We start from the raw sequence: 72,089 nt of genomic DNA, 5'->3' as shown, positions 1-72,089 counted from the left end.
AATGGATGCATTGTCTTTTAAAGGCACCGGTGGCAACAGTGAGAATCAAAGGTTACACCTTCTTTGTTTGCGTGAACATTTGGGCGGCATTATGCAAATCTTCCCACATCGTGACATGTGTGGGGGTTCATGAGCCATTTTAGGAGGGCGCGGACAAGTCCTAACTTTTATAAAGTATATCTCTTTGGGTATCTCTTTGTAACACTCAAAAGAGAAAGCAAAAGTTGAAATTGCATCATATTAACCCTTTAACATTTTTAGGAGGAGTAAAACTGACATTTATGCTTTTAACAGCCGGATGTATTTACACTAGCTTTTCCAGTTTTGTGTGGAATGCGCCCCAGACCACCTTCTGAAGTGGTTTGATCAATCGGATTTAAATCTATGTCGAAAGTGTTTCGGAGGGCATTTACACATAGTCTTTTCAGGATTCGATTGCTATCCTATCAGAGAAAAAGCATGAAGTGACCAGGTGTAAACAGGCCCTTTGAGGGCGAGTATTATCATGCTATATTCAACTAGCTAAGTCCCAGTTTCTTACAGTTCATACTTGTCTTTTAATTATTTGTGTATACTCATGTCAATCCAGATAATGTGTTTATTTGTATTAATTTGATTACTATGAATAATAACTGAATAATATTTCAGTTTCCAACAAGACTGTTATAATATTCAGAGATAAAAAGGTTAAGTAATTGAATTGATATTCATGTTATCAATTTTATCAAAAAAAAAAAAAAAAAAAAACTCTACAAATTTATTCAGCCTCCTCGTCTATGGGATCCCGTATTAAAGGAGATACCTTTTTTGTCACTTTGACCATATCTGCATGATGAAAATATGTTCAAAGAACGTTCACTGCAAAAAAATGCTTTTCTAAGAATTTTTGTCCTGTTTCCAGTCAAAATATCTAAATATTCTTAAATCAAGATGCATTTTTCTTATTTTGCTAATTATCTGCCAGTAGGATAAGAAATTCAAAACATGCTTGTTTCTGTTTGAATTAAGATAATTTTCCTTACCTTACGGCAGACAATTTTACGTGTTACGTAAAATGCATTTAAATGCACTTGTTTTCCCCTTAGGAAACTAAATACCTTATATAATTGTAAAAATTGTATCTATAGAAACTGCATCTCAACGTCAGAACTTTTTAGATATTTGTACTCTGTAAGAAAAGCATTTTAGCAGAGTGAATGAGGTATTTAAACATCGCTTACGCTTTTGGGAGGAGACCGCAAGAAACTCTGGAACCAGGTTAGGTTCATAGAGTAAGTTACCACAGAAACTGACTCTGAGTATGTTACCTCTCTGAGTATGTTACTGAGTAAGTTACCTCTTTTTCAGAAACATATTAACCCAATCAGCAGGAAGTGCAAAAAGATGTTTATCAGTGCGTCACATGTTCACTCATAATTTAAGAATTCAGGTGTTCAGAACATGAGAACTCCATTGCGCTTAAGAATCTTCTTACGAACTTCTTGGAATTTATCATAAGTTATGTTTAAGATTTGTGAGTCTGACCCCTGCTTTGGTTTGCCACATCACTAAGAGCACAAAATCCGATGCTCTTATTTTCTCAGACACTTGCTAGATAAGGCTTACCAAAACCTTGCTGATTGTAGAACTTAAAACCTGGAAAAAAACTTTTCATGATGTCACCAAGTGAATGGAAGTGCCCTCAGTGATGCTCTTTGACATGTATGTATAACAGCAAAGCCAGGAGAGTGTCCCCCTCAAACATCTGGAAGCTTGTTTAATGGGTCCTGTAACGGTGACTCTGACTGTCCCAACGATGAGAAGTGCTGCGGCAATGGAAGTGGAAATTACTGTACAGCTCCTTATACAGGTATTGGTCATTGTTTTGGGATGATTTTGCCTTTATCAAAAGTAGGTTTGAATTAAATATTGGATAAGTGATTTCTGGTAGCCAATGCAGATTTTAAAAAATCCTCTATTTTAATAGCTCTGCCCACAGGTGCATAGCTATTTGTTCTCTCCAGCCCTGGAAAGCTGATCCAATATTTACAAAGGTCATACTTGCCTTATCTTAAGCATTCTTTTGTTCCGCAGATGTCTTCCTCTGGCTTATTCATTTTTAATCCATCGGTCACTCGTCTAATGTCAGTTGTATGCACTGAGTGATCTCTCCTCCCCATTCATGAGTAGACATGCCCCTTACTGCTGATTGGCTACAAGTTTTTGCCACTCTGCCCAACTTTGCTTTCTAAAGCATTTTTGAAAATACATACCCCACCTTTAAATCCCTTTGGATGGCTTTACAAAAAGAGTAATTAGAATTTACGCTGTAGGTAAAATTTGTTGTTCATGTTTGTTGCTGTATTTTGACGTGGCATACAGTCTATATACACAGACTAATGGTTGCTATCTGTGTCCATGCAGTGAAGCCGGGTCAGTGTCCCAAACCGAAGCGCGTTCCAGAATGTGCTGACCTCTGTTTCCATGATGGCCAGTGTCCTGCCACACAGAAGTGTTGCCCAACCACCTGTGGCCATGCATGTAGTGAACAAAGTGATCAGGAAAGTGATCAGGAAAGCGGTCCGGAAACTGGTCAGGGAAGTGGTCAGGGTAGCGGTTATGGTCAGGGAAGCGGATATGGTCAAGGTCAGGGTAGTGGTTACAGTCAGGGAAGTGGTTATGGTCAAGGTCAGGGAAGTGGTCAAGGTCAGGGAAGTGGTCAGGGTAGCGGTTACGGTCAGGGTAGCGGTTACGGTCAGGGTAGCGGTTATGGTCAGGGAAGCGGTTACGGTCAGGGAAGCGGTCAGGTTAGCGGTTACGGTCAGGGAAGCGGTCAGGGAAGCGTTACGGTCAGGGAAGTGGTTACGGTCAGGGAAGCGGTCAGGGAAGTGGTTACGGTCAGGGAAGCGGTCAGGGAAGCGGTTACGGTCAGGTAAGCGGTTACGGTCAGGTAAGCGGTTTTGGTCAGGGAAGTGGTCAGGGTAGCGGTCAAGGTCAGGGACAAGGTAGCGGTCAGGGAAGTGGTCAGGGACAGGGTAGCGGTCAGGGAAGTGGTCAGGGTAGCGGTCAAGGTCAAGGACAGGGTAGCGGTCAGGGAAGTGGACAGGGTAGCGGTCAGGGAAGTGGTCAGGGTAGCGGTCAAGGTCAGGGACAGGGTAGCGGTCAGGGTAGCGGTCAAGGTCAAGGACAGGGTAGCGGTCAGGGAAGTGGACAGGGTAGCGGTCAGGGAAGTGGTCAGGGTAGCGGTCAAGGTCAGGGACAGGGTAGCGGTCAGGGACAGGGTAGCGGTCAGGGAAGTGGTCAGGCTAGCGGTCAGGGACAGGGTAGCGGTCAAGGTCAGGGACAGGGTAGTGGACAGGGTAGTGGTCAGGGACAGGGTAGCGGTCAAGGTCAGGGACAGGGAAGCGGTCAGGGATGTGATCGGGGACGGGGTCGTGGATGTGGTTGGAGACGTGGTCCATGAAATGGTCATGGGCATTTTGCATAATACTTGCAGGAGATCTCTTCAATTCAGTACTTTATTCATATGGCATGTTTTCCCTGTTTGCTTAAACTGTTTAGAAGGTTTCTGGTCTGTCTCCCCAGCAGCCTCAAATTAAAATTATCTGAAGAGTTGGTGTCTGGTGCCTTTTTTTTTTTTAAATCCGTTTCTTTTAAGGGTGCACTCACACTTGTAATGTTTGGTTAGTTTAAAAACCCTGGTGTGATTGCTGTTAGTATGGTACATTTGAGTGTAAATGCTGCCATCCAAACTCTGGTACGCACACCAAAAGCAAAAGTGGATAGAGATCACTAAAAAGATGGGTCTCCGTCCACTTACAAACAAACTCTGGTGCAGTTTGAATGCAACAGACCATACCAAAAGAGTAATGACCAAGTGTGACCAATTTGACATGGTGTAACCAAAATGAGTAGAGCTGTGTGTTGCCGAGAATCTGGCAATACAATAGTGATGGGAAGTTCGGATCATTTTACTGACTCAGACTTTTGTGTCTTTTTCAGCAAAACGAAGAAATCTAGTTTCGTTCATTTTAGCTAAATGTAATATGTTACGTGTTACTTCCCCAACATGTCTAGTTGATCACACTACAAACAATACAAAACTAAGATGCTATAAGATACAGAAGAGACCAATTCGAGTTTTTTTTTTACCTGGGTCTTCAGTCTGTGATTAGCTCACCTCTTGTCTGAAAAGTCTTCGGGTTCAAGTCATTCCTTAATCATGTGACAGCCCCATACGCTATTTCTGTCACTGTGTTTTTGTTACGGTTTCTTCAGGATCTGTGGTACTTTATAAATAAAGCCCTGTTATAAATGAAATATTGATTAATTTGTCTTTTTGACTGTCTATCAGTAAATAAACACTAGGCTATATAATAATCCAAGCCTACAATACAAAGTACAGACTAGTTTGTTCATTTTTAATCTAATTTTGAGTTTGCTGGTATAATTGCTTTTCCTAGGTAAACTTGACATTTTGGTCTAATATGTACAAGAAGATTGCTCAAAAAGGACATAATGACAAAAGCAAATAACATGTTGAATCCTAAACAAGTAACACTACAGTTCTGAAGTCTAATCTGAAGGGTGAACTCAGACAAATCATACAAGGTCATTGAAGATTAGAATCCACTGTAAAAAAAAAAACTTTATCAAAGTGATTTCGCCATCATATGAACAATTTAAAGCATAACCAGTAATTATAAAGTACGATGCACCTATTTGTAAGGAAAGTTGTAAATTAACTAATTACTCTAGCCAATGTTGTCCCGTCATGTGACAAAAGAACGAACAACCCGAAAGATGAACTAATCAATTCTCTTTCCGGCTCAATACTGCATTGGTTTAACGTATGGGTATGTCACGTGATTAAGGAATGAGTCAAAGACCCGATAGACCTGAACTATGAACTAATCAATTCTCTTTCCGGCTCAAGACCGGATTGACTGACACAGGTGAATTACTACTAGCGAAACAGAACCTATAAAATATTGCGCGTGTGCTAGTGATGCGCGAGTCGGGTTTTTTTTCCAACCCTTGGGTCCCGCTTTTATGAAATTATTTGGCCCGCCCCAGCCCACCCCGCAAATTAAGTAAAATTTCTTGACCCGCCCCGCGCATCGGGGACATCATGGAAGTTACGTTGCTACTTATACCTTCGTATCGTAACCTTATCAATATAGGCTATAGGTAATTGGACTATGATGGTACGTTCATGAACAAATCTTTTAGGTGAACGAATTGTTCTCGTTTACGTAATCCAATGACCATAGATAGTAAAAGACTCATTTCTCGTTCACTGAAGTTCCTCCCACAGCAGCGCGCGAGCGCGGCGCTTTTAGCAGCACATGCGCAGCTCGTGAACAGCTCTGTGAACTGTTTCATCCTGTCAAATATGGAAGCATATGGGTAGCAATATTCAATTTGGGATGTACACTAATTAGACATCGAAAACGCCTCTTTTACTGCCGCACGTACTGCGGCGGCGGTGGTATAAAGTACATTTGCAGCTTTTGACCGCTGAGTGGCGCTTTAACCACAAGTTATCAAACAAGCGCATCAAAGCACATATTCGCAAATAGACTTCAGTTTTGCCTTGCTTATGTGTTACATTTGACTGCTTCAGTCACGGAAAATGACAGAAAAACACTATAGTTTAAATATTTAATATATTTAATATTTAATATTCACATATGAAAGTTTGGTATTTATCAAGTTATGTGCATTTCTTAGAACGAATTCAAGCAGGTTAAATGTCAAGCCTGTGCCTGAGTCTGTGCTTATATTTTCTAAGCTACATGGTATAAAACCATATTTTAGATTTGACACATTTAAAAGGTGTGCTGTATTATTTATATTATATTAATTATCCGTTATATTATTCAAAAGAAATTGTGGTTTACTTTGCATCTGAGCATTAAAAGTGGTAGCGTATTTTAGGGGGGTAGGCTACATGGATTAATATGCAAAATGTCAATATTTTAATATATTATGCCTATATTTTAATTTATATTTTAAATATAAATATATTTTTTCCTTTAATAAAACAACATGCATTTTTGTTATTCGTTACCTGTCCTTTATTTTGACATAACTTATTGGGGAAAAGACATTTGTCTGTAAACTGATTAAGAAATTGTTGCATGTTTAAATGTGAAGCACTGTATAATTTCGTTCCCATTATTTAGGCCTAATTTGCCTAAAACAAGAAATGAATAAAATTAAACCTGCACGATTAAATCTTTGAAACTCTAAAGAATTAATAAAACGTCCTCACAATTAAACTCAAGTTCTCTCATTATAATCAACAACATTCACACAATGTAAAAAAAACTTTAGTAATTGACAACTAAAGTGATTTTAAAGGGAACCTTCTTTACTTGCTTTTAAAGTAGGGTAACATCATATGGCCTAAAAAAATCCCAGTTTTTTTTTATTTTAGAAAAAGAAAATCTGAATCTGAAAATCTGATCTGATGATTTAAACCGATTTTTAAATCAATATTCAAATGACGAAGAAATTTTACAAAACAAGTTTTAATATAGTTCTTTATCATTCATTTAGCAGTCAAATTTATAACTGCAACAAGATGATTTAAAAAAAAACAGTACTGTTATACCTAAATGCTGGAAAGACCTTTATTTTTTTAATTTATTATTTTATTTTTTTTAATACTAGCCCATCATGCATCTAACCATCCACTCAGCTTTAAGAGCTGTTCAGATTAAAACTGCCAGCTCCACTGTGAGTCAGTGTCATGGATGGAGGACCTGTTAATATTTTTTCTAGTTTATATTTCCATCTCATTATGCCGCTGGTTTAGTTTTTTTTTTTCTTATAGAACTTTTTTCTTATAGAACTTATTTGTAAATAGAGCAGTCACTGTCTGTGTCTGTCTGAGTCTGTGAGAAGCAACAACTTCCCCTCCATGCTCACTGATACCAGAAACACGCTCCGGCCTCACTCCGTGAATAAAGTATTTCAGTATGTTTGAAATGTTATGTTCATAACAAAGCATATAAAATAATAATAATAAAAAAATAACAGGAGAGTTTCAAAGTGGCTTAAGCTATTTTGTGTAAACTTTTTTCCCTATGTCACATGCCAAACTAATAACATTGTAAGCATTACATCTTTAATTGCTGCTTTCTGCTGTGAAAATTTTGTTTGTGATGAAAATAACAGTATATTTTTGTCAGTTATTTTATCTAAACAGATCGATTAACTTCTTCAAGATTTCAAAATCAGATAGCATGCTGATAATGTAGTAGCACTGTAAGATTACATTTGTTTGAACGCATTATTGCAAAAGCGAGTGTGAATCTGTTTATATCATGCTTTAACCCGAAAATAATCAGTAAAAGAAACAGACAAACTCTTAACACCCCGCTCGACTCTTGCAGTCAACCTTCTGATCAAGCTAAATATGTTGGCTGTTGGCATGAATTTTACTCGTGATAAGAAGCTCATATTCAAGTGTTTGTGCAAAAGATATTAATCTGCATTAATGACAGGGAGGCGCCGTCTCATCAATTTTTTCATGATAATGAATGTATCATTTTTTAATTAACATAATATCGTGGTGTCTCACATAGGTACATTAAAAATATATCTACAGAAAGCTTGAAATGTTTTTTAAATGAAAACGAATTGTCAAATCTGTGAATGTTGCATTTCTCTCATCGAAGAGAGCCAGCACTGTGAATATAACCAAAACAACAGTCCTATATAAACCAGTTCAGCAAGTGAAAGCCTCATAAGACACTGTCCATATGAAAGAGCAATTCACACCTTTATCTCGACCCCCACAAGCCATGCATAACTAGCCAAAACCCAACCCCCTCCAGCTGAACAGAATTCGGTCTGTGTTTTGGCTCTGAGGAACGGTGTGTTAGGTACTGGGCTGAAACATACCAGCACTCAGCAGCACTACTCTTTGTATTCATTATTTTCACAAGACCATAATGATAATAACAAATCATCGATTAATAATTAATCATTATTTTACGAAAATCATTGTTATTTGTGATCGTGGATGTTTGCGGCAGGCTTTAAGACCAAGCAGAATCAGATAAAAGCAGCATTTCAGCTCTGCCCACAAGTGCGAATGAAATATTGAAGCCATAAACCGAAATGATCAAAACGTACACGGGCCAACTGTCTTGTCCACGTTCTCTCACTTGAATGTTCTAATTGAGATTTGAGTCTCTTGACCTCCTGCAAGCCCCGCCTTGTTCACGCAGTGATTGACATGGCAGGAGGGGGCGGACACGTGATCGGCTCGGAATGCATTTTCAATGTGCACATTGAATTTTGCTACATTCATTGCGGGACATTGAATGAAAATGCAATCGTAAGTGTCTTGAATGTGAGTGTTAATGCATTTAAGAAAAATAGCATTTAAATGATAATTTTGCCACAGTTTTTGCTTGATCATGTTATACATATCTAATCATTTCTGTAATACATTTTCATTTTAATTTTGCAACTTATAAAGCGTTAAAATTAGTATTCATTTTACATATTAAAACTGGTGTATGAAATGGCAAATGAAAATTATGTAATTTAATTTTCATTTTCATTTTGCACCAAACGTTGCACAAATGTATTGGAAAATGTAAATGTAAATACAGAAATGCATTGTCATTTTACATATTGCATTGTTATTTCGCATCAGTGTTGGGGAGTAACTAGTTACATTTAACGGCATTACGTAATTTAATTAAAAAATAAATGTAACTGTAATCAGTTACAGTTACTAAGAAAAAATGAGTAATTAAATTAGAGTTACTTATGAAAATTTTAACGATTACAAAGGGGATTACATTTGAATATTTACACACATCCACATAGGCTACAGCTTATTTCTTTCCCAAATTGCACTAAGACATACGGCCCATAATCTCCGCGACGGGAAAACAGTCATTAAAACGGAATTCAGCCTTACGCGGACAGAATATGCCACATTTTGGAAGAATAAACAAAAAGTAGATCAGTACACTTTAATCAAAACGCGATATGGGAGTGTCTGTGAATATTAAGCCGCAAAATGAAAATCTATGAATCCTGCATGTTCTGCGTGTCTGTGGATACCAGGCGCTGACTGGCCATCGGGAGAACCAGGACAATTCCCGGTGGACTGGAAGACGATTTGGCCCGCTATTTTAATATTGTTATTTTATTTCCGAATCCGCCATTCGATAATTTAATCTCTAATAAATCATGAATCGGTTAGTCTTGACTGGCAATGGTTGGGCTCGCGTGCTCTCCACGCATCCGCCAAACGGTTTGGATCAGACGCCGAGTAATCAATGCGAGACTCGAGAGAGTGGAGTGGACTGTGGAAGAGCACAGCTGGGGCAGAAAAGCGACACTTCTGTTCAGGGTTTCAAGTGCAGGTCAGTTTCATCTGTAAAGATACTATTGTAGTTTTGTCTTTGTTTACTCAGTCAAGCAACAACAGGTCATTGCTCACACTCACTCAAAATACTGTATAAACGACATCATTATTATCTATTGTAATGTTACAATAATAATTTAGCAGACAATCATATTTTATCATCGGTTTAGGGGGAGCTAATGCAGACAAAAACACAACCTTAGGGAAATTAATGTAGCCTATATGGTATGGCACTAACCATAGATTAACCATGGAATTTGTAGTAAAAATAAATACAAGTGATAATTAATTTGCCAAAAAAACTAAAATGTAGGGCTGCTCCGATCAAGATCGGCGATCATTAATGCGCATCTCGTCAGTAAAGCCGGTTCTCTAATCAGCGGTAAATTCCCTCAGGTGCGTGATTTCACATAGAGCAGCTGTTACTACACAGAGCCGTTGTTAACTGAGAAGATGCGCAAATAAACGCTGAAAATGAACGTGGATTTGCGCATCTTCTTAGTTAACAATGGCTCTGTGTAGTAACAGCTGCTCTATGTGAAATCACGCACCTGAGGGAATTTAAAGCTGATTAGAGAACCGGCTTTACTGACGAGATGCGCATTAATGATCGGCCGATCGTGATCGGAGCAGCCCTAGTAAAATGCACTTACAAAACATGGTAAAAGTCAAATAAAAATCTTCAGTATTAAAGTCATAAGAGGATGGATGGATAATGGAAGTGAAGGTGCAGTTCAGGAGAGAACTCTTAATTATTTTGCATGTCCCCCAACCTAAGGATTTAAATCTTTTTCATGTCAGGTCCATACACAAAATAGGGTTGTCCATGTTTCAGAATGTGTTGTTGGTGTATGAGTGTGAGATTTCCCAGCCTAATTTTTTTTCCCAGTCCGCCCTTAGTGCAGACATGCAATTTTATCATCATATCATATACAAAGATACAGCAGTGTTTCAAAAAGACAAAAACAAAGGAGTTTAGTTCGCAGAATAGGACACATGCTTATTAGATAACCATATTTGAGTTGATGTATATGATTGTGTTTTTTTTATTAACTATTTTCCCCCAAACCATTGTTAGATGCAGTGTTTCCTGTAGTTATGCAAATATTTGGGTTCAGAAACAGTATCTATAAACTATTTCTTTTGATTTTAAATTGGCATTGAACTTCAGATGAATCTCAAAGTAAAAGGCAATACTAAAGTCTGATTGTGTGGTGGATGTGTTCAAATGTGATCACCTTAATTCAAGTGATGAAGGATGGTGAAAGTCTGACAGTATTGAGCACTACTGTAAGGTTAAACCTGCATGGTGTAAATGTTTGACAATGATTAACACTTGCAAATAAACATTCATTAGAAATTTAGAAAAGTAATCAAAAAGTACTCAAAAGTAATTAGTTACATTATTAAAGTAATTTAAAAAGTTACACTACTGTTACATTTTAAATAGGGTAACTTGTAATCTGTAATTGATTACATTTCCAAAATAACCTTCCCAACACTGTTTTGCATATTACATCTCAAATTGAATATTGCTACCCATATGCTTCAATGGTCAAAAAGAGTTACTCAAGATGTGACGGAGCATGTGACTTGTTGAATGTAGTGAACGAATATGAACTCGTAGGTGAAAGAGTTGAATGAAATGAATGAGAGTATACAGGGTCAGTGAGCCAAGCATGTAAATCTCGATCAGCAATCAGCAGATACAAAGTGCAGTTATAGGTGCACATACGCTTGTTTTCATATTTGCAATACAGAACATAACTCCACGTTTAATCCCCGATAAAACCTCGTGCTTTGTTAATCTGAACAATTTATTTAGACTATTTATTTAATGCGATCATGCACACACTTTAATAAAACCAAATCAGTTTTTGTCACAAGTAAATACGTTCGTTGACTTAAGAAATAACACATAAGACACTCTTTTTCGGCAACTGCTGGCGTATTTGTGTAATATGAAGAAATGATCACTGAACGAATCAGTGAAGGAATCATTTTGGTGAACGAACTGAACATCAACGAATCTCTTGAAAGAATCAAAATTCCACCACTAAATTCCATGCAACATAAATGGATTTAAAAAAATTTAGTTTTTAGTGACCCGCCCCAACCCGCTCCGCAATAAAGTGCCAATTTCTTAACCCGCCCCAACCCGACCCACGGGTCACCTGCAGGGACCCGCAGGTTATGAGACGACCCGTGCATCACTAGCATGCGCGACTGAACGAATCACTCCCCGTTCTTCCCGAGTCACATTAAAGATTTGTTCAAAATGAACGAATCGTTCAAGAACAACACATCACAATACAATATGTTGCGATACTGTCAGCAAGGCGATATATTGGGATATTTCTTATTTTAGGAATAGGATATATTTTTAGGAAAGCTGTCATTAAGAAATCAATTCAAGTTTATTTGCATAGCGCTTTTTACAACAAAAATCATTGCAAATCAATTTTACGGAAAACTCATTTTCTACAATATTTAGTAGTAGCTTATCAGTGGTGACTGTCAATTTCTGTACATATGGCAGAAGTGTACAGAAAAATCAAAGACTTAATCAAACAGACGATGACCACTATTAACCGCAATTATATTATATTATGATGTAATCAAACTTATAGCAAAATTTGGTAGATCTGTGTTGTAAGAACACACCACCATATGCAAACGTTAGGAATAAGTAAAAGATGATTTAACCAGACCGCAGTGGGATCTCCATTTAACAGTGAAGGTTATTGAACAATTTTTATGCAGTATGAGTAAAGTAGGGTAGGGGTGTTGGGAATTAAAGTGCTTGCAGTATCCTTTAGTTAAATGTATAATACATATAAAATGTATTTTATAAAAAAGACCATATATATTATTTGAACCTGCTTTAAAAGTTCAGTTTCAGTTTACAATTGTGACATACAATGTCATAATATTTTGATCTGAACAAAAAATTACATCTTAAAAACAATTAAAAAGTGCTTACAGGATTCCTAAAGAAAACAAAACCATTATAAAACAATAAAATAAATACTGCTGTCGAGCCTTTCCACTTGGATTTCACAGGTTTGCTTTTTGTATTCAAAATGTTCTGCGTGGAATCGCCGAATCACCGATACCACGACACGAGCACTGCCCCAACTGCACAAAACAGTCCCAAAATGAGACACAGCTGCAGGCGCAACGCGCTGTGACCCTACCGCCCGCCTCGGGTAAGGCCCTCTTCACACGGGACATCCTCGCCACGGTCCAGCGGTGGACGTTACCTCATTGCCCTAATGACGGCACAATTCAGCTTTGTACATGAACAGGGAAAATTTTCACCCTCCATTACTAACAGCGATATTAATGCTGACATAAACTAATACCCATAATAATGACAACACCCTAATAACCACCAACTGTTTGATTACCAGCAATCTTCAAAATATCTTTTAAGTTCAACATAAGAAGCAACTCCTACAGGTATGGAACGACATGAGGGTAAGTAAATGATGACAGAATTTTCATTTTTGGGTGAACTCGGAACGAGTCTATTTGCTGATCAATGGAAGCCCTTAATGAAAGAGCTGAGTGAGATATGTGGAGGAAATTTCTAGGCAAATTTTTTTTTTTATTGGCCATTTTAAAAAAAAATTTTTTTTTTATCTTTTGATCCCATCCAAGGTTGTTCTGTCTATTGGTTTTGTTTTGTACTTGTCATGCTTTAAAACTCAGTCATACTAAAGTTTTTATAAGGCAAAACGTGTCTTTGCACTATATACATGTTTTGCAAGAAGATGTTGGTTCATAAAAATAAGTGTACAAAAAATAAGGGAAAAAAAGTAGCTGATGCATAATATGGAGATTTACTTGTAAATATAAAGATGCTTAGCTCTGACTAATTTTAAACTGTAATAACCCACTGGGGTCGAAGCCAGCTCTGGTGTGGTCTGTCTCCTATTTTCTTGATGACCGTGAAAAGAACTAAAAATATGACATTTTTGATTGTACAGATAAAAATAAGATGATCTATGAAACTGCAAAGGGTCTACTTTTATTTGGGTATAGTCATAACAAAACAATGTGCTTCTCTAAATCTTCTTCTCTGTTTATAAAGAAACAACTCTTGCTTTTGTACTGACAAATACACACAAAATATGTCAAAATACCCATCTTGGAAAGTGTGTTCGAAAAAAATGTTAGTTAAGTGTGAAAAATAAACAGTTGAGAGAAATCAGATGTGTATCATTATAATGGATGCATTGTCTTTTAAAGGCACCGGTGGCAACAGCGAGAATCAAAGGTTACACCCTCTTTGTTTGCGTGAACATTTTGGCGGCATTATGCAAATCTTCCCACATCGTGACATGTGTGGGGGTAGGTTAGAATGAGCCATTTTAGGAGGGCGCGGACAAGTCCTAACTTTTATAAAGTATATCTCTTTGGGTATCTCTTTGTAACACTCAAAAGAGAAAGCAAAAGTTGAAATTGCATCATATTAACCCTTTAACATTTTTAGGAGGAGTAAAACTGACATTTATGCTTTTAACAGCCGGATGCATTTACACTAGCTTTTCCAGTTTTGTGTGGAATGCGCCCCAGACCACCTTCTGAAGTGGTTTGATCAATCGGATTTAAATCCATGTCGAAAGTGTTTCGGAGGGCATTTACACATAGTCTTTTCAGTATTCGATTGCTATCCTATCAGAGAAAAAGCATGAAGTGACCAGGTGTAAACAGGACCTTTGAGGGCGAGTATTATCATGCTATATTCAACTAGCTAAGTCCCAGTTTCTTACAGTTCATACTTGTCTTTTAATTATTTGTGTATACTCATGTCAATCCAGATAATGTGTTTATTTGTATTAATTTGATTGATGTGCTTGTTTGTGCAACGTATATGATTTTTGTACTATGAATAATAACTGAATAATATTTCAGTTTCCAACAAGACTATTCAGAGATAAAAAGGTTAAGTAATTCAATTGATATTCATTTTGATGGTAGCCTATCCCACGGCAAAGAAAAAAAAAAAAAACTCTATGGGAAACTCATCGTCTATGGGATCCCGTATTAAAGGAGATACCATTTTTGTCACTTTGACCATGTCTGCATGATGAAAATATGTTCAAAGAACATTCACTGCAAAAATAAATGCTTTTCTAAGAATTTTTGTCCTGTTTCCAGTCAAAATATCTAAATATTCTTAAATCAAGATGCATTTTTCTTATTTTGCTAATTATCTGCCAGTAGGATAAGAAATTCAAAACATGCTTGTTTCTGTTTGAATTAAGATAATTTTCCTTACCTTACGGCAGACAATTTTACGTGTTACGTAAAATGCACTTAAATGCACTTGTTTTCCCCCGAGGAAACTAAATACCTTATATAATTGTAAAAATTGTATCTATAGAAACTGCATCTCAACGTCAGAATTTTTTAGATATTTGTACTCTGTAAGAAAAGCATTTTAGCAGAGTGAATGAGGTATTTAAACATCGCTTACACTTTTGGGAGGAGACCGCAAGAAACTCTGGAACCAGGTTAGGTTCATACAGTAAGTTACCACAGAAACGGATTCTGAGTAAGTTACCTCTTTTTCAGAAACAGGCATGAGTTACCCTGCTTTCTCTGGTTTGACAAACCTCCCATTCTGAAATGGAAAATCCAGAGTTTCCCCTCATTTCAGGGTCAACACACTCAGAGTTTTCACTTCATCTCCCAAAAAAAATTATATATATATATGCATTGAGGCTATAGAGCACACTCATTTTTGAAACAACCTCAGTATTTAATTCTGAGCAGTTTTCATTATCAGTAGCTCATTAGACGATAGCAAAGAGTTTCATGTGGCAGTAGACGCTGTACCTGCTGACCACTGCATCTTCATTTTGCAGTTGATAGTGTTACCATGGAAACACACAATCCTCTTGTAATTAGACTACCTTAATTATTATGACATGGCGTGAAAGCACTGCAGCCTTCATATGGTCCAACCTCAATCAAACACACCTGAACAAGCTAATCAAGATCTCCCAGATCAGGTGAGTTTGATCAGGGTTGGAGCTGACCTGATCTCCTTGGCTCTTTAAAACCCAATTTTTACAGCAATTTCTATTGCAGCCACATTATTATTTGTGTGCATTGTTGTCCACACCTCAATTCAGTGCATTTTCTAGTAGGGATCATTATGAGATCGCAGGTTGGGATGATGGCAGCTCGATTGTACTGCTCGTTGATTGCTGTTTTATGTTGTCTTTCTGGATACTTGAGCATAACAGATGTTACTGAAGGACAAACTGCAGGTGAGAATCCGTTAACTTGTTAAAGAAATGCAAAAAATAAGGGAATAAGGTCTTTTAAAACTAACAGTTTAGGGATGAGTATTAGGTTTTGAAACCCTTTTGATTTGACGCAGTTCAATGTAAGTTTTGTATTAATGTTGAAGACTCCTTGCGTAGTCCCTGATTTGACAAGTTTCACTCCTGGCTTCCCCCAATGATGCTCTAGTACAGGGATCCTCAAATCTGGACCTAGAGATCTACTTTCCTACGGAGTTTAGACCTAACCCTAATCAAACCCGCATGAGCATGCTAATCAATGTGTTTATGATAATTAGAAAATCACAGGCAGGTGACTTTGATCAGGGTTGGAGCTAAACTCTGCAGCACACTGTACCTCCAGGACAAGATTTTTGTGTCCAGTGGCTGGTTATGGTCTAGTGATTCTAATTGTCATGCTGACCCAACGAGGTCGTTTTCCTGATCGAGACTGCTCTGGAGGACATGCATGATGTTGCTTTTGACTGCGAGCCCGTGTGTGCAGCCTGTTTCCAGCGAGTTTAATGATGGATGCTAAGGTCCACAAAATAAACACCTGTGACGCATTGAATTCAATGTAAGCTTTAAGCAGAGACTATTAAAACTGAAGTATTCAGATTTAAAAACAAACATGAGCCAAAACTTGAGTACAAGTTCTTCATCACAAAATTAAGACAGTGCCAGAATTGTCTTAAATCCCAAACAGTAAGACTTTAATGAATTTATTGGGTTATTTCAAATGTGTTCATTACTACAACACTAGCTACGCAAGTTAACCCTTAATCGGGATGTGCATGAGTTATCTGAAGAGCTCACGGTTACCGTTAATGTAAACCATGATTTGTAACGGTTCGCCTATGTGTGATGCTCCGTTTTGCTGACTTCAAAACTCCGTAGCAACTATAAAAGAGTCAGATAGGAGCTTTAATGCTTAAGTTTATAAATGCAAAAGTCTTTGGCCGTATTCAGCGCATGAATGGACCGGATTAGTAGCGGTTCAAGAACGCTGCATTAAAATGCAAGCTGAGTACTAGTCAAACCCCGACAAATTGTGCTTATGATTTATAGGGGTAATCAGCAGGAAGTGCAAAAAGATGTTTATCAGTGCTTCACATGTTCACTCATAATTCAAGAATTCAGGTGTTCAGAACATGAGAACTCCATTGCGCTTAAGAATCTTCTTGGAATTTATCATAAGTTATGTTTAAGATTTGTGAATCTGACCCCTGCTTTGGTTTGCCACATCACGAAGAGCACAATCCGATGCTCTTATTTTCTCAGACACTTGCTAGATAAGGCTTCCCAAAACCTTGCTGATTGTAGAACTTAAAACCTGGAAAAAACTTCTTGATGTCACCAAGTGAATGGAAGTGCCCTCAGTGATGCTCTTTGACATGTATGTATAACAGCAAAGCCAGGAGAGTGTCCCCCTCAAACATCTGGAAGCTTGTTTAATGGGTCCTGTAACGGTGACTCTGACTGTCCCAACGATGAGAAGTGCTGCGGCAATGGAAGTGGAAATTACTGTACAGCTCCTTATACAGGTATTGGTCATTGTTTTGGGATTTTGCCTTTATCAAAAGTAGGTTTGAATTAAATATTGGATTAGTTATTTCTGGTAGCCAATGCAGATTTAAAAAAATCCCCTATTTTAATAGCTCTGCCCACAGGTGCATAGCTATTTGTTCTCTCCAGCCCTGGAAAGCTGATCCAATATTTACAAAGGCCATACTTGCCTTATCTTAAGCATTCTTTTGTTCCGCAGATGTCTTCCTCTGGCTTATTCATTTTTAATCCATCGGTCACTCGTCTAATGTCAGTTGTATGCACTGAGTGATCTCTCCTCCCCATTCATAAGTAGACATGCCCCTTACTGCTGATTGGCTACAAGTTTTTGCCACTCTGCCCAACTTTGCTTTCTAAAGCATTTTTGAAAATGCATACCCCACCTTTAAATCCCTTTGGATGGCTTTACAAAAAGAGTAATTAGAATTTACGCTGTAGGTAAAATTTGTTGTTCATGTTTGTTGCTGTATTTTGATGTGGCATACAGTCTATATACACAGACTAATGGTTGCTATCTGTGTCCATGCAGTGAAGCCGGGTCAGTGTCCCAAACCGAAGCGTGTTCCAGAATGTGCTGACCTCTGTTTCCATGATGGCCAGTGTCCTGCCACACAGAAGTGTTGCCCAACCACCTGTGGCCATGCATGTAGTGAACAAAGTGATCAGGAAAGTGATCAGGAAAGTGGTCCGGAAACTGGTCAGGGAAGTGGTCAGGGTAGCGGTTATGGTCAGGGAAGCGGATATGGTCAAGGTCAGGGTAGCGGTTACGGTCAGGGAAGTGGTTATGGTCAAGGTCAGGGAAGTGGTCAGGGTAGCGGTTATGGTCAGGGTAGCGGTTATGGTCAGGGTAGCGGTTATGGTCAGGGAAGCGGTTACGGTCAGGGAAGCGGTCAGGGTAGCGGTCAGGGTCAGGGAAGCGGTTTTGGTCAAGGTCAGGGAAGCGGTTACGGTCAGGGAAGCGGTTACGGTCAGGGAAGCGGTTTTGGTCAAGGTCAGGGAAGCGGTTACGGTCAGGGAAGCGGTTTTGGTCAAGGTCAGGGAAGCGGTTACGGTCAGGGAAGCGGTTTTGGTCAAGGTCAGGGAAGCGGTTACGGTCAGGGAAGCGGTTACGGTCAGGGAAGCGGTTTTGGTCACGGTCAGGGAAGCGGTTTTGGTCACGGTCAGGGAAGCGGTTACGGTCAGGGAAGCGGTTTTGGTCAAGGTCAGGGAAGCGGTTACGGTCAGGGAAGCGGTTTTGGTCAAGGTCAGGGAAGCGGTTTTGGTCAAGGTCAGGGAAGCGGTTTTGGTCAGGGAAGCGGTCAGGGTAGCGGTCAGGGACAAGGTAGTGGTCAGGGACAGGGTAGCGGTCAGGGACAGGGAAGTGGTCAGGGTAGCGGTCAGGGACAGGGTAGCGGTCAAGGTCAGGGACATGGTAGCGGTCAGGGAAGTGGTCAGGGTAGCGGTCAGGGTAGCGGTCAAGGTCAGGGACAGGGACGTGGTCAGGGTAGCGGTCAGGGACAGGGTAGCGGTCAAGGTCAGGGACAGGGTAGCGGTCAGGGAAGTGGTCAGGGAAGCGGTCAGGGACAGGGTAGCGGTCAAGGTCAGGGACAGGGTAGCGGTCAGGGACAGGGTAGTGGTCAGGGTAGCGGTCAAGGTCAGGGACGGGGTAGCGGTCAAGGTCAGGGACAGGGTAGCGGTCAGGGAAGTGGTCAGGGTAGCGGTCAGGGACAGGGTAGTGGTCAGGGACAGGGTAGCGTTCAAGGTCAGGGACAGGGAAGCGGTCAGGGATGTGATCGGGGACGGGGTCCATGAAATGGTCATGGGCATTTTGCATAATACTTGCAGGAGATCTCTTCAATTCAGTACTTTATTCATATGGCATGTTTTCCCTGTTTGCTTAAACTGTTTAGAAGGCTTTCTGGTCTGTCTCCCCAGCAGCCTCAAATTAAAATTATCTGAAGAGTTGGTGTCTGGTGCCTTTTTTTTTTTTTTTTTTAATCCGTTTCTTTTAAGGGTGCACTCACACTTGTAATGTTTGGTTACGCTGGTACGCACACCAAAAGCAAAAGTGGATAGAGATCACTAAAAAGATGGGTCTCCGTCCACTTCCAAACAAACTCTGGTGCAGTTTGAATGCAACAGACCATACCAAAAGAGTAATGACCAAGTGTGACCAATTTGACATGGTGTAACCAAAATGAGTAGAGCTGTGTGTTGCCGAGAATCTGGCAATACAATAGTGATGGGAAGTTCGGATCATTTTACTGACTCAGACTTTTGTGTCTTTTTCAGCAAAACGAAGAAATCTAGTTTCGTTCATTTTAGCTAAATGTAATATGTTACGTGTTACTTCCCCAACATGTCTAGTTGATCACACTACAAACAATACAAAACTAAGATGCTATAAGATACAGAAGAGACCAATTTGAGTTTTTTTTTTTTACCTGGGTCTTCAGTCTGTGATTAGCTCACCTCTTGTCTGAAAAGTCTTCGGGTTCAAGTCATTTCTTAATCATGTGACAGCCCCATACGCTATTTCTGTCACTGTGTTTTTGTTACGGTTTCTTCAGGATCTGTGGTACTTTATAAATAAAGCCCTGTTATAAATAAAATATTGAATTAGTGTTTATTTACTGATAGACAGTCAAAAAGACAAGGCTATATAATAATCCAAGCCTACAATACAAAGTACAGACTAGTTTGTTCATTTTTAATCTAATTTTGAGTTTGCTGGTATAATTGCTTTTCCTAGGTAAACTTGACATTTTGGTCTAATATGTACAAGAAGATTGCTCAAAAAGGACATAATGACAAAAGCAAATAACATGTTGAATCCTAAACAAGTAACACTACAGTTCTGAAGTCTAATCTGAAGGGTGAACTCAAATCATACAAGGTCGTTGAAGATTAGAATCCACTGTAAAAAAAAAAAACTTTATCAAAGTGATTTCGCCATCATATGAACAATTTAAAGCATAACCAGTAATTATAAAGTACGATGCACCTATTTGTAAGGGAAGTTGTAAATTAACTAATTACTCTAGCCAATGTTGTCCCGTCATGTGACAAAAGAACGAACAACCCGAAAGATGAACTAATCGATTCTCTTTCCGGCTCAATACAGCATTGGTTTAACGTATGGGTATGTCACGTGATTAAGGAATGAGTCAAAGACCCGATAGACCCGAACTATGAACTAATCAATTCTCTTTCCGGCTCAAGACCGGATTGACTGACACAGGTGAATTACTACTAGCAGAACAGAACCTATAAAATATTGCGCATGCGCTAGTGATTCGCGAGTCGGGTTTTTTTTCCAACCCGTGGGTCCCGCTTTTATGAAATTATTTGGCCCGCCCCAGCCCACCCCGCAAATTAAGTAAAATTTCTTGACCCGCCCCGTGCATCGGGGACATCATGGAAGTTACGTTGCTACTTATACCTTCGTATCGTAACCTTATCAATATAGGCTATAGGTAATTGGACTATGATGGTACGTTCGTGAACAAATCTTTTAGGTGAACGAATCGTTCTCGTTTAGGCTACGTAATCCACTGACCATAGACAGTAAAAGACTAATTTCTCGTTCACTGAAGTTCCTCCCACAGCAGCGCGCGAGCGCGGCGCTTTTAGCAGCACATGCGCAGCTCGTGAACAGCTCTGTGAACTGTTTCATCCTGTCAAATATGGAAGCATATGGGTAGCAATATTCAATTTGGGATGTACACTAAGTAGACATCGAAAACGCCATGCACGTACTGCGGCGGCGGTGGTATAAAGTGCATTTGCAGCTTTTGACCGCTGAGTGGCGCTTTAACCACAAGTTATCAAACAAGCGCATCAAAGCACATTTTCGCAAATAGACTTCAGTTTTGCCTTGCTTATGTGTTACATTTGACTGCTTCAGTCACGGAAAATGACAGAAAAACACTATAGTTTAAATATTTAATATATTTAATATTTAATATTCAAATATGAAAGTTTGGTATTTATGAAGTTATGTGCATTTCTTAGAACGAATTCAAGCAGGATAAATGTCAAGCCTGTGCCTGAGTCTGTGCTTATATTTTCTAAGCTACATGGTATAAAACCATATTTTAGATTTGACACATTTAAAAGGTGTGCTGTATTATTTATATTATATTATTTATCCATTATATTATTCAAAAGAAATTGTGGTTTACTTTGCATCTGAGCATTAAAAGTGGTAGCGTATTTTAGGGGGGTAGGCTACATGGATTAATATGCAAAATGTCAATATTTTAATATATTATGCCTATATTTTAATTTATATTTTAAATATAAATATATTTTTTCCTTTAATAAAACAACATGCATTTTTGTTATTCGTTACCTGTCCTTTATTTTGACATAACTTATTGGGGAAAAGACATTTGTCTGTAAACTGATTAAGAAATTGTTGCATGTTTAAATGTGAAGCACTGTATAATTTCGTTCCCATTATTTAGGCCTAATTTGCCTAAAACAAGAAACGAATAAAATTAAACCTGCACGATTAAATCTTTGAAACTCTAAAGAATTAATAAAACGTCCTCACGATTAAACTCAAGTTCTCTCATTATAATCAACAACATTCACACGATGTAAAAAAAAGCTTTAGTAATTGACAACTAAAGTGATTTTAAAGGGAACCTTCTTTACTTGCTTTTAAAGTAGGGTAACATCATATGGCCTAAAAAAAATCCCAGGTTTTTTTTTTATTTTAGAAAAAGAAAATCTGACTTATGATTTAAACCGGTTTTTAAATCAATATTCAAATGACGAAGAAATTTTACAAAACAAGTTTTAATATAGTTCTTTATCATTCATTTAGCAGTCAAATTTATAACTGCAACAAGATGATTTAAAAAAAAACAGTACTGTTATACCTAAATGCTGGAAAGACCTTTATTTTTTAAATTTATTTAATTTATTTTTTTAATACTAGCCCATCATGCATCTAACCATCCACTCAGCTTTAAGAGCTGTTCATATTAAAACTGCCAGCTCCGCTGTGAGTCAGTGTCATGGATGGAGGACCTGTTAATATTTTTTCTAGTGTATATTTCCATCTCATTATGCCGCTGGTTTAGTTTTTTTGTAAATAGAGCAGTCACTGTCTGTGTCTATGGCAAGCCGAATTGACTTTTATTCATTCGCAGGATATGTATTCTTGATATCAACAATTCAATTTTCACTAGTTAAAATGTTAATTCTTGATATCAACAATTCAATTTCCACTAGTAACAATTATAATTTTTGATATCAACAATTACATTTCCACTAGTAACGATGTTAATTCTTGATATCAGGAATTATATTTCAACTAGTAACAATGTTAATTCTTGATATCAGGAATTATATTTCAACTAGTAACAATGTTAATTCTTGATATCAATTATTTTTAACCTGGGAATGCCAATAGGCAAGCCAAATTAACTTTTATTAATTCGCAGGATATGTATTCTTGATATCAACAATTCAATTTTCACTAGTCAAAATGTTCATTCTTGATATCAGGAATTAGATTTCTACTAGTAACAACTGCTATTTTTGATATCAACAATTCAATTTCCACTAGTAACAATGTTAATTCTTGATATCAGGAATTGTATTTTCACTAGTTAAATGTCACCATAGGCTTCCATTCAAATTTAATTGTTGATATCAAGAATTGCTTTCTTACTAGTTGAAATTCGGATTTCACATATCAGAAATACAATTCTTACTAGTAAAGAAATTTATTTTTGATATCAGTAATCACACGGTTACTAGTACCGACAACAATTCTTGATATCAACAATTTAATTGTCACTAGTGACAATGTTCATTTCTGATATCATGAATGTGATTGTTACTAGTAAGAAAGCCATTTTAGATATCAGAAATTATATTGATATCAGAAATTATTTTTCAGATATCAAAAATAACAATTGTAACATGTTGAAATACATTTACTGATATCAAGAATTAACATTTCAACTAGTAACAACTAAATTGGTGATATCAAGAATTCACATTTTTACTAGTAACAAAGTAATTATTGATATCAACAAAGGCAGTTGATATCTGAAATTGTCCTTGCAACTAGTGAAAATAGAATTACTGATATCTTAAATAACATTTTAACTAGTAAAAATACTTTTACAGATATGTAGAAATGCCATTTTTACATGTAAGAATAGCTATGGTAATGAGATCATGAATATTAATGAGATTTTCGACACTCCTCCTTTTTCAGCATTGGCCAAAGATGGCAGAAGAACGTCCATGTGCAGAAACGGCTCCTCCTTTATTTATTTGTTTTGTCAGTGAAACTTAAATTATATTATGGCTGGATTCATTTAAAAACATTTTGTTAATTATAAAAAAATAATTAAATAAAAATAAATTTATGCTGTTTTTTTTTATTGGCCAACAAGTCATTCACATAATTAAAGGAAAGTGAACAATGCATTTATTTAGTTTAAAAAATAACTTTATGTCGCTTTTTCAGGTGTTTATTTTTGGTTTTATTACACTTTCTTCTAATACATCAAATAAAAAATAAAAAACAACCAAAACGAAAAACATAAAAGGGAATAATGCATCATACAAACTTTTTACTGGACTTTTTTTTTGTAATATCGCTGGCTACCTGAATGAGTCGTGTCCTAATATGCATTATTTTTATATAACATGTTGTTGATAAAGTCTATTGAACCTCTTTCTCATGTCTGTCTCAGCCATTTCAATGTTAACCCTCTTGGGCTTGGATTTCAGAACATATTGCCACTGGAGTCCTCTTTCAGATCTTAGAGACCTTGTGCTCTTCCACCTTCCGTTTGAGGATGCCCATGCTTGACCAATCCATCACCTTTCACCAAAGCTTCTTTAGCAACGCAGTGGTCGTCTTGAAGGTGTATTTGGGGTTGTTATCATGTTGGAATACTTCCCTGCGGCCCAGGCTCAGCTTCAGTATTTCTCAGTACATGTTGGCATTCATGGTTCCCTCAGTGAACTGTATCTCCTCAGTGCCGGCAGCAGTCATGCAGCCCCAGACCATGACACTTCCACCACCATGCTTGATTGAAGGCAAGACACATTGTCTTTGTACTCCTCACCTGGTTGCCACCACACGCTTGACACCATCTGAAGGGAATAAGTTTATTTTGGTCTCATCAGACCACAGGACATGGTTCCAGTAATCTATGTCCTTAGTCTGCTTGTCTTTAGCAAACTGATGGCAGGCTTTCTTGTGCATCATCTTCAGAAGAGGCTTCCTTCTGGGATGACAGCCCTGCAGACCAATCTGATGCAGTCTGAGCACTGACAGGCTGACCCCCCACCCCTTCAACCTCTGCCGCAATGCTGGCAACACTCATACATCTATTTCCCAAACACAACATCTGGATTTGATGCTGAGCACGTGAACTCAACTTCTTTGGTTGACCATGGCGAGGCCTGTTCTGAGTGAAACCTATCCTGTTAAACCACCATGCTGCAGCTCAGTTTCAGTGTCTTGGCGATGTTCTTATAGCCTACATCATCTTTATGTAGAGCAACAATTCTTTTTTTCAGATCCTCAGAGAGTTCTTTGCCATGAGGTGCCGTGTTGAACTTCCAGTGACCAGCATGAGAGAGTGAGAGTTATAACACCAGATTAACACACCTGCTCCCCATTCGCACCTGAGACCTTGTAACACTAATGAGTCACATGACACCGGGGAGAGAAAATGGCTTATGGGCCCAATTTGAAAATTTTTACTTAGGGGTGTACTCACTTTTGTGGCCAGCGCTTTAGACATTAATGGGTATGTGTTGAGTTATTTTGAGGGGACAGTAAATTTACACTGTTATACAAGCTGTGCACTCACTACTTTAAATTGTAGCAAAGTGTAATTTCTTCAGTGTTGTCACATGATAAGGTATAATAAAACATTTACAAAAATGTGAGGGGTGTACTCACTTCAGTGAGATACTGTATATTTAATCAAGTTTGTTTTATTGGGGTAAATTATCTACAAGCATTTAACATATTTCTATGCACACCAATAATATTAAACTACTGTCGCTACACTACAGTTATACACATTTATTGCATTTATTTTCAATTCAGCCAGAAACCTAGGAGTTATAATGGATCCTCAGTTAAGCTTCACAGACCACATTGCTACAACGAGCCGGTCCTGCAGATTTGCCTTATATAACATTAGGAAGATTAGACCCTTCCTGCCAGTGCAAGCCACACAACTTATTGTCCAAGCTCTCGTACTCTCCAGACTGGACTATTGTAATGTCCTCCAGGCTCTTCCTGCATATACTATCAAGCCTCTGCTGATCCAGAATGCAGCAGCAAGGGTTGTCTTCAATGAGTCAAAAAAAGCTAACGTTACTCCTCTCCTCATCAGGTTACACTGGGTACCAGTAGCCGCTCGCATCAAATTCAAGGTACTAATGCTAGCCTACAAGACGACCACTGGCACGGCACCAACATACCTAAACTCACTGGTTAAATCTTATGTGCCCTCCAGAAGTTTGTGCTCTGCAAGTGAACGACGCCTTGTGGTGCCATCCCAAAGAAGTTCAAAATCACTCTCACAGACCTTTTCCTGGACTGTGCCCAGCTGGTGGAATGACCTCCCAATCTCAATTCGTACTGCTGAGTCTTTACTCATTTTCATGAAACATCTTAAGACTCATCTTTTTCGCCAGCACTTAACCAACTAATACTAGCACTTTTCTTTCTTTTCATATTTAATAAAAAAAAAAAAACCCTGGCTATGCGTTCTGTACTAGACTAACTGAGACGTGTCATGTCACTTGTATACTGATTTTGTTCTTTTGTTGATCTGACTGCTTCTATTGTTCTCATTTGTAAGTCGCTTTGTATAAAAGCGTCTGCTAAATTAATAAATGTAAATGTAAATAAAACTGAAAAAGGCTTAGAAGAATCCTTATAATCTGAAAACTTAATACCACAGCCTTAATCTTCCAGTTGAATTGGCTGATAGTTTAGAATTTGATTTTGGCAGGCCTATTTGAATACAATGAATTATATTTACACTAAGTGAAAATAGCATATTTTATTAGCAATAGATTCTATTTACACTTTTTAATAAATATGAGTATTTTCTTACAGTAATAGTTTGATGCTGTTCGTGCTACTTAGTGCAAGTAGTGACCAATATGTGCACCTCATTATTGTCGTAGGCCACATTATAAATAATAATAACAATAATAACATATTGAGTGTAAATTATAATTTTTATTTACAAATGATTAAATGGACACTACCCCTACAACTAGCCCTAGCATTACACAATATCCACGTTATTTTCCACTTTTCGATAATTTCGTTGAGTTTTATTGAAAATATATGCCTTTCGATGTGATAGGGGACGTGAAAAGGGTGAAGAAAAAGCTCGGCAGAAGGCGGAATCGAACCCGGGTCTATCGCCTCCAAAAACAATTGCGTTGCGCTCTACCACCTGCACCACAATAATCGATAGCATGCTAATGTCTTTTTGCAGTTTTGAGAAACACTACCACACGTTGGTAGGCGGAGTTAAATAACCTCTGTCAAAATAAAATAAAAATAATTATTAAAAATAGCCTAACGTTGCAGGAGCGTTTTATTTTCATGAGAGGGCAATTGAATGTGCCCATTCTCTTTTGGGCTCTTTATTTTGTCGTCTATCAGCAATAAACATTCATAAAGGGTTGCACTCGTTATTAAATTATGCACATATCCAAAAAGGAGTTCATTGATATGCACATATCCAAAAAGGAATTCATGATATCTAAAATAACAATTTTTACAAGTGAAAATGTAATTTTAACATGTAACAATTAAGTTAAAGATATCATGAATTATGTGTATTACTAGTTGTAATTTAATTTTTGATATGATAAATGCATTTCTGCATTTCTGATGACGTCATTTTTGATATCAAGAATATGTGTCGTTACTAGTGAAAATGTAATTGTTGATATCAAGAATTCAATTGTTGATATCAAGAATCGACGTCAGTACTAGTAACCATGTGATTACTGATATCAAAAATAAAGGTCTTTACTAATTGTATTTCTGATATGTGAAGTCGGAATTTCAACTAGTAAGAAAGCAATTCTTGATATCAACAATTAAATTTGAATGGAAGCCTATGGTGACATTTAACTAGTGAAAATACAATTCCTGATATCAAGAATTAACATTGTTACTAGTGAAAATTGAATTGTTGATATCAAAAATAGCATTTGTTACTAGTAGAAATCTAATTCCTGATATCAAAAATTAACATTGTTACTAGTGGAAATTGAATTATTGATATCAAGAATTAACATTTTTACTAGTGGAAATTGAATTGTTGATATCAAAAATAGCAATTATTACTAGTAGAAATCTAGTTCCTGATATCAAGAATCAACATTTTAACTAGTGATAATCGAATTGTTGATATCAAGAATTAACATTGTTACTAGGGACAATAAAATTGTTGATATCAAGAATTTGTTGATATCAAGAATCGACGTCTGTACTAGTAACCACGTTGGAGATCATGAATATTAATGAGATTTTCCGACACCCCTTGTTCTAGCGTCAGCATTGGCCAAAGATGGCATAAGAACGTCAACGTGCAGAAAGGGCTCCTCCTTTATTTATTTGTTTTGTTGTTTTGAAACTTGAAAATTATATTACGGCTGGATTCATTTTTGTAAATCGATGCTGTTTCTTTTTATTGGCCACCAAGCCCTTCGGATAATTAAAAGGAAAAATGAACAAGGCATTCATTTAGTTTTAAAAATAACTTCATGTCGTTTGTTCAGGGTTTTATTTTTGGTTTTATTACACTTTCTTCTAATAGCCTATATCAAATAAAAAAATACAACCAAAAGGAAAAATATAACAGGTAATGCATCATACAAACATTTTACTGGACTTTATTATTATTATTATTATTTAGAATATCGTTGGCTACATGAACGAGTCGTGTCCTTATAGGAATTATTTTTATATAACGTGTTGTCCGGTTCTTGAAGCATCGGTGGACAAGAGGACTGGTAAATAAATTTACACTGTTATACAAGCTGTACACTTGTAGCAAAGTGTAATTTCTTCTGTAGATACTGTATATTTAATCAAGTTTGTTTTATTGGGGTAAATGATCTACAAGCATTTAACATATTTCTATGCACACTAATAATATTTAACTACTGTTGCTACTATAAGGTTATACATATTTATTGCATTTATTTTCAATAAATAAATCCTTATAAACTTGCTCCCTCTAGTGGATAAACGTAATATCACAGCATTCATCTTCCACTTGAAATTGGCTGATAGTTTAGAATTTGATTTTGGCAGGCCTATTTGAATACAATGAATTATATTTACACTAAGTGAAAATAGCATATTTTATTAGCAATAGACTGTATTTACCCTATTTAATAATATGAGTTTTTTCTTACAGTAATAGTAGTTTGATGCTGTTTGTGCTACTTATTGCAAGTAGTGACCAATATGTGCACCTCATTATTGTATTAGGCTACATTATAAAACAGTATAGGCTACAATAATAACATATTGAGAGTAAATTATAATTGTTATTTACAAATGATTAAATGGACACCGCCCCTACAAATAGCCCTAGCCTTACACAATATCCACGTTATTTTCCACTTATCGATAATTTCGTTGAGTTTTATTGAAAATATAAGCCTTTCGATGTGATAGGTGATGTGAAAAGGGTGAAGAAAAAGCTCGGCAGAAGGCGGAATCGAACCCGGGTCTATCGCCTCCAAAAGCGATTGCCTTGTGCTCTACCATCTACGCCACAGAACACAACAGAATACTAGTGTCTTTTAGTGTCACAGTTAAATAGGCTGTGCCAAAATAAAAATAAAAATAATTATTAAAAATAGCCTACAGGAGCATTTTATTTTCACGAGAGGGCAATCGAATGTGCCCATTCTCTGTTGGACTCTTTACCTTGTCGTCTATCCTCCATAAACATTCATAAAGGGTTGGACATTAAATTATGCACATATCCAAAAAGGGGTTCATTGATATGCACATATCCAAAAAGGAATTAATGATATCTTAAATTACAATTTTTACTAGTGAAAATGCCATTTTAACATGTAAGAATTAAGTTACTGATATCAAGAATTAAGTGTATTACTAGTTGTAATTTCATTTTTGATATGATAAACTTATTTCTGCGAGTGATGACGTCATTGTTGATATCAAGAATACGTGACGTTACTAGTGGAAATGTAATTGTTGATATCAAGAATTCAATTATTGATATCAACAATTAAATTCTTGTTATCAAGAATTAAATTGTTGATATCAACAATTCACATGTTTAAATGTTAAAACGGCGCCAAAACTATTACAGATATCAAAATGCATTTGTTACTAGTTACAATTCTAAATTCACATATCAGCTTTGTATTTCTTACTAGTAGAAATATAATTTTTGATATCAACAATGACATTTTTACTAGTAAAAATGTGAATTCTTGATATCAACAATTTAGTTGTTACTAGTTGAAATGTTAATTCTTGATATCAAAAATGTAATTGTTACTAGTGACACTGTTCATTTCTGATATCTGAAAATGTATTTCTGATATCAACAATTGGGAGGGTAATTTCTGATATCTAAAATGGCTGTCTTACTAGTAACAATTATATTCATGATATCAGAAATGAACATTGTCACTAGTGACCAGAGGTGGAAAGTAACGAATTACATTTACTCGCGTTACTGTAATTGAGTAGCTTTTTTGTGTACTAATACTTTTTAAAGTAATTTTTTAAATCTGTAATTTTACTTTTACTTAAGTATATTTTGTTTAAAGTATTGCACTTCGCTACATTTTAAAACACATTAATTACTGAGTAAAAAACAAATTACTAAAAAAATAAATCGCTCCATGGAAACTACGTCAGTAAATAATGGGCAGGAGGGCAAACTGGCGCTAAAATCACAAGAAAGATGCAGATGGACAAAACAGGCGTTAGTGGTGCAGACACCGCTGAAAACGAAACCCCGTCATATTCTGAAGTTGAACTCGAAGGAAATGAAGTGAACCCCTGGCCATATGTATGCGCTATTATGCAGTGTAAGCTGTACTTGCCTAGGAAGACCAGCAGCTTATAAAATCTCGACAAGACATCAACCCATCGCAAGAATGTAGAGGTAAGCTAAATAATTGCATCGTTGCATTGGTGGTTAAAATGAAGCTTTGACATTTTAGCAAGAGGTTTTGCACAAATTAGCCACAAAGACAGTGGTGAGGAGTGTGCTATATATATCGTCTGCAATAATATCATATTTTTTATTTTAATGATGTGCGCGTGCATTTATAGCGCGTTCTTTCACTGTGTGATTCAGTCTCCTAAAATGCATTTAGAATGATCACAAAATTGAAGATATAGGGGCAGAAAATTCACATATTTATATAATTTCATATATTAAATCAAAATCACACAAAGAATGCCGTCTTTTCCTCCAAAAATCATCATGAATATATACATACATATATATAACAGTTCAGTAAACAAGTTAATTAAGAGACTTTCGTTTAGACACCATATTGCCTTTTTTAGCTCTATTTCTACAACAGAAAATAATTCCAAACACAGCCACCAAAGCACAGTTTTGTGTCTCTGAGCAACGTGACAGTGTTTCGTTCCTGAATGAATCAAACGTTTAAATGATTCGGTTCAATCGCAATGACTCACTTATTAACAGTGACTTGCTGACACATACTGGCCATTTTAATTTCACATTTAAAGTATCTTTTGATTTTTTTTTAAATAATTAATTTCTTATCATTTCAAATGAGTATTCAACATTTTATGTCTTGTATATCAAAACATTATTCATGCATTTGTAACTGCAGGTTAAATGCATTCTTGTCCTTCACTAAACAGTGTAATACATCTAAATGCCACTTCCAATGAATCTTCTGCATTTCCTCTGCATTAAAAGATGGAAAGAAGTTTGTTGATACTGATTTGCCTGGTAACAGCCCAAATGTTTTATTATTCTAAATAACTGATTCCTTTAATTAAAAACAACTAGTTTGAGATTAATAGACCTATCCCAGGGGTGTCAAACTCAGTTCCTGGAGGGCCATAGCCCTGCAGAGTTTAGTTCTAACCCTGCTCCAGCACACATATCATGTAGTTTTCAAATAAACCTAATGCTGAGTTCCAATTAGCCTACTTATACTATGACCTAAAAGGTTTTTCCTCACAAAAAAAGTACATACTTTTGAGTGTGTAGCAAAAGAGTATGCACGTTCTGGGACATACTTCGATGACGTCATGCAACATGAACTTAAGTACTTAACTTGTACTTAAGTAAAATTTCATTAATGTAATGGTACTTTTACTTGAGTAGAATATTTTTGTACTCTTTCCACCTCTGCTAGTGACAATTAAATTGTTGATATCAAGAATTAAATTGTTGATATCAAGAATTAAATTGTTGATATCAAGAATAGACGTCTGTACTAGTAACCATGTGATTACTGATATCAAAAATAAATGTCTTTACTAGTAAGAATTGTATTTCTGATATGTGAAATCGGAATTTCAACTAGTAAGAAAGCAATTCTTGATATCAACAATTAAATTTGAATGGAAGCCTATGGTGACATTTAACTAGTGAAAATACAATTCCTGATATCAAGAATTAACATTGTTACCAGGGAAAATTGAATTGTTGATATCAAAAATAGCAATTGTTACTAGTAGAAATCTAATTCCTGATATCAAAAATTAACATTGTTACTAGTGGAAATGTAATTGTTGATATCAAAAATTCCAATTGTTACTAGTGGAAATGTAATTGTTGATATCAAGAATTAACATTGTTACTAGTGAAAATTGAATTGTTGATATCAAGAATACATATCCTGCGAATGAATAAAAGTTAATTTGGCTTGCCATACTGTGTCTACACCGGACGCGAGAGTTGTCATCTGTGCCCCACAGCGAAAAGTGTGTCTAAACTTGATGACATCACACTATAGTGTCAAATCATCTGAACACAGTGTCAGAACATTTCATCATAAACAGAACGAGCATCAGTTCACTGATGGGGATCGAGTCCAGTGTATCCATCACTGGGTTCTGCTGTCTTTTGTTGGATCGTTCCACTCGTGTCCAGTGTAGACCTGGCGTGCGTTTTTTATTGTTTTATTTAGCCCTGCTTATTTTAATGTTCTTATTAAATATCTGTATTGACTGCATGGTCATATTATCGAATTATTTACTGCCATGCGACCAACAAAAGTAAAGCTTAGCGAGTCGATGAATGAGCATTAATTGCTGCAGGTTGATTTTTGGCAGATGTGCTTGTGCAGCCGCGGTAGTCTTCATTTCGTCGGGTGAAACATCTCTCTCACTCGCAGCAGAGTCTGTGAGAAGCAACAACTTCCCCTCCACGCTCACTGATACCAGAAACACGCTCCGCCTTCACTCCGTGAATAAAGTATTTCAGTATGTTTGAAATGTTATGTTCATAACAAAGCATATAAAATAATAATAATAAAAAAATAACAGGAGAGTTTCAAAGTGGCTTAAGCTATTTTGTGTAAACTTTTTTCCCAAATCGCCATACCCATAATAATGACAACATCCTAATAACCACCAACTGTTTGATTACCAGCAATCTTCAAAATATCTTTTAAGTTCAACATAAGAAGCAACTCCTACAGGTATGGAACGACATGAGGGTAAGTAAATGATGACAGAATTTTCATTTTTGGGTGAACTATCCCTTTAAGACTCGGAACGAGTCTATTTGCTGATCAATGGAAACCCTTAATGAAAGAGCTGAGTGAGATATGTGGAGGAAATTTCTAGGCAATTTTTTTTTTTTATTGGCCATTTTTAAAAAAGAATTTTAATTTTTTTTTTTTTATCTTTTGATCCCATCCAAGGTTGTTCTGTCTATTGGTTTTGTTTTGTACTTTTCATGCTTTAAAACTCAGTCATACTAAAGTTTTTATAAGGCAAAACGTGTCTTTGCACTATATACATGTTTTGCAAGAAGATGTTGGTTCATAAAAATAAGTGCACAAAAAATAAGGGAAAAAAAGTAGCTGATGCATAATATGGAGATTTACTTGTAAATATAAAGATGCTTAGCTCTGACTAATTTTAAACTGTAATAACCCACTGGGGTCGAAGCCAGCTCTGGTGTGGTCTGTCTCCTATTTTCTTGATGACCGTGAAAAGAACTAAAAATATGACATTTTTGATTGTACAGATAAAAATAAGATGATCTATGAAACTGCAAAGGGTCTACTTTTATTTGGGTATAGTCATAACAAAACAATGTGCTTCTCTAAATCTTCTTCTCTGTTTATAAAGAAACAACTCTTGCTTTTGTACTGACAAATACACACAAAATATGTCAAAATACCCATCTTGGAAAGTGTGTTCGAAAAAACTGTTAGTTAAGTGTGAAAAATAAACAGTTGAGAGAAATCAGATGTGTATCATTATAATGGATGCATTGTCTTTTAAAGGCACCGGTGGCAACAGTGAGAATCAAAGGTTACACCTTCTTTGTTTGCGTGAACATTTGGGCGGCATTATGCAAATCTTCCCACATCGTGACATGTGTGGGGGTTCATGAGCCATTTTAGGAGGGCGCGGACAAGTCCTAACTTTTATAAAGTATATCTCTTTGGGTATCTCTTTGTAACACTCAAAAGAGAAAGCAAAAGTTGAAATTGCATCATATTAACCCTTTAACATTTTTAGGAGGAGTAAAACTGACATTTATGCTTTTAACAGCCGGATGTATTTACACTAGCTTTTCCAGTTTTGTGTGGAATGCGCCCCAGACCACCTTCTGAAGTGGTTTGATCAATCGGATTTAAATCCATGTAGAAAGTGTTTCGGAGGGTATTTACACATAGTCTTTTCAGGATTCGATTGCTATCCTATCAGAGAAAAAGCATGAAGTGACCAGGTGTAAACAGGCCCTTTGAGGGCGAGTATTATCATGCTATATTCAACTAGCTAAGTCCCAGTTTCTTACAGTTCATACTTGTCTTTTAATTATTTGTGTATACTCATGTCTATCCAGATAATGTGTTTATTTGTATTAATTTGATTGATGTGCTTGTTTGTGCAACATATATGATTTTTGTACTATGAATAATAACTGAATAATATTTCAGTTTCCAACAAGACTATTCAGAGATAAAAAGGTTAAGTAATTCAATTGATATTCATTTTGATGGTAGCCCATCCCACGGCAAAGAAAAAAAAAAAAAAACTCTATGGGAAACTCATCGTCTATGGGATCCCGTATTAAAGGAGATACCATTTTTGTCACTTTGACCATGTCTGCATGATGAAAATATGTTCAAAGAACGTTCACTGCAAAAAAAAAATGCTTTTCTAAGAATTTTTGTCCTGTTTCCAGTCAAAATATCTTAATATTCTTAAATCAAGATGCATTTTTCTTATTTTGCTAATTATCTGCCAGTAGGATAAGAAATTCAAAACATGCTTGTTTCTGTTTGAATTAAGATAATTTTCCTTACCTTACGGCAGACAATTTTACGTGTTACGTAAAATGCACTTAAATGCACTTGTTTTCCCCCGAGGAAACTAAATACCTTTATATAATTGTAAAAATTGTATCTATAGAAACTGCATCTCAACGTCAGAATTTTTTAGATATTTGTACTCTGTAAGAAAAGCATTTTAGCAGAGTGAATGAGGTATTTAAACATCGCTTACGCTTTTGGGAGGAGACCGCAAGAAACTCTGGAACCAGGTTAGGTTCATACAGTAAGTTACCACAGAAACGGATTCTGAGTAAGTTACCTCTTTTTCAGAAACAGGCATGAGTTACCCTGCTTTCTCTGGTTTGACAAACCTCCCATTCTGAAATGGAAAATCCAGAGTTTCCCCTCATTTCAGGGTTAACATACTCAGAGTTTTCACTTCATCTCCCAAAAAAAATTATATATATATATGCATTGAGGCTATAGAGCACACTCATTTTTGAAACAACCTCAGTATTTAATTCTGAGCAGTTTTCATTATCAGTAGCTCATAAGACGATAGCACAGAGTTTCATGTGGCAGTAGACGCTGTACCTGCTGACCACTGCATCTTCATTTTGCAGTTGATAGTGTTACCATGGAAACACACAATCCTCTTGTAATTAGATTACCTTAATTATTATGACATGGCGTGAAAGCACTGCAGCCTTCATATGGTCCAACCTCAATCAAACACATCTGAACAAGCTAATCAAGATCTCCCAGATCAGGTGAGTTTGATCAGGGTTGGAGTTGACCTGATCTCCTTGGCTCTTTAAAACCCAATTTTTACAGCAACTTCTATTGCAGCCACATTATTATTTGTGTGCATTGTTGTCCACACCTCAATTCAGTGCATTTTCTAGTAGGGATCATTATGAGATCGCAGGTTGGGATGATGACAGCTCGATTGTACTGCTCGTTGATTGCTGTTTTATGTTGTCTTTCTGGATACTTGAGCATAACAGATGTTACTGAAGGACAAACTGCAGGTGAGAATCCGTTAACTTGTTAAAGAAATGCAAAAAATAAGGGAATAAGGTCTTTTTAAAACTAACAGTTTGGGGATGAGTATTAGGTTTTGAAACCCTTTTGATTTGACGCAGTTCAATGTAAGTTTTGTATTAATGTTGAAGACTCCTTGCGTTGTCCCTGATTTGACAAGTTTCACTCCTGGCCTCCCCCAATGATGCTCTAGTACAGGGATCCTCAAATCTGGACCTAGAGATCTACTTTCCTACGGAGTTTAGACCTAACCCTAATCAAACCCGCATGGGCATGCTAATCAATGTGTTTATGATAATTAGAAAATCACAGGCAGGTGACTTTGGTCAGGGTTGGAGCTAAACTCTGCAGCACACTGTACCTCCAGGACAAGATTTTTGTGTCCAGTGGCTGGTTATGGTCTAGTGATTCTAATTGTCATGCTGACCCAACGAGGTCGTTTTCCTGATCGAGAATGCTCTGGAGGACATGCATGATGTTGCTTTTGACTGCGAGCCCGTGTGTGCAGCCTGTTTCCAGCGAGTTTAATGATGGATGCTAAGGTCCACAAAATAAACACCTGTGATGCATTGAATTCAATGTAAGCTTAAAGCAGAGACTATTAAAACTGAAGTATTCAGATTTAAAAACAAACAAACATGAGCCAAAACTTGAGTACAAGTTCTTCATCACAAAATTAAGACCGTGCCAGAATTGTCTTAAATCCCAAACAGTAAGACTTTAATGAATTTATTGGGTTATTTCAAATGTGTTCATTACTATAACACTAGCTACGCAAGTTAACCCTTAATCGGGATGTGCATGAGTTATCTGAAGAGCTCACGGTTACCGTTAATGTAAACCATGATTTGTAACGGTTAGCCTATGTGTGATGCTCCGTTTTGCTGACTTCAAAACTCCGTAGCAACTATAAAAGAGTCAGATAGGAGCTTTAATGCTTAAGTTTATAAATGCAAAAGTCTTTGGCCGTAATCAGCGCATGAATGGACCGGATTAGTAGCGGTTCAAGAACGCTGCATTAAAATGCAAGCTGAGTACTAGTCAAACTCCGATAAATTGTGCTTATGATTTATAGGGGTAATCAGCAGGAAGTGCAAAAAGATGTTTATCAGTGCCTCACATGTTCACTCATAATTCAAGAATTCAGGTGTTCAGAACATGAGAACTCCATTGCGCTTAAGAATCTTCTTACGAACGTCTTGGAATTTATCATAAGTTATGTTTAAGATTTGTGAATCTGACCCCTGCTTTGGTTTGCCACATCACGAAGAGCACAATCCGATGCTCTTATTTTCTCAGACACTTGCTAGATAAGGCTTCCCAAAACCTTGCTGATTGTAGAACTTAAAACCTGGAAAAAACTTCTTGATGTCACCAAGTGAATGGAAGTGCCCTCAGTGATGCTCTTTGACATGTATGTATAACAGCAAAGCCAGGAGAGTGTCCCCCTCAAACATCTGGAAGCTTGTTTAATGGGTCCTGTAACGGTGACTCTGACTGTCCCAACGATGAGAAGTGCTGCGGCAATGGAAGTGGAAATTACTGTACAGCTCCTTATACAGGTATTGGTCATTGTTTTGGGATTTTGCCTTTATCAAAAGTAGGTTTGAATTAAATATTGGATTAGTTATTTCTGGTAGCCAATGCAGATTTAAAAAAATCCTCTATTTTAATAGCTCTGCCCACAGGTGCATAGCTATTTGTTCTCTCCAGCCCTGGAAAGCTGATCCAATATTTACAAAGGTCATACTTGCCTTATCTTAAGCATTCTTTTGTTCCGCAGATGTCTTCTTCTGGCTTATTCATTTTTAATCCAACATCTGTCACTCGTCTAATGTCAGTTGTATGCACTGAGTGATCTCTCCTCCCCATTCATGAGTAGACATGCCCCTTACTGCTGATTGGCTACAAGTTTTTGCCACTCTGCCCAACTTTGCTTTCTAAAGCATTTTTGAAAATGCATACCCCACCTTTAAATCCCTTTGGATGGCTTTACAAAAAGAGTAATTAGAATTTACGCTGTAGGTAAAATTTGTTGTTCATGTTTGTTGCTGTATTTTGACGTGGCATACAGTCTATATACACAGACTAATGGTTGCTATCTGTGTCCATGCAGTGAAGCCGGGTCAGTGTCCCAAACCGAAGCGTGTTCCAGAATGTGCTGACCTCTGTTTCCATGATGGCCAGTGTCCTGCCACACAGAAGTGTTGCCCAACCACCTGTGGCCATGCATGTAGTGAACAAAGTGATCAGGAAAGTGGTCCGGAAAGTGGTCCGGAAAGTGGTCCGGAAAGTGGTCCGGAAAGTGGTCCGGAAAGTGATCAGGAAAGTGGTCCGGAAACTGGTCAGGGAAGTGGTCAGGGTAGCGGTTATGGTCAGGGAAGCGGATATGGTCAAGGTAAGGGTAGCGGTTACGGTCAGGGAAGTGGTCAGGGTAGCGGTTATGGTCAGGGTAGCGGTTATGGTCAGGGTAGCGGTTATGGTCAGGGAAGTGGTCAGGGTAGCGGTTATGGTCAGGGAAGTGGTCAGGGTAGCGGTTATGGTCAGGGAAGTGGTTATGGTCAAGGTCAGGGTAGCGGTTATGGTCAAGGTCAGGGTAGCGGTTATGGTCAAGGTCAGGGTAGCGGTTACGGTCAGGGTAGCGGTTACGGTCAGGGAAGCGGTTACGGTCAGGGAAGCGGTTTTGGTCAAGGTCAGGGAAGCGGTTTTGGTCAGGGAAGTGGTTATGGTCAAGGTCAGGGAAGCGGTTTTGGTCAGGGAAGTGGTTATGGTCAAGGTCAGGGAAGCGGTTTTGGTCAGGGAAGTGGTTATGGTCAAGGTCAGGGAAGCGGTTTTGGTCAGGGAAGTGGTTATGGTCAGGGAAGTGGTCAGGGTAGCGGTCAAGGTCAGGGACAAGGTAGTGGTCAGGGTAGTGGTCAGGGACAGGGTAGCGGTCAGGGTAGTGGTCAAGGTCAGGGACAGGGAAGTGGTCAGGGTAGCGGTCAGGGACAGGGTAGCGGTCAAGGTCAGGGACAGGGTAGCGGTCAGGGAAGTGGTCAGGGTAGCGGTCAGGGACAGGGTAGCGGTCAAGGTCAGGGACAAGGTAGCGGTCAGGGAAGTGGTCAGGGACAGGGTAGCGGTCAGGGACAGGGTAGCGGTCAGGGACAGGGTAGCGGTCAAGGTCAGGGACAAGGTAGCGGTCAGGGAAGTGGTCAGGGTAGCGGTCAAGGTCAGGGACAGGGTAGCGGTCAGGGACAGGGTAGCGGTCAAGGTCAGGGACAGGGTAGCGGACAGGGTAGCGGTCAAGGTCAGGGACAGGGTAGCGGTCAGGGACAGGGTAGCGGTCAGGGACAGGGACAAGGTAGCGGTCAGGGACAGGGTAGCGGTCAAGGTCAGGGACAGGGTAGCGGTCAGGGACAGGGTAGCGGTCAGGGTAGTGGTCAGGGACAGGGTAGTGGTCAGGGACAGGGTAGTGGTCAGGGACAGGGTAGCGGTCACGGTCAGGGACAGGGTAGTGGTCAGGGTAGCGGTCAAGGTCAGGGAAAGGGGAGCGGTCAAGGTCAGGGACCGGGAAGCGGTCAGGGATGTGATCGGGGACGGGGTCGTGGATGTGGTTGGAGACGTGGTCCATGAAATGGTCATGGGCATTTTGCATAATACTTGCAGGAGATCTCTTCAATTCAGTACTTTATTCATATGGCATGTTTTCCCTGTTTGCTTAAACTGTTTAGAAGGCTTTCTGGTCTGTCTCCCCAGCAGCCTCAAATTAAAATTATCTGAAGAGTTGGTGTCTGGTGCCTTTTTTTTTTTTTTTAATCCGATTCATTAAAGGGTGCACTCACACTTGTAATGTTTGGTTAGTTTAAAAACCCTGGTGTGATTGCTGTTAGTATGGTACATTTGAGTGTAAATGCTGCCATCCAAACTCTGGTACGCACACCAAAAGCAAAAGTGGATAGAGATCACTAAAAAGATGGGTCTCCGTCCACTTCCAAACAAACTCTGGTGCAGTTTGAATGCAACAGACCATACCAAAAGAGTAATGACCAAGTGTGACCAATTTGACATGGTGTAACCAAAATGAGTAGAGCTGTGTGTTGCCGAGAATCTGGCAATACAATAGTGATGGGAAGTTCGGATCATTTTACTGACTCAGACTTTTGTGTCTTTTTCAACAAAATGAAGAAATCTAGTTTCGTTCATTTCAGCTAAATGTAATATGTTACGTGTTACTTCCCCAACATGTCTAGTTGATCACACTACAAACAATACAAAACTAAGATGCTATAAGATACAGAAGAGACCAATTCAAGTTTTTTTTTTTTACCTGGGTCTTCAGTCTGTGATTAGCTCACCTCTGAAAAGTCTTCGGGTTCAAGTCATTTCTTAATCATGTGACAGCCCCTTACGCTATTTCTGTCACTGTGTTTTTGTTACGGTTTCTTCAGGATCTGTGGTACTTTATAAATAAAGCCCTGTTATAAATAAATTATTGAATAATTAGTGTTTATTTACTGATAGACAGTCAAAAAGACAAGGCTATATAATAATCCAAGCCTACAATACAAAGTACAGATTAGTTTGTTCATTTTTAATCTAATTTTGAGTTTGCTGGTATAATTGCTTTTCCTAGGTAAACTTGACATTTTGGTCTAATATGTACAAGAAGATTGCTCAAAAAGGACATAATGACAAAAGCAAATAACATGTTGAATCCTAAACAAGTAACACTACAGTTCTGAAGTCTAATCTGAAGGGTGAACTCAGACAAATCATACAAGGTCATTGAAGATTAGAATCCACTGTAAAAAAAAAAAAAACTATCAAAGTGATTTCGCCATCATATGAACAATTTAAAGCATAACCAGTAGTTATAAAGTACGATACACCTATTTGTAAAGTTGTCAATTAACTAATTACTCTAGCCAATGTTGTCCCGTCATGTGACAAAAGAACGAACAACCTGAAAGATGAACTAATCAATTCTCTTTCCGGCTCAATACAGCATTGGTTTAACGTATGGGTATGTCACGTGATTAAGGAATGAGTCAAAGACCCGATAGACCCGAACTATGAACTAATCAATTCTCTTTCCGGCTCAAGACCGGATTGACTGACACAGGTGAATTACTACTAGCAGAACAGAACCTATAAAATATTGCGCGTGCGCTAGTGATGCGCGAGTCGGGTTTTTTTTCCAACCCGTGGATCCTGCTTTTATGAAATTATTTGGCCCGCCCTAGCCCACCCCGCAAATTAAGTAAAATTTCTTGACCCACCCCGTGCATCGGGGACATCATGGAAGTTACGTTGCTACTTATACCTTCGTATCGTAACCTTATCAATATAGGCTATAGGTAATTGGACTATGATGGTACATTCGTGAACAAATCTTTTAGGTGAACGAATCGTTCTCGTTTACGTAATCCACTGACCATAGACAGTAAAAGACTCATTTCTCGTTCACTGAAGTTCCTCCCACAGCAGCGCGCGAGAGCGGCGCTTTTAGCAGCACATGCGCAGCTCGTGAACAGCTCTGTGAACTGTTTCATCCTGTCAAATATGGAAGCATATGGGTAGCAATTAATTAATTAATTAATTTAATTTATATTTTAAATATAAATATATTTTTTCCTTTAATAAAACAACATGCATTTTTGTTATTCGTTACCTGTCCTTTATTTTGACATAACTTATTGGGGAAAAGACATAATTTAATTACAAAATAAATGTAACTGTAATCAGTTACAGTTACTAAGAAAAAATGAGTAATTAAATTACAGTTACTTATGAAAATTTTAACGATTACAAAGGGGATTACATTTGAATATTTACACACATACACATAGGCTACAGCTTATTTCTTTCCCAAATTGCACTAAGACATACGGCCAATAATCTCCGCGATGCGAAAACAGTCATTAAAATGGAATTCAGCCTAACGCGGACAGAATATGCCACATTTTGGAAGAATAAACAAAAAGTAGATCAGTACACTTTAATCAAAACGCGATATGGGAGTGTCTGTGAATATTAAGCCGCAAAATGACAATCTATGAATCCTGCATGTTCTGCGTGTCTGTGGATACCAGGCGCTGACTGGCCATCGGGAGAACCAGGACAATTCCCGGTGGACTGGAAGACGATTTGGCCCGCTATTTTAATATTGTTATTTTATATTTGCACGCCGAATGTACGTATTTCCGAATCCGCCATTCGATAATTTAATCTCTAATAAATCATGAATCGGTTAGTCTTGACTGGCAATGGTTGGGCTCGCGCGCTCTCCGCGCATCCGCCAAACGGTTTGGATCAGACTCCGAGTAATCAATGTGAGACTCGAGAGAGTGGAGTGGACTGTGGAAGAGCACAGCTGGGGCAGAAAAGCGACACTTCTGTTCAGGGTTTCAAGTAAAAATAAATACAAGTGATAATTAATTTGCCAAAAAAACTAAAATGTAGGGCTGCTCCGATCAAGATCGGCCTATCATTAATGCGCATCTTGTCAGTAAAGCCGGTTCTCTAATCAGCGGTAAATTCCCTCAGGTGCGTGATTTCACATAGAGCAGCTGTTACTACACAGAGCCGTTGTTAACTGAGAAGATGCGCAAATAAACGCTGAAAATGAACGTGGATTTGCGCATCTTCTTAGTTAACAATGGCTCTGTGTAGTAACAGCTGCTCTATGTGAAATCACGCACCTGAGGGAATTTAAAGCTGATTAGAGAACCGGCTTTACTGACGAGATGCGCATTAATTATCGGCCGATCGTGATCGGAGCAGCCCTAGTAAAATGCACTTACAAAACATGGTAAAAGTCAAATAAAATTCTTCAGTATGAAAGTCATAAGAGGATGGATGGATAATGGAAGTGAAGGTGCAGTTCAGGAGAGAACTCTTAATTATTTTGCATGTCCCCCAACCTAAGGATTTAAATCTTTTTCATGTCAGGTCCATACACAAAATAGGGTTGTCCATGTTTCAGAATTTGTTGTTGGTGTATGAGTGTGAGATTTCCCAGCCTAATTTTTTTCCCAGTCCGCCCTTGGCGCAGACATGCAGTTTTATCATCATATCATATACAAAGATACAGCAGTGTTTCAAAAAGACATCAATGTTTCAGGAGTTTAGTTCGCAGAATAAGACACATGCTTATTAGATAACCATATTTGAGTTGATGTATATGATTGTGTTTTTTTTATTAACTATTTTTCCCCAAACCATTGTTAGATGCAGTGTTTCCTGTAGTTATGCAAATATTTGGGTTCAGAAACAGTATCTATAAACTATTTCTTTTGATTTTAAATTGGCATTGAACTTCAGATGAATCTCAAAGTAAAAGGCAATACTAAAGTCTGATTGTGTGGTGGATGTGTTCAAATGTGATCATCTTAATTCAAGTGATGAAGGATGGTGAAAGTCTGACAGTATTGAGCACTACTGTAAGGTTAAACCTGCATGGTGTTAATGTTTGAAAATGATTAACACTTGCAAATAAACATTCATTAGAAATTTAGAAAAGTAATCAAAAAGTACTCAAAAGTAATTAGTTACATTATTAAAGTAATTTAAAAAGTTACACTACTATTACATTTTAAATAGGGTAACTTGTAATCTGTAATTGATTAAATTTCCAAAGTAACCTTCCCAACACTGTTTTGCATATTACATCTCAAATTGAATATTGCTACCCATATGCTTCCATAGTCAAAAAGAGTTACTCAAGATGTGACGGAGCATGTGACTTGTTGAATGTAGTGAACGAATATGATCTTCTCGTAGGTGAAAGAGTTGAATGAACTGATACATCTCATTCGTGAATGAATTGAATGAGAGTATACAGGGTCAGTGAGCCAAGCATGTAAATCTCGATCAGCAATCAGCAGATACAAAGTGCAGTTATAGGTGCACATACGCTTGTTTTCATATTTGCAATACAGAACATAACTCCACGTTTAATCCCCGATAAAACCTTGTGCTTTGTTAATCTGAACAATTTATTTAGACTATTTATTTAATGCGATCATGCACACACTTTAATGAAGCCAAATCAGTTTTTGTCACAAGTAAATACGTTCGTTGACTTAAGAAATAACACATAAGACACTCTTTTTCGACAACTGCTGGCGTATTTGTGTAATATGAAGAAATGGTCACTGAACGAATCAGTGAATGAATCATTTTGGTGAACGAACTGAACATCAACGAAACTCTTGAAAGAATCAAAATTTCCAACACTAAATTCCATGCAACATAAATGGATTTAAAAAAATGTTGTTTTTAGTGACCCGCCCCAACCCGCTCCGCAATAAAGTGCCAATTTCTTAACCCGCCCCAACCCGACCCGCGGGTCACCTGCAGGGACCCGCAGGTTATGAGACGACCCGCGCATCACTAGCATGCGCGACTGAACGAATCACTCCCCGTTCTTCCCGAGTCACATTAAAGATTTGTTCAAAATGAACGAATCGTTCAAGAACAACTCATCACAATACAATATGTTGCGATACTGTCAGCAAGGCGATATATTGGGATATTTCTTATTTTAGGAATAGGATATATTTTTAGGAAAGCTGTCATTAAGAAATCAATTCAAGTTTATTTGCATAGCGCTTTTTACAACAAAAATCATTGCAAATCAATTTTACGGAAAACTCATTTTCTACAATATTTAGTAGTAGCTTATCAGTGGTGACTGTCAATTTCTGTACATATGGCAGAAGTGTACAGAAAAATCAAAGACTTAATCAAACAGACGATGACCACTATTAACCGCAATTATATTATATTATGATGTAATCAAACTTATAGCAAAATTTGGTAGATCTGTGTTGTAAGAACACACCACCATATGCAAACGTTAGGAATAAGTAAAAGATGATTTAACCAGACCGCAGTGGGATCTCCATTTAACAGTGAAGGTAATTGAACAATTTTTATGCAGTATGAGTAAAGTAGGGTAGGGGTGTTGGGAATTAAAGTGCTTGCAGTATCCTTTAGTTAAATGTATAATACATATAAAATGTATTTTATAAAAAAGACCATATATATTATTAGAATCTGCTTTAAAAGTTCAGTTTCAGTTTACAATTGTGACATACAATGTCATAACATTTTGATCTGAACAAAAAATTACATCTTAAAAACAATTAAAAAGTGCTTACAGGATTCCTAAAGAAAACAAAACCATTATAAAACAATAAAATAAATACTGCTGTCGAGCCTTTCCACTTGGATTTCACAGGTTTGCTTTTTGTATTCAAAATGTTCTGCGTGGAATCGCCGAATCACCGATACCACGACACGAGCACTGCCCCAACTGCACAAAACAGTCCCAAAATGAGACACAGCTGCAGGCGCAACGCGCTGTGACCCTACCGCCCGCCTCGGGTGAGCCCCTCTTCACACGGGACATCCTCGCCACGGTCCAGCGGTGGACGTTACCACATAAGCCCTAATGACGGCACAATTCAGCTTTGTACACGAACAGGGAAAATTTTCACCCTCCATTACTAACAGCGATATTAATGCTGACATAAGCTAATACCCATAATAATGACAACATCCTAATAACCACCAACTGTTTGATTACCAGCAATCTTCAAAATATCTTTTAAGTTCAACATAAGAAGCAACTCCTACAGGTATGGAACGACATGAGGGTAAGTAAATGATGACAGAATTTTCATTTTTGGGTGAACTATCCCTTTAAGACTCGGAACGAGTCTATTTGCTGATCAATGGAAACCCTTAATGAAAGAGCTGAGTGAGATATGTGGAGGAAATTTCTAGGCAATTTTTTTTTTTTTATTGGCCATTTTTAAAAAAGAATTTTAATTTTTTTTTTTTTATCTTTTGATCCCATCCAAGGTTGTTCTGTCTATTGGTTTTGTTTTGTACTTTTCATGCTTTAAAACTCAGTCATACTAAAGTTTTTATAAGGCAAAACGTGTCTTTGCACTATATACATGTTTTGCAAGAAGATGTTGGTTCATAAAAATAAGTGTACAAAAAATAAGGGAAAAAAAGTAGCTGATGCATAATATGGAGATTTACTTGTAAATATAAAGATGCTTAGCTCTGACTAATTTTAAACTGTAATAACCCACTGGGGTCGAAGCCAGCTCTGGTGTGGTCTGTCTCCTATTTTCTTGATGACCGTGAAAAGAACTAAAAATATGACATTTTTGATTGTACAGATAAAAATAAGATGATCTATGAAACTGCAAAGGGTCTACTTTTATTTGGGTATAGTCATAACAAAACAATGTGCTTCTCTAAATCTTCTTCTCTGTTTATAAAGAAACAACTCTTGCTTTTGTACTGACAAATACACACAAAATATGTCAAAATACCCATCTTGGAAAGTGTGTTCGAAAAAACTGTTAGTTAAGTGTGAAAAATAAACAGTTGAGAGAAATCAGATGTGTATCATTATAATGGATGCATTGTCTTTTAAAGGCACCGGTGGCAACAGTGAGAATCAAAGGTTACACCTTCTTTGTTTGCGTGAACATTTGGGCGGCATTATGCAAATCTTCCCACATCGTGACATGTGTGGGGGTAGGTTAGAATGAGCCATTTTAGGAGGGCGCGGACAAGTCCTAACTTTTATAAAGTATATCTCTTTGGGTATCTCTTTGTAACACTCAAAAGAGAAAGCAAAAGTTGAAATTGCATCATATTAACCCTTTAACATTTTTAGGAGGAGTAAAACTGACATTTATGCTTTTAACAGCCGGATGTATTTACACTAGCTTTTCCAGTTTTGTGTGGAATGCGCCCCAGACCACCTTCTGAAGTGGTTTGATCAATCGGATTTAAATCCATGTAGAAAGTGTTTCGGAGGGTATTTACACATAGTCTTTTCAGGATTCGATTGCTATCCTATCAGAGAAAAAGCATGAAGTGACCAGGTGTAAACAGGCCCTTTGAGGGCGAGTATTATCATGCTATATTCAACTAGCTAAGTCCCAGTTTCTTACAGTTCATACTTGTCTTTTAATTATTTGTGTATACTCATGTCTATCCAGATAATGTGTTTATTTGTATTAATTTGATTGATGTGCTTGTTTGTGCAACATATATGATTTTTGTACTATGAATAATAACTGAATAATATTTCAGTTTCCAACAAGACTATTCAGAGATAAAAAGGTTAAGTAATTCAATTGATATTCATTTTGATGGTAGCCCATCCCACGGCAAAGAAAAAAAAAAAAAACTCTATGGGAAACTCATCGTCTATGGGATCCCGTATTAAAGGAGATACCATTTTTGTCACTTTGACCATGTCTGCATGATGAAAATATGTTCAAAGAACGTTCACTGCAAAAAAAAATGCTTTTCTAAGAATTTTTGTCCTGTTTCCAGTCAAAATATCTTAATATTCTTAAATCAAGATGCATTTTTCTTATTTTGCTAATTATCTGCCAGTAGGATAAGAAATTCAAAACATGCTTGTTTCTGTTTGAATTAAGATAATTTTCCTTACCTTACGGCAGACAATTTTACGTGTTACGTAAAATGCACTTAAATGCACTTGTTTTCCCCCGAGGAAACTAAATACCTTATATAATTGTAAAAATTGTATCTATAGAAACTGCATCTCAACGTCAGAATTTTTTAGATATTTGTACTCTGTAAGAAAAGCATTTTAGCAGAGTGAATGAGGTATTTAAACATCGCTTACGCTTTTGGGAGGAGACCGCAAGAAACTCTGGAACCAGGTTAGGTTCATACAGTAAGTTACCACAGAAACGGATTCTGAGTAAGTTACCTCTTTTTCAGAAACAGGCATGAGTTACCCTGCTTTCTCTGGTTTGACAAACCTCCCATTCTGAAATGGAAAATCCAGAGTTTCCCCTCATTTCAGGGTTAACATACTCAGAGTTTTCACTTCATCTCCCAAAAAAAATTATATATATATATATGCATTGAGGCTATAGAGCACACTCATTTTTGAAACAACCTCAGTATTTAATTCTGAGCAGTTTTCATTATCAGTAGCTCATAAGACGATAGCACAGAGTTTCATGTGGCAGTAGACGCTGTACCTGCTGACCACTGCATCTTCATTTTGCAGTTGATAGTGTTACCATGGAAACACACAATCCTCTTGTAATTAGATTACCTTAATTATTATGACATGGCGTGAAAGCACTGCAGCCTTCATATGGTCCAACCTCAATCAAACACATCTGAACAAGCTAATCAAGATCTCCCAGATCAGGTGAGTTTGATCAGGGTTGGAGTTGACCTGATCTCCTTGGCTCTTTAAAACCCAATTTTTACAGCAACTTCTATTGCAGCCACATTATTATTTGTGTGCATTGTTGTCCACACCTCAATTCAGTGCATTTTCTAGTAGGGATCATTATGAGATCGCAGGTTGGGATGATGACAGCTCGATTGTACTGCTCGTTGATTGCTGTTTTATGTTGTCTTTCTGGATACTTGAGCATAACAGATGTTACTGAAGGACAAACTGCAGGTGAGAATCCGTTAACTTGTTAAAGAAATGCAAAAAATAAGGGAATAAGGTCTTTTTAAAACTAACAGTTTGGGGATGAGTATTAGGTTTTGAAACCCTTTTGATTTGACGCAGTTCAATGTAAGTTTTGTATTAATGTTGAAGACTCCTTGCGTAGTCCCTGATTTGACAAGTTTCACTCCTGGCCTCCCCCAATGATGCTCTAGTACAGGGATCCTCAAATCTGGACCTAGAGATCTACTTTCCTACTGAGTTTAGACCTAACCCTAATCAAACCCGCATGAGCATGCTAATCAATGTGTTTATGATAATTAGAAAATCACAGGCAGGTGACTTTGGTCAGGGTTGGAGCTAAACTCTGCAGCACACTGTACCTCCAGGACAAGATTTTTGTGTCCAGTGGCTGGTTATGGTCTAGTGATTCTAATTGTCATGCTGACCCAACGAGGTCGTTTTCCTGATCGAGACTGCTCTGGAGGACATGCATGATGTTGCTTTTGACTGCGAGCCCGTGTGTGCAGCCTGTTTCCAGCGAGTTTAATGATGGATGCTAAGGTCCACAAAATAAACACCTGTGATGCATTGAATTCAATGTAAGCTTTAAGCAGAGACTATTAAAACTGAAGTATTCAGATTTAAAAACAAACAAACATGAGCCAAAACTTGAGTACAAGTTCTTCATCACAAAATTAAGACCGTGCCAGAATTGTCTTAAATCCCAAACAGTAAGACTTTAATGAATTTATTGGGTTATTTCAAATGTGTTCATTACTATAACACTAGCTACGCAAGTTAACCCTTAATCGGGATGTGCATGAGTTATCTGAAGAGCTCACGGTTACCGTTAATGTAAACCATGATTTGTAACGGTTAGCCTATGTGTGATGCTCCGTTTTGCTGACTTCAAAACTCCGTAGCAACTATAAAAGAGTCAGATAGGAGCTTTAATGCTTAAGTTTATAAATGCAAAAGTCTTTGGCCGTAATCAGCGCATGAATGGACCGGATTAGTAGCGGTTCAAGAACGCTGCATTAAAATGCAAGCTGAGTACTAGTCAAACTCCGATAAATTGTGCTTATGATTTATAGGGGTAATCAGCAGGAAGTGCAAAAAGATGTTTATCAGTGCCTCACATGTTCACTCATAATTCAAGAATTCAGGTGTTCAGAACATGAGAACTCCATTGCGCTTAAGAATCTTCTTACGAACGTCTTGGAATTTATCATAAGTTATGTTTAAGATTTGTGAATCTGACCCCTGCTTTGGTTTGCCACATCACGAAGAGCACAATCCGATGCTCTTATTTTCTCAGACACTTGCTAGATAAGGCTTCCCAAAACCTTGCTGATTGTAGAACTTAAAACCTGGAAAAAACTTCTTGATGTCACCAAGTGAATGGAAGTGCCCTCAGTGATGCTCTTTGACATGTATGTATAACAGCAAAGCCAGGAGAGTGTCCCCCTCAAACATCTGGAAGCTTGTTTAATGGGTCCTGTAACGGTGACTCTGACTGTCCCAACGATGAGAAGTGCTGCGGCAATGGAAGTGGAAATTACTGTACAGCTCCTTATACAGGTATTGGTCATTGTTTTGGGATTTTGCCTTTATCAAAAGTAGGTTTGAATTAAATATTGGATTAGTTATTTCTGGTAGCCAATGCAGATTTAAAAAAATCCTCTATTTTAATAGCTCTGCCCACAGGTGCATAGCTATTTGTTCTCTCCAGCCCTGGAAAGCTGATCCAATATTTACAAAGGTCATACTTGCCTTATCTTAAGCATTCTTTTGTTCCGCAGATGTCTTCCTCTGGCTTATTCATTTTTAATCCAACATCTGTCACTCGTCTAATGTCAGTTGTATGCACTGAGTGATCTCTCCTCCCCATTCATGAGTAGACATGCCCCTTACTGCTGATTGGCTACAAGTTTTTGCCACTCTGCCCAACTTTGCTTTCTAAAGCATTTTTGAAAATGCATACCCCACCTTTAAATCCCTTTGGATGGCTTTACAAAAAGAGTAATTAGAATTTACGCTGTAGGTAAAATTTGTTGTTCATGTTTGTTGCTGTATTTTGACGTGGCATACAGTCTATATACACAGACTAATGGTTGCTATCTGTGTCCATGCAGTGAAGCCGGGTCAGTGTCCCAAACCGAAGCGTGTTCCAGAATGTGCTGACCTCTGTTTCCATGATGGCCAGTGTCCTGCCACACAGAAGTGTTGCCCAACCACCTGTGGCCATGCATGTAGTGAACAAAGTGATCAGGAAAGTGGTCCGGAAAGTGATCAGGAAAGTGGTCCGGAAAGTGATCAGGAAAGTGGTCCGGAAACTGGTCAGGGAAGTGGTCAGGGTAGCGGTTATGGTCAGGGAAGCGGATATGGTCAAGGTAAGGGTAGCGGTTACGGTCAGGGAAGTGGTCAGGGTAGCGGTTATGGTCAGGGTAGCGGTTATGGTCAGGGTAGCGGTTATGGTCAGGGTAGCGGTTATGGTCAGGGAAGCGGTTATGGTCAGGGAAGCGGTTACGGTCAGGGAAGCGGTTACGGTCAGGGAAGTGGTCAGGGTAGCGGTTATGGTCAGGGAAGTGGTTATGGTCAAGGTCAGGGTAGCGGTTATGGTCAAGGTCAGGGTAGCGGTTATGGTCAAGGTCAGGGTAGCGGTTACGGTCAGGGAAGCGGTTTTGGTCAAGGTCAGGGAAGCGGTTTTGGTCAAGGTCAGGGAAGCGGTTTTGGTCAAGGTCAGGGAAGCGGTTTTGGTCAGGGAAGTGGTTATGGTCAAGGTCAGGGAAGCGGTTTTGGTCAGGGAAGTGGTTATGGTCAGGGAAGTGGTCAGGGTAGCGGTCAAGGTCAGGGACAAGGTAGTGGTCAGGGACAGGGTAGCGGTCAGGGAAGTGGTCAGGGTAGTGGTCAAGGTCAGGGACAGGGAAGTGGTCAGGGTAGCGGTCAGGGACAGGGTAGCGGTCAAGGTCAGGGACAGGGTAGCGGTCAGGGAAGTGGTCAGGGTAGCGGTCAGGGACAGGGTAGCGGTCAAGGTCAGGGACAAGGTAGCGGTCAGGGAAGTGGTCAGGGTAGCGGTCAGGGACAGGGTAGCGGTCAGGGTAGTGGTCAGGGACAGGGTAGCGGTCAGGGAAGTGGTCAGGGTAGCGGTCAAGGTCAGGGACAGGGTAGCGGTCAGGGACAGGGTAGCGGTCAAGGTCAGGGACAGGGTAGCGGACAGGGTAGCGGTCAAGGTCAGGGACAGGGTAGCGGTCAGGGTAGCGGTCAGGGACAGGGTAGCGGACAGGGACAAGGTAGCGGTCAGGGTAGCGGTCAAGGTCAGGGACAGGGTAGCGGTCAGGGTAGTGGTCAGGGACAGGGTAGTGGTCAGGGACAGGGTAGCGGTCAGGGACAGGGTAGCGGTCAGGGACAGGGTAGTGGTCAGGGTAGCGGTCAAGGTCAGGGAAAGGGGAGCGGTCAAGGTCAGGGACCGGGAAGCGGTCAGGGATGTGATCGGGGACGGGGTCCATGAAATGGTCATGGGCATTTTGCATAATACTTGCAGGAGATCTCTTCAATTCAGTACTTTATTCATATGGCATGTTTTCCCTGTTTGCTTAAACTGTTTAGAAGGCTTTCTGGTCTGTCTCCCCAGCAGCCTCAAATTAAAATTATCTGAAGAGTTGGTGTCTGGTGCCTTTTTTTTTTTTTTTATCCGATTCATTAAAGGGTGCACTCACACTTGTAATGTTTGGTTAGTTTAAAAACCCTGGTGTGATTGCTGTTAGTATGGTACATTTGAGTGTAAATGCTGCCATCCAAACTCTGGTACGCACACCAAAAGCAAAAGTGGATAGAGATCACTAAAAAGATGGGTCTCCGTCCACTTCCAAACAAACTCTGGTGCAGTTTGAATGCAACAGACCATACCAAAAGAGTAATGACCAAGTGTGACCAATTTGACATGGTGTAACCAAAATGAGTAGAGCTGTGTGTTGCCGAGAATCTGGCAATACAATAGTGATGGGAAGTTCGGATCATTTTACTGACTCAGACTTTTGTGTCTTTTTCAACAAAATGAAGAAATCTAGTTTCGTTCATTTCAGCTAAATGTAATATGTTACGTGTTACTTCCCCAACATGTCTAGTTGATCACACTACAAACAATACAAAACTAAGATGCTATAAGATACAGAAGAGACCAATTCAAGTTTTTTTTTTTACCTGGGTCTTCAGTCTGTGATTAGCTCACCTCTGAAAAGTCTTCGGGTTCAAGTCATTTCTTAATCATGTGACAGCCCCTTACGCTATTTCTGTCACTGTGTTTTTGTTACGGTTTCTTCAGGATCTGTGGTACTTTATAAATAAAGCCCTGTTATAAATAAATTATTGAATAATTAGTGTTTATTTACTGATAGACAGTCAAAAAGACAAGGCTATATAATAATCCAAGCCTACAATACAAAGTACAGATTAGTTTGTTCATTTTTAATCTAATTTTGAGTTTGCTGGTATAATTGCTTTTCCTAGGTAAACTTGACATTTTGGTCTAATATGTACAAGAAGATTGCTCAAAAAGGACATAATGACAAAAGCAAATAACATGTTGAATCCTAAACAAGTAACACTACAGTTCTGAAGTCTAATCTGAAGGGTGAACTCAGACAAATCATACAAGGTCATTGAAGATTAGAATCCACTGTAAAAAAAAAAAACTATCAAAGTGATTTCGCCATCATATGAACAATTTAAAGCATAACCAGTAGTTATAAAGTACGATACACCTATTTGTAAAGTTGTCAATTAACTAATTACTCTAGCCAATGTTGTCCCGTCATGTGACAAAAGAACGAACAACCTGAAAGATGAACTAATCAATTCTCTTTCCGGCTCAATACAGCATTGGTTTAACGTATGGGTATGTCACGTGATTAAGGAATGAGTCAAAGACCCGATAGACCCGAACTATGAACTAATCAATTCTCTTTCCGGCTCAAGACCGGATTGACTGACACAGGTGAATTACTACTAGCAGAACAGAACCTATAAAATATTGCGTGTGCGCTAGTGATGCGCGAGTCGGGTTTTTTTTCCAACCCGTGGATCCTGCTTTTATGAAATTATTTGGCCCGCCCTAGCCCACCCCGCAAATTAAGTAAAATTTCTTGACCCACCCCGTGCATCGGGGACATCATGGAAGTTACGTTGCTACTTATACCTTCGTATCGTAACCTTATCAATATAGGCTATAGGTAATTGGACTATGATGGTACATTCGTGAACAAATCTTTTAGGTGAACGAATCGTTCTCGTTTACGTAATCCACTGACCATAGACAGTAAAAGACTCATTTCTCGTTCACTGAAGTTCCTCCCACAGCAGCGCGCGAGAGCGGCGCTTTTAGCAGCACATGCGCAGCTCGTGAACAGCTCTGTGAACTGTTTCATCCTGTCAAATATGGAAGCATATGGGTAGCAATTAATTAATTAATTAATTTAATTTATATTTTAAATATAAATATATTTTTTCCTTTAATAAAACAACATGCATTTTTGTTATTCGTTACCTGTCCTTTATTTTGACATAACTTATTGGGGAAAAGACATAATTTAATTACAAAATAAATGTAACTGTAATCAGTTACAGTTACTAAGAAAAAATGAGTAATTAAATTACAGTTACTTATGAAAATTTTAACGATTACAAAGGGGATTACATTTGAATATTTACACACATACACATAGGCTACAGCTTATTTCTTTCCCAAATTGCACTAAGACATACGGCCAATAATCTCCGCGATGCGAAAACAGTCATTAAAATGGAATTCAGCCTAACGCGGACAGAATATGCCACATTTTGGAAGAATAAACAAAAAGTAGATCAGTACACTTTAATCAAAACGCGATATGGGAGTGTCTGTGAATATTAAGCCGCAAAATGACAATCTATGAATCCTGCATGTTCTGCGTGTCTGTGGATACCAGGCGCTGACTGGCCATCGGGAGAACCAGGACAATTCCCGGTGGACTGGAAGACGATTTGGCCCGCTATTTTAATATTGTTATTTTATATTTGCACGCCGAATGTACGTATTTCCGAATCCGCCATTCGATAATTTAATCTCTAATAAATCATGAATCGGTTAGTCTTGACTGGCAATGGTTGGGCTCGCGCGCTCTCCGCGCATCCGCCAAACGGTTTGGATCAGACTCCGAGTAATCAATGTGAGACTCGAGAGAGTGGAGTGGACTGTGGAAGAGCACAGCTGGGGCAGAAAAGCGACACTTCTGTTCAGGGTTTCAAGTAAAAATAAATACAAGTGATAATTAATTTGCCAAAAAAACTAAAATGTAGGGCTGCTCCGATCAAGATCGGCCTATCATTAATGCGCATCTTGTCAGTAAAGCCGGTTCTCTAATCAGCGGTAAATTCCCTCAGGTGCGTGATTTCACATAGAGCAGCTGTTACTACACAGAGCCGTTGTTAACTGAGAAGATGCGCAAATAAACGCTGAAAATGAACGTGGATTTGCGCATCTTCTTAGTTAACAATGGCTCTGTGTAGTAACAGCTGCTCTATGTGAAATCACGCACCTGAGGGAATTTAAAGCTGATTAGAGAACCGGCTTTACTGACGAGATGCGCATTAATTATCGGCCGATCGTGATCGGAGCAGCCCTAGTAAAATGCACTTACAAAACATGGTAAAAGTCAAATAAAATTCTTCAGTATGAAAGTCATAAGAGGATGGATGGATAATGGAAGTGAAGGTGCAGTTCAGGAGAGAACTCTTAATTATTTTGCATGTCCCCCAACCTAAGGATTTAAATCTTTTTCATGTCAGGTCCATACACAAAATAGGGTTGTCCATGTTTCAGAATTTGTTGTTGGTGTATGAGTGTGAGATTTCCCAGCCTAATTTTTTTCCCAGTCCGCCCTTGGCGCAGACATGCAGTTTTATCATCATATCATATACAAAGATACAGCAGTGTTTCAAAAAGACATCAATGTTTCAGGAGTTTAGTTCGCAGAATAAGACACATGCTTATTAGATAACCATATTTGAGTTGATGTATATGATTGTGTTTTTTTTATTAACTATTTTTCCCCAAACCATTGTTAGATGCAGTGTTTCCTGTAGTTATGCAAATATTTGGGTTCAGAAACAGTATCTATAAACTATTTCTTTTGATTTTAAATTGGCATTGAACTTCAGATGAATCTCAAAGTAAAAGGCAATACTAAAGTCTGATTGTGTGGTGGATGTGTTCAAATGTGATCATCTTAATTCAAGTGATGAAGGATGGTGAAAGTCTGACAGTATTGAGCACTACTGTAAGGTTAAACCTGCATGGTGTTAATGTTTGAAAATGATTAACACTTGCAAATAAACATTCATTAGAAATTTAGAAAAGTAATCAAAAAGTACTCAAAAGTAATTAGTTACATTATTAAAGTAATTTAAAAAGTTACACTACTATTACATTTTAAATAGGGTAACTTGTAATCTGTAATTGATTAAATTTCCAAAGTAACCTTCCCAACACTGTTTTGCATATTACATCTCAAATTGAATATTGCTACCCATATGCTTCCATAGTCAAAAAGAGTTACTCAAGATGTGACGGAGCATGTGACTTGTTGAATGTAGTGAACGAATATGATCTTCTCGTAGGTGAAAGAGTTGAATGAACTGATACATCTCATTCGTGAATGAATTGAATGAGAGTATACAGGGTCAGTGAGCCAAGCATGTAAATCTCGATCAGCAATCAGCAGATACAAAGTGCAGTTATAGGTGCACATACGCTTGTTTTCATATTTGCAATACAGAACATAACTCCACGTTTAATCCCCGATAAAACCTTGTGCTTTGTTAATCTGAACAATTTATTTAGACTATTTATTTAATGCGATCATGCACACACTTTAATGAAGCCAAATCAGTTTTTGTCACAAGTAAATACGTTCGTTGACTTAAGAAATAACACATAAGACACTCTTTTTCGACAACTGCTGGCGTATTTGTGTAATATGAAGAAATGGTCACTGAACGAATCAGTGAATGAATCATTTTGGTGAACGAACTGAACATCAACGAAACTCTTGAAAGAATCAAAATTTCCAACACTAAATTCCATGCAACATAAATGGATTTAAAAAAATGTTGTTTTTAGTGACCCGCCCCAACCCGCTCCGCAATAAAGTGCCAATTTCTTAACCCGCCCCAACCCGACCCGCGGGTCACCTGCAGGGACCCGCAGGTTATGAGACGACCCGCGCATCACTAGCATGCGCGACTGAACGAATCACTCCCCGTTCTTCCCGAGTCACATTAAAGATTTGTTCAAAATGAACGAATCGTTCAAGAACAACTCATCACAATACAATATGTTGCGATACTGTCAGCAAGGCGATATATTGGGATATTTCTTATTTTAGGAATAGGATATATTTTTAGGAAAGCTGTCATTAAGAAATCAATTCAAGTTTATTTGCATAGCGCTTTTTACAACAAAAATCATTGCAAATCAATTTTACGGAAAACTCATTTTCTACAATATTTAGTAGTAGCTTATCAGTGGTGACTGTCAATTTCTGTACATATGGCAGAAGTGTACAGAAAAATCAAAGACTTAATCAAACAGACGATGACCACTATTAACCGCAATTATATTATATTATGATGTAATCAAACTTATAGCAAAATTTGGTAGATCTGTGTTGTAAGAACACACCACCATATGCAAACGTTAGGAATAAGTAAAAGATGATTTAACCAGACCGCAGTGGGATCTCCATTTAACAGTGAAGGTAATTGAACAATTTTTATGCAGTATGAGTAAAGTAGGGTAGGGGTGTTGGGAATTAAAGTGCTTGCAGTATCCTTTAGTTAAATGTATAATACATATAAAATGTATTTTATAAAAAAGACCATATATATTATTAGAATCTGCTTTAAAAGTTCAGTTTCAGTTTACAATTGTGACATACAATGTCATAACATTTTGATCTGAACAAAAAATTACATCTTAAAAACAATTAAAAAGTGCTTACAGGATTCCTAAAGAAAACAAAACCATTATAAAACAATAAAATAAATACTGCTGTCGAGCCTTTCCACTTGGATTTCACAGGTTTGCTTTTTGTATTCAAAATGTTCTGCGTGGAATCGCCGAATCACCGATACCACGACACGAGCACTGCCCCAACTGCACAAAACAGTCCCAAAATGAGACACAGCTGCAGGCGCAACGCGCTGTGACCCTACCGCCCGCCTCGGGTGAGCCCCTCTTCACACGGGACATCCTCGCCACGGTCCAGCGGTGGACGTTACCACATAAGCCCTAATGACGGCACAATTCAGCTTTGTACACGAACAGGGAAAATTTTCACCCTCCATTACTAACAGCGATATTAATGCTGACATAAGCTAATACCCATAATAATGACAACATCCTAATAACCACCAACTGTTTGATTACCAGCAATCTTCAAAATATCTTTTAAGTTCAACATAAGAAGCAACTCCTACAGGTATGGAACGACATGAGGGTAAGTAAATGATGACAGAATTTTCATTTTTGGGTGAACTATCCCTTTAAGACTCGGAACGAGTCTATTTGCTGATCAATGGAAACCCTTAATGAAAGAGCTGAGTGAGATATGTGGAGGAAATTTCTAGGCAATTTTTTTTTTTTATTGGCCATTTTTAAAAAAGAATTTTAATTTTTTTTTTTTTATCTTTTGATCCCATCCAAGGTTGTTCTGTCTATTGGTTTTGTTTTGTACTTTTCATGCTTTAAAACTCAGTCATACTAAAGTTTTTATAAGGCAAAACGTGTCTTTGCACTATATACATGTTTTGCAAGAAGATGTTGGTTCATAAAAATAAGTGTACAAAAAATAAGGGAAAAAAAGTAGCTGATGCATAATATGGAGATTTACTTGTAAATATAAAGATGCTTAGCTCTGACTAATTTTAAACTGTAATAACCCACTGGGGTCGAAGCCAGCTCTGGTGTGGTCTGTCTCCTATTTTCTTGATGACCGTGAAAAGAACTAAAAATATGACATTTTTGATTGTACAGATAAAAATAAGATGATCTATGAAACTGCAAAGGGTCTACTTTTATTTGGGTATAGTCATAACAAAACAATGTGCTTCTCTAAATCTTCTTCTCTGTTTATAAAGAAACAACTCTTGCTTTTGTACTGACAAATACACACAAAATATGTCAAAATACCCATCTTGGAAAGTGTGTTCGAAAAAACTGTTAGTTAAGTGTGAAAAATAAACAGTTGAGAGAAATCAGATGTGTATCATTATAATGGATGCATTGTCTTTTAAAGGCACCGGTGGCAACAGTGAGAATCAAAGGTTACACCTTCTTTGTTTGCGTGAACATTTGGGCGGCATTATGCAAATCTTCCCACATCGTGACATGTGTGGGGGTTCATGAGCCATTTTAGGAGGGCGCGGACAAGTCCTAACTTTTATAAAGTATATCTCTTTGGGTATCTCTTTGTAACACTCAAAAGAGAAAGCAAAAGTTGAAATTGCATCATATTAACCCTTTAACATTTTTAGGAGGAGTAAAACTGACATTTATGCTTTTAACAGCCGGATGTATTTACACTAGCTTTTCCAGTTTTGTGTGGAATGCGCCCCAGACCACCTTCTGAAGTGGTTTGATCAATCGGATTTAAATCCATGTAGAAAGTGTTTCGGAGGGTATTTACACATAGTCTTTTCAGGATTCGATTGCTATCCTATCAGAGAAAAAGCATGAAGTGACCAGGTGTAAACAGGCCCTTTGAGGGCGAGTATTATCATGCTATATTCAACTAGCTAAGTCCCAGTTTCTTACAGTTCATACTTGTCTTTTAATTATTTGTGTATACTCATGTCTATCCAGATAATGTGTTTATTTGTATTAATTTGATTGATGTGCTTGTTTGTGCAACATATATGATTTTTGTACTATGAATAATAACTGAATAATATTTCAGTTTCCAACAAGACTATTCAGAGATAAAAAGGTTAAGTAATTCAATTGATATTCATTTTGATGGTAGCCCATCCCACGGCAAAGAAAAAAAAAAAAAAACTCTATGGGAAACTCATCGTCTATGGGATCCCGTATTAAAGGAGATACCATTTTTGTCACTTTGACCATGTCTGCATGATGAAAATATGTTCAAAGAACGTTCACTGCAAAAAAAAATGCTTTTCTAAGAATTTTTGTCCTGTTTCCAGTCAAAATATCTTAATATTCTTAAATCAAGATGCATTTTTCTTATTTTGCTAATTATCTGCCAGTAGGATAAGAAATTCAAAACATGCTTGTTTCTGTTTGAATTAAGATAATTTTCCTTACCTTACGGCAGACAATTTTACGTGTTACGTAAAATGCACTTAAATGCACTTGTTTTCCCCCGAGGAAACTAAATACCTTATATAATTGTAAAAATTGTATCTATAGAAACTGCATCTCAACGTCAGAATTTTTTAGATATTTGTACTCTGTAAGAAAAGCATTTTAGCAGAGTGAATGAGGTATTTAAACATCGCTTACGCTTTTGGGAGGAGACCGCAAGAAACTCTGGAACCAGGTTAGGTTCATACAGTAAGTTACCACAGAAACGGATTCTGAGTAAGTTACCTCTTTTTCAGAAACAGGCATGAGTTACCCTGCTTTCTCTGGTTTGACAAACCTCCCATTCTGAAATGGAAAATCCAGAGTTTCCCCTCATTTCAGGGTTAACATACTCAGAGTTTTCACTTCATCTCCCAAAAAAAATTATATATATATATGCATTGAGGCTATAGAGCACACTCATTTTTGAAACAACCTCAGTATTTAATTCTGAGCAGTTTTCATTATCAGTAGCTCATAAGACGATAGCACAGAGTTTCATGTGGCAGTAGACGCTGTACCTGCTGACCACTGCATCTTCATTTTGCAGTTGATAGTGTTACCATGGAAACACACAATCCTCTTGTAATTAGATTACCTTAATTATTATGACATGGCGTGAAAGCACTGCAGCCTTCATATGGTCCAACCTCAATCAAACACATCTGAACAAGCTAATCAAGATCTCCCAGATCAGGTGAGTTTGATCAGGGTTGGAGTTGACCTGATCTCCTTGGCTCTTTAAAACCCAATTTTTACAGCAACTTCTATTGCAGCCACATTATTATTTGTGTGCATTGTTGTCCACACCTCAATTCAGTGCATTTTCTAGTAGGGATCATTATGAGATCGCAGGTTGGGATGATGACAGCTCGATTGTACTGCTCGTTGATTGCTGTTTTATGTTGTCTTTCTGGATACTTGAGCATAACAGATGTTACTGAAGGACAAACTGCAGGTGAGAATCCGTTAACTTGTTAAAGAAATGCAAAAAATAAGGGAATAAGGTCTTTTTAAAACTAACAGTTTGGGGATGAGTATTAGGTTTTGAAACCCTTTTGATTTGACGCAGTTCAATGTAAGTTTTGTATTAATGTTGAAGACTCCTTGCGTAGTCCCTGATTTGACAAGTTTCACTCCTGGCCTCCCCCAATGATGCTCTAGTACAGGGATCCTCAAATCTGGACCTAGAGATCTACTTTCCTACTGAGTTTAGACCTAACCCTAATCAAACCCGCATGAGCATGCTAATCAATGTGTTTATGATAATTAGAAAATCACAGGCAGGTGACTTTGGTCAGGGTTGGAGCTAAACTCTGCAGCACACTGTACCTCCAGGACCAGATTTTTGTGTCCAGTGGCTGGTTATGGTCTAGTGATTCTAATTGTCATGCTGACCCAACGAGGTCGTTTTCCTGATCGAGACTGCTCTGGAGGACATGCATGATGTTGCTTTTGACTGCGAGCCCGTGTGTGCAGCCTGTTTCCAGCGAGTTTAATGATGGATGCTAAGGTCCACAAAATAAACACCTGTGATGCATTGAATTCAATGTAAGCTTTAAGCAGAGACTATTAAAACTGAAGTATTCAGATTTAAAAACAAACAAACATGAGCCAAAACTTGAGTACAAGTTCTTCATCACAAAATTAAGACCGTGCCAGAATTGTCTTAAATCCCAAACAGTAAGACTTTAATGAATTTATTGGGTTATTTCAAATGTGTTCATTACTATAACACTAGCTACGCAAGTTAACCCTTAATCGGGATGTGCATGAGTTATCTGAAGAGCTCACGGTTACCGTTAATGTAAACCATGATTTGTAACGGTTAGCCTATGTGTGATGCTCCGTTTTGCTGACTTCAAAACTCCGTAGCAACTATAAAAGAGTCAGATAGGAGCTTTAATGCTTAAGTTTATAAATGCAAAAGTCTTTGGCCGTAATCAGCGCATGAATGGACCGGATTAGTAGCGGTTCAAGAACGCTGCATTAAAATGCAAGCTGAGTACTAGTCAAACTCCGATAAATTGTGCTTATGATTTATAGGGGTAATCAGCAGGAAGTGCAAAAAGATGTTTATCAGTGCCTCACATGTTCACTCATAATTCAAGAATTCAGGTGTTCAGAACATGAGAACTCCATTGCGCTTAAGAATCTTCTTACGAACGTCTTGGAATTTATCATAAGTTATGTTTAAGATTTGTGAATCTGACCCCTGCTTTGGTTTGCCACATCACGAAGAGCACAATCCGATGCTCTTATTTTCTCAGACACTTGCTAGATGAGGCTTCCCAAAACCTTGCTGATTGTAGAACTTAAAACCTGGAAAAAACTTCTTGATGTCACCAAGTGAATGGAAGTGCCCTCAGTGATGCTCTTTGACATGTATGTATAACAGCAAAGCCAGGAGAGTGTCCCCCTCAAACATCTGGAAGCTTGTTTAATGGGTCCTGTAACGGTGACTCTGACTGTCCCAACGATGAGAAGTGCTGCGGCAATGGAAGTGGAAATTACTGTACAGCTCCTTATACAGGTATTGGTCATTGTTTTGGGATTTTGCCTTTATCAAAAGTAGGTTTGAATTAAATATTGGATTAGTTATTTCTGGTAGCCAATGCAGATTTAAAAAAATCCTCTATTTTAATAGCTCTGCCCACAGGTGCATAGCTATTTGTTCTCTCCAGCCCTGGAAAGCTGATCCAATATTTACAAAGGTCATACTTGCCTTATCTTAAGCATTCTTTTGTTCCGCAGATGTCTTCCTCTGGCTTATTCATTTTTAATCCAACATCTGTCACTCGTCTAATGTCAGTTGTATGCACTGAGTGATCTCTCCTCCCCATTCATGAGTAGACATGCCCCTTACTGCTGATTGGCTACAAGTTTTTGCCACTCTGCCCAACTTTGCTTTCTAAAGCATTTTTGAAAATGCATACCCCACCTTTAAATCCCTTTGGATGGCTTTACAAAAAGAGTAATTAGAATTTACGCTGTAGGTAAAATTTGTTGTTCATGTTTGTTGCTGTATTTTGACGTGGCATACAGTCTATATACACAGACTAATGGTTGCTATCTGTGTCCATGCAGTGAAGCCGGGTCAGTGTCCCAAACCGAAGCGTGTTCCAGAATGTGCTGACCTCTGTTTCCATGATGGCCAGTGTCCTGCCACACAGAAGTGTTGCCCAACCACCTGTGGCCATGCATGTAGTGAACAAAGTGATCAGGAAAGTGGTCCGGAAAGTGATCAGGAAAGTGATCAGGAAAGTGGTCCGGAAAGTGATCAGGAAAGTGGTCCGGAAACTGGTCAGGGAAGTGGTCAGGGTAGCGGTTATGGTCAGGGAAGCGGATATGGTCAAGGTAAGGGTAGCGGTTACGGTCAGGGAAGTGGTCAGGGTAGCGGTTATGGTCAGGGAAGCGGTTACGGTCAGGGAAGTGGTCAGGGTAGCGGTTATGGTCAGGGAAGTGGTTATGGTCAAGGTCAGGGTAGCGGTTATGGTCAAGGTCAGGGTAGCGGTTATGGTCAAGGTCAGGGTAGCGGTTACGGTCAGGGTAGCGGTTACGGTCAGGGTAGCGGTTACGGTCAGGGTAGCGGTTACGGTCAAGGTCAGGGAAGCGGTTTTGGTCAAGGTCAGGGAAGCGGTTTTGGTCAAGGTCAGGGAAGCGGTTTTGGTCAAGGTCAGGGAAGCGGTTTTGGTCAAGGTCAGGGAAGCGGTTTTGGTCAGGGAAGTGGTTATGGTCAAGGTCAGGGAAGCGGTTTTGGTCAGGGAAGTGGTTATGGTCAAGGTCAGGGAAGCGGTTTTGGTCAGGGAAGTGGTTATGGTCAGGGAAGTGGTCAGGGTAGTGGTCAAGGTCAGGGACAAGGTAGTGGTCAGGGTAGTGGTCAGGGACAGGGTAGCGGTCAGGGAAGTGGTCAGGGTAGTGGTCAAGGTCAGGGACAGGGAAGTGGTCAGGGTAGCGGTCAGGGACAGGGTAGCGGTCAAGGTCAGGGACAGGGTAGCGGTCAGGGAAGTGGTCAGGGTAGCGGTCAGGGACAGGGTAGCGGTCAAGGTCAGGGACAAGGTAGCGGTCAGGGAAGTGGTCAGGGTAGCGGTCAGGGTCAGGGACAGGGTAGCGGTCAGGGACAGGGTAGCGGTCAAGGTCAGGGACAAGGTAGCGGTCAGGGAAGTGGTCAGGGTAGCGGTCAAGGTCAGGGACAGGGTAGCGGTCAGGGAAGTGGTCAGGGTAGCGGTCAAGGTCAGGGACAGGGTAGCGGTCAGGGACAGGGTAGCGGTCAAGGTCAGGGACAGGGTAGCGGACAGGGTAGCGGTCAAGGTCAGGGACAGGGTAGCGGTCAGGGTAGCGGTCAGGGACAGGGTAGCGGTCAGGGACAGGGACAAGGTAGCGGTCAGGGTAGCGGTCAAGGTCAGGGACAGGGTAGCGGTCAGGGACAGGGTAGCGGTCAGGGTAGTGGTCAGGGACAGGGTAGTGGTCAGGGACAGGGTAGTGGTCAGGGACAGGGTAGCGGTCACGGTCAGGGACAGGGTAGTGGTCAGGGTAGCGGTCAAGGTCAGGGAAAGGGGAGCGGTCAAGGTCAGGGACCGGGAAGCGGTCAGGGATGTGATCGGGGACGGGGTCGTGGATGTGGTTGGAGACGTGGTCCATGAAATGGTCATGGGCATTTTGCATAATACTTGCAGGAGATCTCTTCAATTCAGTACTTTATTCATATGGCATGTTTTCCCTGTTTGCTTAAACTGTTTAGAAGGCTTTCTGGTCTGTCTCCCCAGCAGCCTCAAATTAAAATTATCTGAAGAGTTGGTGTCTGGTGCCTTTTTTTTTTTTTTTAATCCGATTCATTAAAGGGTGCACTCACACTTGTAATGTTTGGTTAGTTTAAAAACCCTGGTGTGATTGCTGTTAGTATGGTACATTTGAGTGTAAATGCTGCCATCCAAACTCTGGTACGCACACCAAAAGCAAAAGTGGATAGAGATCACTAAAAAGATGGGTCTCCGTCCACTTCCAAACAAACTCTGGTGCAGTTTGAATGCAACAGACCATACCAAAAGAGTAATGACCAAGTGTGACCAATTTGACATGGTGTAACCAAAATGAGTAGAGCTGTGTGTTGCCGAGAATCTGGCAATACAATAGTGATGGGAAGTTCGGATCATTTTACTGACTCAGACTTTTGTGTCTTTTTCAACAAAATGAAGAAATCTAGTTTCGTTCATTTCAGCTAAATGTAATATGTTACGTGTTACTTCCCCAACATGTCTAGTTGATCACACTACAAACAATACAAAACTAAGATGCTATAAGATACAGAAGAGACCAATTCAAGTTTTTTTTTTTTACCTGGGTCTTCAGTCTGTGATTAGCTCACCTCTGAAAAGTCTTCGGGTTCAAGTCATTTCTTAATCATGTGACAGCCCCATACGCTATTTCTGTCACTGTGTTTTTGTTACGGTTTCTTCAGGATCTGTGGTACTTTATAAATAAAGCCCTGTTATAAATAAATTATTGAATAATTAGTGTTTATTTACTGATAGACAGTCAAAAAGACAAGGCTATATAATAATCCAAGCCTACAATACAAAGTACAGATTAGTTTGTTCATTTTTAATCTAATTTTGAGTTTGCTGGTATAATTGCTTTTCCTAGGTAAACTTGACATTTTGGTCTAATATGTACAAGAAGATTGCTCAAAAAGGACATAATGACAAAAGCAAATAACATGTTGAATCCTAAACAAGTAACACTACAGTTCTGAAGTCTAATCTGAAGGGTGAACTCAGACAAATCATACAAGGTCATTGAAGATTAGAATCCACTGTAAAAAAAAAAAAAACTATCAAAGTGATTTCGCCATCATATGAACAATTTAAAGCATAACCAGTAGTTATAAAGTACGATACACCTATTTGTAAGGAAAGTTGTCAATTAACTAATTACTCTAGCCAATGTTGTCCCGTCATGTGACAAAAGAACGAACAACCCGAAAGATGAACTAATCAATTCTCTTTCCGGCTCAAGACCGGATTGACTGACACAGGTGAATTACTACTAGCAGAACAGAACCTATAAAATATTGCGCGTGCGCTAGTGATGCGCGAGTCGGGTTTTTTTTCCAACCCGTGGGTCCCGCTTTTATGAAATTATTTGGCCCGCCCCAGCCCACCCCGCAATTAAGTAAAATTTCTTGACCCGCCCCGTGCATCGGGGACATCATGGAAGTTACGTTGCTACTTATACCTTCGTATCGTAACCTTATCAATATAGGCTATAGGTAATTGGACTATGATGGTACATTCGTGAACAAATCTTTTAGGTGAACGAATCGTTCTCGTTTACGTAATCCACTGACCATAGACAGTAAAAGACTCATTTCTCGTTCACTGAAGTTCCTCCCACAGCAGCGCGCGAGAGCGGCGCTTTTAGCAGCACATGCGCAGCTCGTGAACAGCTCTGTGAACTGTTTCATCCTGTCAAATATGGAAGCATATGGGTAGCAATTAATTAATTAATTAATTTAATTTATATTTTAAATATAAATATATTTTTTCCTTTAATAAAACAACATGCATTTTTGTTATTCGTTACCTGTCCTTTATTTTGACATAACTTATTGGGGAAAAGACATAATTTAATTACAAAATAAATGTAACTGTAATCAGTTACAGTTACTAAGAAAAAATGAGTAATTAAATTACAGTTACTTATGAAAATTTTAACGATTACAAAGGGGATTACATTTGAATATTTACACACATACACATAGGCTACAGCTTATTTCTTTCCCAAATTGCACTAAGACATACGGCCAATAATCTCCGCGATGCGAAAACAGTCATTAAAATGGAATTCAGCCTAACGCGGACAGAATATGCCACATTTTGGAAGAATAAACAAAAAGTAGATCAGTACACTTTAATCAAAACGCGATATGGGAGTGTCTGTGAATATTAAGCCGCAAAATGACAATCTATGAATCCTGCATGTTCTGCGTGTCTGTGGATACCAGGCGCTGACTGGCCATCGGGAGAACCAGGACAATTCCCGGTGGACTGGAAGACGATTTGGCCCGCTATTTTAATATTGTTATTTTATATTTGCACGCCGAATGTACGTATTTCCGAATCCGCCATTCGATAATTTAATCTCTAATAAATCATGAATCGGTTAGTCTTGACTGGCAATGGTTGGGCTCGCGCGCTCTCCGCGCATCCGCCAAACGGTTTGGATCAGACTCCGAGTAATCAATGTGAGACTCGAGAGAGTGGAGTGGACTGTGGAAGAGCACAGCTGGGGCAGAAAAGCGACACTTCTGTTCAGGGTTTCAAGTAAAAATAAATACAAGTGATAATTAATTTGCCAAAAAAACTAAAATGTAGGGCTGCCCCGATCAAGATCGGCCTATCATTAATGCGCATCTTGTCAGTAAAGCCGGTTCTCTAATCAGCGGTAAATTCCCTCAGGTGCGTGATTTCACATAGAGCAGCTGTTACTACACAGAGCCGTTGTTAACTGAGAAGATGCGCAAATAAACGCTGAAAATGAACGTGGATTTGCGCATCTTCTTAGTTAACAATGGCTCTGTGTAGTAACAGCTGCTCTATGTGAAATCACGCACCTGAGGGAATTTAAAGCTGATTAGAGAACCGGCTTTACTGACGAGATGCGCATTAATTATCGGCCGATCGTGATCGGAGCAGCCCTAGTAAAATGCACTTACAAAACATGGTAAAAGTCAAATAAAATTCTTCAGTATGAAAGTCATAAGAGGATGGATGGATAATGGAAGTGAAGGTGCAGTTCAGGAGAGAACTCTTAATTATTTTGCATGTCCCCCAACCTAAGGATTTAAATCTTTTTCATGTCAGGTCCATACACAAAATAGGGTTGTCCATGTTTCAGAATTTGTTGTTGGTGTATGAGTGTGAGATTTCCCAGCCTAATTTTTTTCCCAGTCCGCCCTTGGCCCAGACATGCAGTTTTATCATCATATCATATACAAAGATACAGCAGTGTTTCAAAAAGACATCAATGTTTCAGGAGTTTAGTTCGCAGAATAAGACACATGCTTATTAGATAACCATATTTGAGTTGATGTATATGATTGTGTTTTTTTTATTAACTATTTTTCCCCAAACCATTGTTAGATGCAGTGTTTCCTGTAGTTTATTTAGTATATTTGGGTTCAGAAACAGTATCTATAAACTATTTCTTTTGATTTTAAATTGGCATTGAACTTCAGATGAATCTCAAAGTAAAAGGCAATACTAAAGTCTGATTGTGTGGTGGATGTGTTCAAATGTGATCATCTTAATTCAAGTGATGAAGGATGGTGAAAGTCTGACAGTATTGAGCACTACTGTAAGGTTAAACCTGCATGGTGTTAATGTTTGAAAATGATTAACACTTGCAAATAAACATTCATTAGAAATTTAGAAAAGTAATCAAAAAGTACTCAAAAGTAATTAGTTACATTATTAAAGTAATTTAAAAAGTTACACTACTATTACATTTTAAATAGGGTAACTTGTAATCTGTAATTGATTACATTTCCAAAGTAACCTTCCCAACACTGTTTTGCATATTACATCTCAAATGGAATATTGCTACCCATATGCTTCCATAGTCAAAAAGAGTTACTCAAGATGTGACGGAGCATGTGACTTGTTGAATGTAGTGAACGAATATGATCTTCTCGTAGGTGAAAGAGTTGAATGAATTGATACATCTCATTCGTGAATGAATTGAATGAGAGTATACAGGGTCAGTGAGCCAAGCATGTAAATCTCGATCAGCAATCAGCAGATACAAAGTGCAGTTATAGGTGCACATACGCTTGTTTTCATATTTGCAATACAGAACATAACTCCACGTTTAATCCCCGATAAAACCTTGTGCTTTGTTAATCTGAACAATTTATTTAGACTATTTATTTAATGCGATCATGCACACACTTTAATGAAGCCAAATCAGTTTTTGTCACAAGTAAATACGTTCGTTGACTTAAGAAATAACACATAAGACACTCTTTTTCGACAACTGCTGGCGTATTTGTGTAATATGAAGAAATGGTCACTGAACGAATCAGTGAATGAATCATTTTGGTGAACGAACTGAACATCAACGAAACTCTTGAAAGAATCAAAATTTCCAACACTAAATTCCATGCAACATAAATGGATTTAAAAAAATGTTGTTTTTAGTGACCCGCCCCAACCCGCTCCACAATAAAGTGCCAATTTCTTAACCCGCCCCAACCCGACCCGCGGGTCACCTGCAGGGACCCGCAGGTTATGAGACGACCCGCGCATCACTAGCATGCGCGACTGAACGAATCACTCCCCGTTCTTCCCGAGTCACATTAAAGATTTGTTCAAAATGAACGAATCGTTCAAGAACAACTCATCACATTACAATATGTTGCGATACTGTCAGCAAGGCGATATATTGGGATATTTCTTATTTTAGGAATAGGATATATTTTTAGGAAAGCTGTCATTAAGAAATCAATTCAAGTTTATTTGCATAGCGCTTTTTACAACAAAAATCATTGCAAATCAATTTTACGGAAAACTCATTTTCTACAATATTTAGTAGTAGCTTATCAGTGGTGACTGTCAATTTCTGTACATATGGCAGAAGTGTACAGAAAAATCAAAGACTTAATCAAACAGACGATGACCACTATTAACCGCAATTATATTATATTATGATGTAATCAAACTTATAGCAAAATTTGGTAGATCTGTGTTGTAAGAACACACCACCATATGCAAACGTTAGGAATAAGTAAAAGATGATTTAACCAGACCGCAGTGGGATCTCCATTTAACAGTGAAGGTAATTGAACAATTTTTATGCAGTATGAGTAAAGTAGGGTAGGGGTGTTGGGAATTAAAGTGCTTGCAGTATCCTTTAGTTAAATGTATAATACATATAAAATGTATTTTATAAAAAAAGACCATATATATTATTAGAATCTGCTTTAAAAGTTCAGTTTCAGTTTACAATTGTGACATACAATGTCATAACATTTTGATCTGAACAAAAAATTACATCTTAAAAACAATTAAAAAGTGCTTACAGGATTCCTAAAGAAAACAAAACCATTATAAAACAATAAAATAAATACTGCTGTCGAGCCTTTCCACTTGGATTTCACAGGTTTGCTTTTTGTATTCAAAATGTTCTGCGTGGAATCGCCGAATCACCGATACCACGACACGAGCACTGCCCCAACTGCACAAAACAGTCCCAAAATGAGACACAGCTGCAGGCGCAACGCGCTGTGACCCCACCGCCCGCCTCGGGTGAGCCCCTCTTCACACGGGACATCCTCGCCACGGTCCAGCGGTGGACGTTACCACATAAGCCCTAATGACGGCACAATTCAGCTTTGTACACGAACAGGGAAAATTTTCACCCTCCATTACTAACAGCGATATTAATGCTGACATAAGCTAATACCCATAATAATGACAACACCCTAATAACCACCAACTGTTTGATTACCAGCAATCTTCAAAATATCTTTTAAGTTCAACATAAGAAGCAACTCCTACAGGTATGGAACGACATGAGGGTAAGTAAATGATGACAGAATTTTCATTTTTGGGTGAACTATCCCTTTAAGACTCGGAACGAGTCTATTTGCTGATCAATGGAAACCCTTAATGAAAGAGCTGAGTGAGATATGTGGAGGAAATTTCTAGGCAATTTTTTTTTTTTATTGGCCATTTTTAAAAAAGAATTTTAATTTTTTTTTTTTTTATCTTTTGATCCCATCCAAGGTTGTTCTGTCTATTGGTTTTGTTTTGTACTTTTCATGCTTTAAAACTCAGTCATACTAAAGTTTTTATAAGGCAAAACGTGTCTTTGCACTATATACATGTTTTGCAAGAAGATGTTGGTTCATAAAAATAAGTGTACAAAAAATAAGGGAAAAAAAGTAGCTGATGCATAATATGGAGATTTACTTGTAAATATAAAGATGCTTAGCTCTGACTAATTTTAAACTGTAATAACCCACTGGGGTCGAAGCCAGCTCTGGTGTGGTCTGTCTCCTATTTTCTTGATGACCGTGAAAAGAACTAAAAATATGACATTTTTGATTGTACAGATAAAAATAAGATGATCTATGAAACTGCAAAGGGTCTACTTTTATTTGGGTATAGTCATAACAAAACAATGTGCTTCTCTAAATCTTCTTCTCTGTTTATAAAGAAACAACTCTTGCTTTTGTACTGACAAATACACACAAAATATGTCAAAATACCCATCTTGGAAAGTGTGTTCGAAAAAACTGTTAGTTAAGTGTGAAAAATAAACAGTTGAGAGAAATCAGATGTGTATCATTATAATGGATGCATTGTCTTTTAAAGGCACCGGTGGCAACAGTGAGAATCAAAGGTTACACCTTCTTTGTTTGCGTGAACATTTGGGCGGCATTATGCAAATCTTCCCACATCGTGACATGTGTGGGGGTTCATGAGCCATTTTAGGAGGGCGCGGACAAGTCCTAACTTTTATAAAGTATATCTCTTTGGGTATCTCTTTGTAACACTCAAAAGAGAAAGCAAAAGTTGAAATTGCATCATATTAACCCTTTAACATTTTTAGGAGGAGTAAAACTGACATTTATGCTTTTAACAGCCGGATGTATTTACACTAGCTTTTCCAGTTTTGTGTGGAATGCGCCCCAGACCACCTTCTGAAGTGGTTTGATCAATCGGATTTAAATCCATGTAGAAAGTGTTTCGGAGGGTATTTACACATAGTCTTTTCAGGATTCGATTGCTATCCTATCAGAGAAAAAGCATGAAGTGACCAGGTGTAAACAGGCCCTTTGAGGGCGAGTATTATCATGCTATATTCAACTAGCTAAGTCCCAGTTTCTTACAGTTCATACTTGTCTTTTAATTATTTGTGTATACTCATGTCTATCCAGATAATGTGTTTATTTGTATTAATTTGATTGATGTGCTTGTTTGTGCAACATATATGATTTTTGTACTATGAATAATAACTGAATAATATTTCAGTTTCCAACAAGACTATTCAGAGATAAAAAGGTTAAGTAATTCAATTGATATTCATTTTGATGGTAGCCCATCCCACGGCAAAGAAAAAAAAAAAAAAAACTCTATGGGAAACTCATCGTCTATGGGATCCCGTATTAAAGGAGATACCATTTTTGTCACTTTGACCATGTCTGCATGATGAAAATATGTTCAAAGAACGTTCACTGCAAAAAAAAATGCTTTTCTAAGAATTTTTGTCCTGTTTCCAGTCAAAATATCTTAATATTCTTAAATCAAGATGCATTTTTCTTATTTTGCTAATTATCTGCCAGTAGGATAAGAAATTCAAAACATGCTTGTTTCTGTTTGAATTAAGATAATTTTCCTTACCTTACGGCAGACAATTTTA

At 38.2% G+C, this 72,089-nt stretch overlaps 5 protein-coding genes across 5 annotated transcripts in view; all 5 read left to right on the top strand.

Moving 5' to 3' along the window:
* LOC132133708 (chondroitin proteoglycan-2-like) overlaps positions 1-3,551 on the top strand; it is an 18,253-nt gene extending 14,702 nt beyond the window's left edge. Inside the window, exons 2-4 of the mRNA XM_059546629.1 lie at positions 1,715-1,849; positions 2,404-2,697; positions 3,315-3,551. Coding sequence (XP_059402612.1) covers positions 1,715-1,849; positions 2,404-2,697; positions 3,315-3,442 — 557 coding nt within the window. The 3' untranslated portion in view covers positions 3,443-3,551. The remainder of the gene's footprint in view (positions 1-1,714; positions 1,850-2,403; positions 2,698-3,314) is intronic.
* Positions 3,552-15,503: 11,952 nt separating this feature from the next.
* On the top strand, positions 15,504-18,816 carry LOC132133707 (hornerin-like; the record flags this gene model as incomplete). The annotated part of the gene is made up of 4 exons (XM_059546628.1): positions 15,504-15,663; positions 17,088-17,222; positions 17,774-18,475; positions 18,512-18,816. Coding segments are annotated over exons 1-4 (1,257 nt in total), but the record flags the coding sequence as incomplete, so codon positions are not given.
* A 16,790-nt stretch (positions 18,817-35,606) lies between these two features.
* On the top strand, positions 35,607-45,532 carry LOC132133329 (perlwapin-like). The gene is made up of 4 exons (XM_059546121.1): positions 35,607-35,786; positions 37,227-37,361; positions 37,916-38,161; positions 45,492-45,532. The coding sequence occupies exons 1-4, from the start codon at positions 35,672-35,674 to the stop codon at positions 45,530-45,532; spliced, it is 537 nt and encodes a 178-aa protein (XP_059402104.1). The 5' UTR covers positions 35,607-35,671.
* A 2,559-nt stretch (positions 45,533-48,091) lies between these two features.
* On the top strand, positions 48,092-57,893 carry LOC132133328 (WAP four-disulfide core domain protein 5-like). Its single transcript, XM_059546120.1, has 4 exons — positions 48,092-48,271; positions 49,712-49,846; positions 50,401-50,658; positions 57,853-57,893. Exons 1-4 carry the CDS (start codon positions 48,157-48,159, stop codon positions 57,891-57,893), a joined length of 549 nt encoding a protein of 182 aa, XP_059402103.1. The 5' UTR covers positions 48,092-48,156.
* Positions 57,894-60,444: 2,551 nt separating this feature from the next.
* Positions 60,445-68,378, top strand: LOC132133327 (WAP four-disulfide core domain protein 5-like). The gene is made up of 4 exons (XM_059546119.1): positions 60,445-60,624; positions 62,065-62,199; positions 62,754-62,987; positions 68,362-68,378. Exons 1-4 carry the CDS (start codon positions 60,510-60,512, stop codon positions 68,376-68,378), a joined length of 501 nt encoding a protein of 166 aa, XP_059402102.1. The 5' UTR covers positions 60,445-60,509.
* The last annotated feature ends 3,711 nt before the right edge of the window (positions 68,379-72,089 follow it).

This window comes from Carassius carassius, chromosome 50 (assembly GCF_963082965.1).
Source record: "Carassius carassius chromosome 50, fCarCar2.1, whole genome shotgun sequence".
Taxonomy (NCBI): domain Eukaryota; kingdom Metazoa; phylum Chordata; class Actinopteri; order Cypriniformes; family Cyprinidae; genus Carassius; species Carassius carassius.
Note: the sequence above shows the minus strand (reverse complement) of the source record. Positions and strands in the feature narration are given on the sequence as shown.

Bases quoted from the DNA above. Each gene is read 5' to 3' on its own strand.
- LOC132133329 (XM_059546121.1), top strand. From the start codon at position 35,672: ATGAGATCGCAGGTTGGGATGATGACAGCTCGATTGTACTGCTCGTTG. The intron at 35,787-37,226 runs GTGAGAATCCGT...TATGTATAACAG, and splicing joins TACTGAAGGACAAACTGCAG to CAAAGCCAGGAGAGTGTCCC. The intron at 38,162-45,491 runs GTAGCGGTTATG...TATCCCTTTAAG, and splicing joins TGGTCAGGGAAGTGGTCAGG to ACTCGGAACGAGTCTATTTG.
- LOC132133328 (XM_059546120.1), top strand. From the start codon at position 48,157: ATGAGATCGCAGGTTGGGATGATGACAGCTCGATTGTACTGCTCGTTG. The intron at 48,272-49,711 runs GTGAGAATCCGT...TATGTATAACAG, and splicing joins TACTGAAGGACAAACTGCAG to CAAAGCCAGGAGAGTGTCCC. The intron at 49,847-50,400 runs GTATTGGTCATT...GTGTCCATGCAG, and splicing joins CTGTACAGCTCCTTATACAG to TGAAGCCGGGTCAGTGTCCC.
- LOC132133327 (XM_059546119.1), top strand. From the start codon at position 60,510: ATGAGATCGCAGGTTGGGATGATGACAGCTCGATTGTACTGCTCGTTG. The intron at 60,625-62,064 runs GTGAGAATCCGT...TATGTATAACAG, and splicing joins TACTGAAGGACAAACTGCAG to CAAAGCCAGGAGAGTGTCCC. The intron at 62,200-62,753 runs GTATTGGTCATT...GTGTCCATGCAG, and splicing joins CTGTACAGCTCCTTATACAG to TGAAGCCGGGTCAGTGTCCC.